A 56000-nucleotide genomic window follows, 5' to 3' on the forward strand; every position below is an offset into this window, starting at 1 on the left:
AGAGTTTAAATTAACAATTTTACATGGGCTCAGTGAACTCCAACATCCATGTGCACATCGTAAACATGGCCATTTCCCAGAGCCTGTCGGTCCGGAGAGCCAGGAATGAACACATTTATTTTACCACAGGACTTGGCTCAGGGTGTGAAGAATAAACTCATTTTAATGGGGAAACAAGTGAAATACCTCAGCATCGAACCTCTACCATGTTCTCTTCTAGAAACGCTGGTCTAGGACTGTACTGTATGGCCAGGTGCATCAAGCCTGCTGTGTGGACAGAGGTGTTCTGACCGCAACTTTTAAAAATGTGAGTACACGAAAACTTAGGGAAACTTTGGCACAGTCAATGGAGTATTGAACATGGCAGAGTTTATTTACTCTTTGTCTCTATAAAGACATGCTGCAAGGAACTGAAGTTCCCTGATCCTGGAAGGAAATGATTGGAGCAATATCTATGTAGTGCAGCAGCACTCAGCCTATGGGAAAACAGTACAGTGGCACACAAGTAATACTGATTTTCTCTAGCACGAGGAAATACAGCAGCGACTATGATTTGCTTTGGGTAGGACATTATTGGTTTGGATGGGACTCTCGGGGCAGGATTTTGAGTAAAAAACAACAGGGCCTGAAAATTCTGCACAGATTCTCTTTGGGCAGTTTCTTGCATGGAGATTGCTGGCAGTGACCTTTGCACCAGGCAGGGAGCATTAAAAGGCTACAGCAGCTCTGGCCAAGGAGATGTCTCCTACCCTCTCAAAATAGAACAAGTACTTCTTAAGGGCCTCCCTGGCCTGTGCTTGCTGACTCTGGTTTACAATATCAGGATTCTCTTTGTACCGACTGCATTCGTAGTACTCGCTGCCATGAGTCTTCCAGTCTCCCAGACACATCCAGCAGAAATCTGCAGAAAACAGTGAAAAACCCACTGTGAAGTACAGAAAAAAACTTCCGAGAAAGAAAAGCTTCAGGAGACACAGCCCATCTGTTTTCACATACTTCTGCTAAGCCAAGAAACACGTAGATTTGGTATCATCTTGCATAATGGAACACAATAGTGAGCCAAAAATACCAGCCTGTCTTGAGGATTTTAATTGTACAGCCTCCTGTGCAACTATGGAAAGTGAAATCCTGAAGCGCTGCATCCTGTACACCAAGAGCAATGGCAGAACTGTACGTGTGCTCTGCACAGGCTGCCACTCTAGACTGAAGGAGAGACAGTCTGCAGCCTTATTTGTGAGTTGCATCCTCCACACCACTGGCATACTGCCCCATGTGGACCTCCAGCTGAATAAAATATGAACAATCAAATCCAAAAGTGAACTAACTCATGCAAAAGAAAGTCTGCCCCCAGTTCTCCTGAGGAGGGAACTACCCAGCTAACTTCAGATATCAGTGGTTTATAACACTTCAAGTTAGGAGCCACTGAATTGGGAATAAAGTGGAGGAAAGAGAGCAACAGCAAAACCCGCGTGACAGTTTCCTGATTTCAGAGTGAGGCTGTGAGTGTTCTGCTGAGAAGGAAAAAAGACTGAGATTAAGTTGCTACAATAGGAATCACTTCTGTGCTACCTGTAATAAGAGACTGAAATTTGTATTTCCAGAATTCACCATCCTTCTCATGTGCTAGACACCATGGTACCTTGGCACTCGCCTGCTCACCCTTGTCACAGAGCTCCATCAAATCACATCCAGTGCTGCTGAGGACCCCAAAAGCAAAGGAAATGAGAGAGGACAGTAATCTTTAATCATCTCCCAAATAAGGTTCTGATGTTATAATATTTCCTGGTGGCACACTTAGAAGGCTGGATACAAACTGTCTCACTCTAAGGCAACAGAAATTAATTCTGCCATGAAAAGACAAGTGCAAGAACAGGCTGTCATTTTGTAGGACCACACAATGGGCCAAAGACACTCAGGCTGCTAATTGCACAGGGGTCGACTGAGAAGTCCAACAGATAACGTTACGCAGAACAATTCACAGCTCCTGCAGTTTCATCTGGGTTGAAGCTCATTATTTCCATCACTAAGCAGAAGGACTTGAGCTGATCTGAGTAAATGGCTCAGTTCTGACAGTATTTGCAGCTGATGACAAATACGATTACATGGAAAACATTTAATACTCTCCTCTGAGATAGATTCTACTGTTAATACTAGGACAGAGATGGAGATTTCTCTATACAATGGACATGCCAGGGAGATGGAGCCAAACCAGCACTGAATCAGAATGCAGCTGAGATCACAGCCAGTGAAAAAAAAAGTAAATATAAAGTTATCACACACAAGTCTGTAATTAATATCCTGTTCACCTTTTACCAGTGGGAAAATATTTCAGTCAATATACACAATTTGTCTTCATATCACAAAAAAAAGGAGAAGTGAACATCATCACTAACAAACATTGCAGAGAAACCTGTTCCCAAATCCTACTTACCATGCTTGCATTTGGAGCATTGCTGAAAAAGAAGAGACAGGAGACACTGGTTAGTGGAAAGTGGGGGAAAAAAAATTCCGCTTATAATAAGGAAGGTCTGACGTGTTCAGGGAACTGCTCACCATGTGATTGCAGCCTCCGTTCTTTTCAATACAGATATTGCACTTGGGACACTGGGGAAACAGAAGCATTTGTTAGATCCAACTCTCTCTAGCAGCCTTCTGGAGAATGACAACACTTGAATGATTATTCTTCTCCTATTTTTTTTTTTTAATAAGCATACGCGTATATGAGAAATTAACATATATATATATACACTGCCTCCCACCAAATCCTGACAGCTTCTTGTAAAAAGGAGGCAGAAAGGCAAAGCCAGGGAAGTTACACTGCAGCACTGGACCACTTGCTCAAGAAAAGTTTGCTGTTGTTACTCCTTGTAAAACTAAAGGTCTCACTGAGTTACCATTTAGCAGTTGCTCAGGCACAAGGACATAATTAGTTCACGTATGACAGTAACTTCCACAGCTACTTAGACTACAAGATAATCAGCACTATATCCTGCTTTCAGCAGCCACTAACAGATGACAACTTAGCTAGCTGCAGAGAAATGGCTGACCACAGTGAGAGCCGCACACTTCTTTGCTCCATCACCCTGGAGTGTCAAGTTCAGTTACATTTTTTGGGTTGCATAGGTACAAAGAAGAAATTGAGTTTTGCTGCTTTTTCTAAATTTTAATGGCAGGCAAAATGTATGCCAGGACAACACTGAATATAACAGAACCTTACTTCTACAAAAGAGCATAGCAGAAACAATGCCATCACATGTTGACACCTTCTCCAGAGAAAGAAGGGAATGTAATATCTCTAGTCTATCTAACCACCCACTTTCCTAACACAACTGAACCTTGGGCTAATTAGCACTGTCACAATTGTCATTGGCTATGGTAGAACAAATGCCAGCTAAGAACTGTTTTGAAGTCAGGCTGCAAAATCCGCAAAAGATGTCAAAAGTTCCAAGCTGCAGACAGCTGATCTAGAGGATAAAGGTAGTGTATCTATAGCTTTTAAAGATAATTCTATGCGAAGACTAGAGTGCACAACATGTAATACTATTTCTTTTCTTGGGTCTAAATCTATTACAAGTACTTCAAGGTCTCATTTATAGACTTCATTTACCCCATTTTGTCATCCTTGCCAAATTAAGACTTTATCTCCCTCCTCTTCCAGTTCACAGTTGTTCAGGTTTAAACCCCACTAGTGCCTTATTTGGATCTGACTCCACACTTACTACACTCTCTCCTTCCATTTTGAATACACCTTCACCGATCGTTTCTAAGTAACCACAATTCTTTTGCTCGTGGGAGGAGAGCACACCTGGCTGCCAAAGACATCAGGTCTGGAATAAGGACCACCAGGTCCTTGCCTCAGGAGGGCAGCTGGACTTCCCACACAAAGTGTTCCCAAGACATTCAGTTGTGTTATATCACAGTCCCGAGGGAGCTGTGAGAATCTGCAGTCTGTGAAAAAGCAGCACACAATGCTATGTATTTACAGAACTGTATCTTGCTTCCCAGGCAGGACTAGAGGACAAGAAAAAACATGCAGGTGCTTGTCCTTACGTCTTTAGTGTGAGCACTGATGTAGTTGGCTGTTTCGGAGTCATCTGCACACTTGGTGAGCCATTTCCGAATGGTGGCACAGTCTGTGGGTGCATGGTACATCTGCCGACACTTAAAGCTTAACAGGGGGGAGGGGGGAAAAAGAAGACATAGCTATTTCCAAGGAAATGACTCAAGAATTGAGGTTTTCCTGATGACCAAAATCTGGGAGGCCAAGCAAGCATAAGGGACACAAATGCATTTGGGTATTACTACAGTGCAAAGACCAAGGCTGAACTTCAATAAACCCCCACCCTCTTGTGCAGAAACCAGTGTCAGGATGAGAGTGAACTGAGGCTTTCACTGACAAACCACGTGCCTGAGGGCTGACGCATCCCTCCCTAGAGTCTACTTATGTCTGCTCTAACATGACTGCAGAGGCCTGGGGTGTACGAGTGGCTTTACAAGTAGTCTGACTCCAGCGGTAGATACCAGGCACCTGCATTAGCATGACCTTAACAGCCCCAGGTGAGGAAGCCCTATTTGCATGGAGATACCAGTAAGCTGGGTCTCTAAACCAGTTGTATTGTGCTCCACAGACATTCTCGACGGCAGTGATTCTGGAGACCCAGGAGCAGAAGACACTTCAGCAGCCCTGCAAGCTATCTTTTTCTCTGGTCCCATACACACGTGAAGTCAGACAAGGAACATGAGCTTTCCTATTCAGCAGAAAGTTATTCTCACACGAGCCTCAAAACACAACACCCTCTGGGAGTCAAATACTTGTAATAAACTTAAAAACTTAATACCAGCAGATGGCAGAGAGGCCTCCACATCCATTACCAGGATCTCTACCAGTCACTAGGTCTGTACCAAAGTTTGCAACCTAGCCAAAATATGAGAACTGAAGATTTGTAATCCCTTCTTTACTTAAGCTCTGCATTCTCTGGTTGTCAGAACATTCAACTCCCAAGGAGTGTAGAGAGTGACGGGAGGGCTGACCACCTGCAGAAGTCAGACCCCAAGTGTCCAATTACTCACACTAACTCAAGTTACAAACAACTCTATCAAAGCATTTGAGATGCTTCTACACACTGAACTCGCTGGCAAGCAAATGGAGTGGCCCTGAGGACAGCATACACTTTCCCCATGATCTTTAACCTTCTCTGTTTCTTACCAGAAGACCTCATTGCAACGATTGCACTGCACTCGACGGGCTTTTGGCTCCTGTACCTGTATGACCATAGGGCAATCTGCACCAGGACACAGCTGCAGCTGATAATGGCTCTGTGAACATACCAAGGTGGTAAGATCAGCAGTGGGTGCAGAAGAGCATTATCTTTATCCGCTCAAGTATAACCGCTCCTATCCTCAAAAATACATAAGTCAGTATTTCTTTTTGAAAAAGACAGTGAAAATTGTCACCAGATCTTAGCCAACAGAGCAGGCAAACCTCTTCCACGTTAGGAAAGGGAGTATTAGTTACTTACAGCTTCTCTAGGACATGGAATTCAAACGGAGGGTTACAGACAAAGTAAACACAGCAATACAGCCATAAGACCCCAACAAGACAGTTTTACTCCATTTGAGCTCTTTCCCCATACTCTCCTTATGTCCCAGAACGTACTCAGCTGCTCTCCTGTGGTGGCTGTTCCCTCCCAAAGGGTGTCTTATTGAAGAGAGGCTACACCACTCTTTTGTACTGCTTCGCTGCTTCTTGAGCGTTCCCAGCGTGTTTGCAGGTACCAGAATACTTCCTGCACATTTAACCCTTACGATTTCTGCTTAAATTTCCAAAAACCTCATATAAAATGTTATTAAGCAAGCCAACTGAGTTAGAATACACTGAGTGACTTATTTTTCAGAACCTAAAATATCTATGCAAGAGCAAAAAGGACTTTAAAACTCAGACTGAAATTTGAAGTTTTCAGCTGCAACACTGAGAATTCTCCTTCAGGAAAAGAGCCAAGCACCAGCCAAGGAGTTACTGGTTGACCTTACAGCAGAATTTACTTTGGCAACCTGCTAGAGCGTTTTGTCAGTGAGGCTGTCCTACAGGAACAGCCACATGATGTTTATCAGGGACAATTTTGCTGCAGTTACTGCATTTCTAATCAAAGATGCAAGACACTTCAAACAAAATTTCTGCAAGACATTGGTGAATTGACCCAGAGTATTTTAAAACTGAAAAAACCAATACCTCCACATAGTCCCTGAAGAGGTAGCGCCTGTATTTGTCTTTCAGCTCTTCACTAGGCAGCAATGGAAACACAAAGTCTTCCGGTGTTCGAAGTAGGCAGTCCTGAGCCATGCAGGAGACCCCTGAAAAGAAAAAGCAACATTTTAGCATAGTGCAACTTATCCTAAGGAGTAAATGCACAGAGAGCATTCAACACAGTTTCCTAGGTGCCATCTGTTGTTGTGGCAAGAGGGACACAACTGTGAAACAGATCTATCAGGGCTGCTGAAAGGTTGAAGCCCAACTGTCTTCACCAAAAGATGACAGGGCACATGTGTATCCAGGACCCGTAAGTGCCTCAACCAGTATTAACAAGGTGAGATACTTAAAGTAGAAAATTGCATGTTATTGCCACACCAGCATGAAGGACAGGCTGGGAAAAGCCCAGAGGAACTCTGGCAACTACTGGCTTCTATCCAACACAAAGGGAACAGAAGTTTGCATCCACAAGCACTCCAGGGGCAGTGCAACAATACATCATGAGAGATGCAAACTCAAAATGCAGCAGATTTGCAGCTTCTAAATTGTTACCATCATGCTACTGAGATCACTCAATACTCAATGGTACTCAATGACTTTTCTGAGGTACTCAATGACTTTTTTGCCTCAGTCTTCACTGGCAAGGACTGCAGCCACACTGCCCGTGATGCAGAATGCAAAGGCGAGGATTGGGAAAATGAAGAACCGCCCACTGTAGGTGAAGATCAAGTGTGAGACCACCTGAGGAATCTGAAGGTGCACAAGTCCATGGGACCTGATGAGATACATCTGCGGGTCCTGAGGGAACTGGCAGATAAGGTCACTAAGCCACTAGCCATCATATTTGAGAAATCGTGGCAGTCTGGGGAGGTTCCTGCCATCTGGAAAAGGGGAAACATAACCCTGATTTTCAAAAAGGGAAACAAGGAAGACCCAGGGAACTACAGGCCAGTCAGTCTCACCTCTGTGCCTGGCAAGATCATGGAGCAGATCCTCCTGGAAACTCTGCTGAGGCACACAGAAAACAAGGAGGTGATTGGTGACAGTCAGCATGGCTTCACCAAGGGCAGGTCATGCCTGACAAACTTGGTGGCCTTCTACGAAGGGGTTACAGCAGCAGTGGACAAGGGAAGAGCAACCGATGTCATCTACCTGGACTTGTACAAAGTGTTTGACACTGTTCCACACGATATCCTGGTCTCTAAATTGGAGAGACATGGATCCGACAAACTACTTGGTGTATAAAGAACTGGCTGGACAGTCACACTCAGAGTTGCGGTCAACGGCTCGATGTTCAAGTGGAGAGCAGTGACGAGTGGCGTTCCTCAGGGGTCAGAACTGGGACCTGTACTGTTCAACATCTTTGTCGGTGACATGGACAGTGGGGTCAAGTGCACCCTCAGCAAGTCTGCTGATGATACCAAGCTGTTTGGCGAGGTAGACACGCTGGAGGGGAGGGATGCCATCCAGAGGGACCTGGACAGGCTGGAGAGGTGCGCCCAAGCCAACCTCATGCAGTTCAACAAGGCCAAGTGCGAGGTCCTACATCTGGGTCGGGGCAATCCCAAGCACAAATCCAGGCTGGGCGGGGAATGGCTGGAGAGCAGCCCTGAGGAGAAGGACCCGGGTGTGCTGACTGACGAGAAGCTCAACATGAGCCAGCAATGTGCGATCGCAGCCCAGAAGGCCAACTGTATCCTGGGCTGCATCAGAAGTGTGGCCAGCAGGTCAAAGGAGGGGATTCTGCCCCTCTACTCCTCTCTCGTGAGACCCCACCTGCAGTACTGCATCCAGCTCTGGAGTCCCCAACATAAGAAGGACATGGACCTGCTGGAGTGTGTCCAGAGGAGAGCCACGAGGATGATGCGAGGGCTGGAGCAGCTCTCCTATGAGGAGAGGCTGAGAGAGTTGGGGCTGTTCAGCCTGGAGAAGAGAAGGCTCCGGAGAGACCTTATTGTGGCCTTCTAGTACCTAAAGGGGGCCTACAGGAGAGCTGGGGAAGGACTTCTTACTAGGGCATGTAGTGATAGGATGAGGGGGAATGGCTTTAAACTGGAAGAGGGCAGGTTCAGATTGAACATTAGGAAGAAGTTTTTCACTCTGAGGGTGGTGCGGCACTGGGACAGGTTGCCCAGAGAGGCTGTTGAGGCCCCATCCCTGGAGGTGTTCAAGGCCAGGCTGGACGTGGCCTTGGGCAACCTGGTCTAATGGGAGGTGTGCCTGCCTATGGCAGGGGGGTTGGAACTTAATGATCTTCAAGGTCCCTTCCAACCTAAACCATTCTGTGATTCTAGGATTACAGGGGGAGAAAAGCAGCAAATGGACCTATGGACTTGTAAGTTTTGTTAGGCAGGAGTAGCACTCTCCTGGTGGTATGCCAACACTAACCAGGGATTCAGGTAACACCACTAGTTCAAGTTAAGTTTGTCACAAATACTCATTCCATGCTCCATTTTCTCATTACTGAGACGTTTTAGACCAATTCAGCCAGTCATTATCAGAATGGCCAACATAGCACAAATACAGACCCAGTACCATATCCGCCTTGAACTCACCGACTCCAACACCATCCTTGACGAGCACTGTACAATGCTGCTCCCAACAACTGCGACAGAACTGGTGCTGACAAGCCAGCGAGAGCAAGTTCTCCTTCCGGACAAACTGCATGCACACTGCGCAGTGATGGGAGGAATGTACCATCGCCTGGGAGAGAGAAAAATCAGCATTACAGTGAAAGCATCCCAGCGCTCCCAGAGTATTCTCACCTCCTCCACAGGCACCTGCATCATTGTGACAATGGTCTCAGGTGAGCTACAGGCCAGAACAGGTTCATAAGCAGCTGGTGTGTTGGGGTGCTGCACTGCCCCGACACTCAGTCCTTCACAAGAACCTCTTTAATCTCACGGAGCACAAGATTGACAGTCACTGAACAGCTCCTGACTCTAATCTAGTGCTACCCAGAACTCACCTTTACTTTTCTGGTTCTTACTCTCACCTTGTTTGAAAAATGAGGAAATACATCATTGTGTTAGTCCTTCCCCGAATTTACTGATATTCTTTGTTAGCTGGGTCAGACTCTATCACTGTTCCACAAGACCTGAAGAGCAGCTATGGCTGGAAGCAGGCTTAGCAGTGCCCTTTTACTGGACAATAATTTTGGGTAAGAGGAAAGGCAACTGAAGGTGCAGTGGGTAGAGTGTTTACGCAGAGTAAAGGGAGTTCACAGACCATCATCTCACATCTCTTATCTTCTGCCTATGCTACATTTGGCAAAGCAGGCATCATCCCTTCAGCTAAAAAGGATTAGAGGGTTTGTTTTAAGTCAGGCTTAATTCTGCTGTTGCTTCACCAAACCACTGGGAAGCAGCCTGGATTCCCCCTTGGGTAGCACAGAACTAATCCCCAGATAACAGATCTAGCCTCCAACACTTCTCAGCTCACCCTTGGGACCTGAAGAACTAGGTCTCGCACAGCATCATCAAAAACAAGGCTCTACAAAGCTGTTAGCAGGAGTTTATGTTCCTATTTCTCCTTTCACAGAGAAGTCATATAATCACTTTTCATCTACTTAAATCTTTGCTACTCTTTGAGAAGCTTGTGCGAGACAGCTGTTGGTTTCCATGCCCAGCTCTGCATGCCAGAGACACAGAGCAGCAGCAGCATGATACGCAGCCACATGACCAACAGAGCTTGCTTTATTGAATGACCACATGAAAAAGGACATAATGCAACTTTGTTCTAAGTGGCCTGACTTATGGTCCAGAACAAGATTCACCGAGTGTGCCAGTGTTGAATGCCTACAGCAATTGCTCAACTCAAACAGCACGTGCATTGCCTCAAACCTTCACAAACTGTCCCTCTGAGCTCACCACTGTAGCTTCTCCCTATAGGGTCAGTTGCTCTACACTCAGTAGGAGCATCTGCCCTGAAAATATCATCGTTCTGCATTTGGAGTCCAAGCACAGAGCAACGTGCCCTAGCACATACAAAAAGACTGTAGTGAACTGCCTACCAAATCAAGTTTGTCAAGACCCCCTCTACTCTGCACTGGTGAGGCCACAACTGGAGTACTGCATCCAGTTTTGGGTTCCCCAGTTCAAGAGGGACAGGGAACTGCTGGAGCGAGTCCAGCAAAGGGCAACTAAGATGATGGAGGGATTGGAGCATCTCCCTTATGAGGAAAGGCCGAGAGAGCTGGGGCTCTTTAGCCTGGAGAAGAGAAGGCTGAGGGGAGACCTTATTATGGCGGACAAGTATCTAAAGGGTGGGTTGAAGGAGGATGGAGCCAGGCTCTTTTCAATGGTTCCCAGTGACAGGACGAGGGGCAATGGGCACAAGTTAGAACACAGGAAGTTCCGTTCAAATACACGGAAACACTTCCTTACGGTGAGGGTGACAGAGCACGGGCACAGGCTGCCCAGGGAGGGGGGGAGTCCCCTTCTCTGGAGATTGTCAAGACCCGCCTGGATGCAGTCCTGAGTGATGTGCTCTGGGCAATCCTGCTTTGGCAGGGGAGTGGGGCTGGATGATCTCTAGAGGTCCCTTCCAACTCTGAAAACTCCATGATTCCATGACTTAAACTAACCTTTTAACTGTAATATATTTCTTCCCAAAATGAAACCTCCATTGCAGTGGAGAGTACTTAAGTGACAGCCGATACAAGATTCAGACAATTTTCAAAATACATGGACTAATGTGCAGGTATGTCAAATAACAAAGATTTTTTTTCTGGACTCTAGGCAGATAATTTATTTTCAGTCCATGAAGCTTACTCCTGTCAGCTGTTTTAGCATTTTTGCCCTCTGCTAGTTACAAGTCAGGTCAGATGCCAAATCAGGCTTTTAAAATCTCCCCTCCCCCCCAAACCAGAGAGTGTTTCTCAGATCTAATACTTTATCACTCAAAATCTGACACATGGAAATGTGTTCCTGGGTAACTGTGGATTGTGCCAAGACACCCACTGCGAATGAAACCTGTAAACGTGCAACAGGAAGTTTCTATTTAAAGGGAAAAAAAAAAAAAGTATCTAAAGATCTGTGGTGTAGCCCTGGCCGCAAAACACAAGCTGTTGGTTCAAATATCACTACTGACTGTATCAGCAGCAACACCACTGGGAGATTTGGCTTAAGCATCCCTGAGCAGAGCAGTGCAGCAAACAGTCATCTCAGGAAGAAAAAAATAAAAAAAAAATATCTCTGTTCCAGCCACAGACAAGCTCTGTTCACTCTGTGCAGTCAGGGCTTCCCTTGAGTGTCTTTTACAGAAAGCAGAATTGGAAGAGGCAGCCAAGCCCATGCATTCTGTTCCTTCCATTGTGTACCATCATTCGTGCCAAAAAGTTAGCTTAATTTTCTTGAGGCAAGTAATTCTTGAACACTACCTGCAAGACAATAGCAAAGCTGCTATTTAAATGTTAGACACCTCTTGAATGCATTCTTGTTTAAAAAGTAAACCCAGCATTGAGTTAAGGTGTTGGACCTCAGTTTGCAAAGGGTTAATACGGGACAGGCTATGCCATTAGTAATGCAATCCTCCGATGAGGTGGCTCAGAGGTGTCTGCCAAGGGAACAAACCAAAATAGTTAGCATACTTACATGTTTGGATGAGGTGGGCTGAACTCGTGCTTCTACTAGCAATTGGGCAGCATTAGACTTGTGCCTGAAAAGGCAATTGAAGAATGGTCCAATCAATTTCTGAATACATTTTGCTTTGTTAAATTGATCCTTCTCTCCTGAATAAATAATAGGCTCTGTGCAAATGGTAGGGTAGGTTTCAAAAAGGAAAGTGGAAATGTGTCCTGTGTGAGGCTCTTTCACACAGTGAGCTGAACTCTAATCAACAAAACTTTATGAGAGTTTCTTTAAAATCAGAAACCGGAGCAATACTTCTCCCAGTAATGGATTAATGTTTCCCTCATACTCCCTGATGAATATTTTTCTACAACTCTCTGCCTCCCCCTGAAAAATTACTTTTGAAGCTAAGGTTTTCTATCCATACTCCTAGAGCAGTCCTAAGGCATTGCCCATAATAACACACTCCAGCAAGGCTCCTGTCTGTCTCCTATTCCTTTGTAAAAATCAAGTTATCCTGGTTAGGTCTCACTTTGACTCCAGCCTATTATCTAGTTAAGTATTTACTCTGTGACAGATTATCACCCCTTAGGCATATTGTGCTGTCTATCAGTAGTCTTAGAACGAAACATGTTTTGCTGTTTGGGATTTCCATTGAAGAGGAATGTTTATTTCTCCAGTAAAAAAATCACCAGCGAATTCAGAAATAGCCGCACCACTGTTGTGACTCTGCTGTAAATCCTCCCTCCCCACTAGCGCTTTTAAGTCGTATTAGAGATCTTTCATTTGATAAAGTCACTTTGTACCAAGACAGAAGTTTGAGGATCAGATCAACAGGAGAACAACTTGCAAAGTCACAGCTTTAGCAGTAAACCCTTCCCCAAACTTCCTCTTGTTTAAATCTCATCAGTTGACCTGCAAGATCACCCTGAGCTGCTATACAGGAATCTCACCCTCCACATTCCCCAGAGAAAAGCTTTCAGCGTATGGATGGTCATCAACAAGCCAGTTACCAAAGATGTTGCAACAATATCCATACATGAGATGCATTTCCCATATGTTCTCTGGATGAAGTTGCTGGCTACAGGGCCAAAAATGGCATGGCAGAATGAGTCAGACTGATATGCTCTCTATTTTCAGACAATGTTCAGTTCTGAGCCAGTATTTTCTGGAGGGGCTGCCAGACAGCATTGCCTTCTGACACACTTCCCGTATAAGTTTGGGCAGAGTCTGAACCCTCCTTTTGAAATGAGCTGGAGGACTTCGTTACAGTGACTCTGACCAAACAACAAAGGGGCTGCACTTCTCAGTTCTCTCAAACCACCTTCTCCTGCTCTCCACATGCTAGTCAGCTTGGAAAAAAACACCACTTACGTTCAGAAGGAGCAAAAACCTTAACGTGAATGTACTCCTAGAGAATACATCAGCATAGGTTCAGTGCTCCTTTATGATTTATGGCTCATATGTTCAAAACAGAACATGTTATCTTCATATTTGTTAAAATAAATAAATATAGATGCAGCACTCTCAATCTGTTATCTGAAAGTTTAAGCTAAATGCATCTACAGGGTTCCCAGCATGACAATAATTCCTCAGACTGAAAGACATTTGCCACGACTACCCTCTCCCTGTTTACAAATTTCTTACAGGCAATGCAGCCCCAACAAAATGGTGTTTTTCCTCTGCTCCCTGGCATGGACTGTGCGCCCTGCTTTCAGGTTCAAAGATGCTTGTCAAAAAGACACCTATGGACCACCCTGAGCATTCTTGCAAAGCAAGGAGGAAAAGCACTGAGCACAAAAGAGGTAAGACTATTTACACTTACCTTTCCAAAATCTCTGAGATTTGCCAGTGAAAACTAACTAATACTAGCTTTGCAACAGCATGTGATACCTAGGTGGAAAACAAAAGAAAAAAAAAAAAAGTCAAGTTAGGCATATTTTGAGGCCACAACTCTGTTTAGGACTATGATCTTCTTATAAAACTAATAAGTTGTACAAACTCAGTACAATATCCCAGTGATACTCAATTCCCATTAAACTACTAGACATAATGTACATAGACAGTGCATCTGCAATATACAGGTTGGAGTGAAGCATGGATGTGCCCAAACTAACTCACATACTTGGTCACAAGAGCACAGAGAAGAAGGAATCAAGAATTCACTGGTTTAGCTTAACTGCTCATGGAAGCCCCACATCCAGTCCTCAAGCGGTCACCACTTGAGAGGCCCAGACCAGACTGGGATTAGGGTCCTCGCTAAGCATGCAAAGTAGGCACCACGGAGCAGACAGATACCACTTACTGAGCTGGAGAAGCCATAACAAGCTGCAAATGCAGCCATGCTGTGACAGCAAAGGGTAGGGGGAAAAACCAAAACATTTTCCTGAGCCTTCACTGTAGAGAAGAAAATTATATGCTGGAATAGGAAGATGGAAAGCTACTGTGACAGGGACTATTTCCATGCAGAGCTGCTTGCATTACGCGGACTCCCGGCAAGCACTAGCACAGCCCGCGCTAGCCCAGGCACCCTCTAGAATACTGCAACACAACACTTAAAGTCATGTCACAAGGGTACAAGCAAACAAGTTCTCCTTTGCTTCTGTGTATTAGCCTATTTCAGAAGAAAACAGACTGGTCTGCGAGCATAAAAAGGCTCATACCCACCAAGACCACAGGCGTACACTGAGCCGCTGGACCTTCAACCTGCCTCTTGACCCCTTCATGCCTTTATCAGGCCCATGGAGTTCAAACGAAGCAGGTCTCCTGCAAACTAGACACCTCTTCCAGGGGGATTCAGAAGGCTCATGGCCTCTGCCTCCTCACTCCTCTCTGTGCTAGGAAGCACCTGGGCAAGCCCAGCGGTCTGCACATTCTGCATTCGAACACCCTCTGACGTTAAAGGGCTCTACCTCCCACGCTCCGAGACAAGCTCTCACCATAGCACCTCTCTCCCTAGTATACACATAGAAAACACAGCTCCTTCCACCCAGGCTGCAGGAAGAGCTCCTTTTTTTTCCCTAGAGAAGCTGTCAGTCTCAATCACCAGCTGAAAAGCCCTAAGCCTTCTTGAATCCCGCTACAGGTGACTCACAGGGTCCGATGCACTGGTAACACACAGCAATCCCAACGCAACCCCGGAACGAAAAACAAGCAACAGTCGCTCCTTCTACAAAAGAGACTCTGCACGCCTAGGGGCAGCATATTCGTTCCTCTTCTAAACCTACCCCACTGAAGAGGTGCAGTTTCACAACACAACACCACTGACCTATCCCTGCCACAGGATACTGCCCCAGTCCTGCACAGGCATTTGTCAGCGCTGGGCAGTTGGTTCACTGAGCTCAACCAGTGCAGCACCGATGCATGATGCAGACGGGGTTTTTAAATGGCTCTTACCCACCTCTACTTTCTGATTTGACCACTTTGCTGGCCACTAAAAAATCCCAGTAATAAAAGAGTAATTTTCAACGTTCAAATAACCCTTTTTGTAGAAGATGGAAGACTACAAAGAGTTAGTGAAGCAATGTAGGGAAAAAATCAGAAGGGCCAAAGCTCAGCTAGAACTAAACCTGGCTTCTGTTGTCAAGGACAACAAAAAAAGTTTCTATAAATATATTAGCAATAAAAAGAGGACCAAGGATAATATCTGTCCTCTAGTAGATGGGGCCGGTAACGTAGTAACCAAGGATGAGGAAAAGGCTGAGGTACTTAATGCCATCTTTGCCTCAGTCTTCAGCAGTAGGACCAGTTGTTCCTTGAGTTTCCCGACCCCTGAGCTAGAATACAGGGATGGGGAGCAGAATGAAGCCCCTGTAATCCAAAGAGAAATGGTGAGGGACCTGCTTCAGCACCTGGAGGTGCACAAATCTATGGGGCCGGATGGGATCCATCCATGGGTACTGAAGGAGCTGGCACAAGTGCTCACCAGGCCACTCTGCATCATTTATAAACAGTCCTGGATAACCGGGGAGGTCCCAGCTGACTGGAGGTTGGCAAATGTGACACCCATCCATAAGAAGGGCCGGAAGGAGGATCCAGGGAACTACAGGCCAGTCAGTCTGACATCGGTGCCTGGGAAGGTCATGGAGCAGATCATCCTCAGTGCCATCACACGGTACATGCAAGAGAACGGGGTGATCAGGCCCAGTCAGCATGGGTTTGTGAAAGGCAGGTCATGCCTGTCAAACCTGATCTCCTTCTATGACAAGGTGACCCACTTAGTGGACGAGGGAAAAGCTGTGGATGTTATCTACCCGGATTTTTGCAAGGCTTTTGACACCGTTTCCCATAGCATTCTCCTGGAGAAACTGGCTGCTCATGGCTTGGACAGGTGTACTCTTCGCTGGGTAAAAAACTGGCTGGATGGCCGTGTCCAGAGAGTGGTGGCAAATGGAGTTAAATCCAGTTGGTGTCCAGTCACAAGTGGTGTCCCCCAGGGATCGGTGCTGGGGCCCGTTCTCTTTAATATCTTTATCAATGATCTGGATGAGGGGATCGAATGCACCCTCAGTAAGTTCGCAGACGACACTAAACTGGGGGGGCGTGTTGATCTGCTTGAGGGTAGATTGGCTCTGCAGAGGGATCTGGACAGGCTGGACAGATGGGCTGAGGCCAATGGTATGAGGTTCAACAAGGCCAAGTGTCGGGTCCTGCACTTGGGTCACAACAACCTCATGCAGCGCTACAGACTGGGGGCGGAGTGGCTCGAAAGCTGCCTGGCAGAAAAGGACCTGGGAGTGTTGGTGGACAGCCGGCTGAGCATGAGCCAGCAGTGTGCCCAGGCAGCCAAGAAGGCCAACACCATCCTGGCCTGCATCAGGAATAGTGTGGTGAGCCGGACTAGGGAAGTATTCATCCCCCTGTACTCGGCACTGGTGAGGCCTCACCTCGAGTACTGTGTTCAGTTTTGGGCCCCTCACTACAAGAAGGACATTGAGGTGTTGGAGCGTGTCCAGAGAAGGGCTACAAAGCTGGTGAAGGGTCTGGAGGACAAACCTTATGAGGAACGACTGAGGGATCTGGGGTTGTTTAGCCTGGAGAAGAGGAGGCTGAGGGGAGACCTTATCACCCTCTACAACTACCTGAAAGGAGGTTTTAGAGAGATGGGAGCTGACCTCTTCTCCCTGGTGACAAGTGATAGGACAAGAGGAAATGGGTTCAAGTTATGTCAGGGCAGGTTTAGATTGGATATTAGGAAGCATTTTTTTCACTGAAAGGGTTATTAAACATTGGAATAGGCTGCCCAGAGAGGTGGTGGATTCACCATCCCTGGAGGTGTTTAAGAAAAGGGTAGATGAGGTGCTTAGGGACATGGTTTAGAAGTGGTGGTGTTTTTATCAGGGTAGGTTAACGGTTGGACTTGATGATCTTAAAGGTCCCTTCCAACCTCACTAATTCTATGATTCTATGTGAAGCATTAGCTCATGCTGTGTAAGATCTGGTATGTCACCTTCCTCGACTTTACCAGCGATGTGACCCTCACAAAACAAAGGCTGCCCAGGCAGCGCTGCCCTCCCTCCCCGCACAGAAGCCTGCGATTAGATGGAGCGTAGCACACAGGGCCACTGCTGACAACACATACAGTCTGCTCCAGTTTGTAGGGATGAAGTGCCACTGCCAGGCTTGCACGGGTTGTTATCTTAAGCCCCCAGCCTGGCAGACCCAGACGGACACCTTTGAGTTGCTTGTACAAGGAAGACATCTGCATTTCGCGTTTGTAAAACAAACAAGCACTAGGAATGTGGTCTCTACAAGACTGGCTTCCTGCAAATGCAAACCACTCGCTAATGAATCATTCTCTAACAGCAAAGAAATTATTTCTCAGTAGCAGTAAGGAAGAACTACCGTTCTGACAAAAAAAAAAAAAGCTCAAACTACCAGACTTAAATAGGAAGTTCGTCTGTAACATGAAAATGAGAATTTTCAGTTGGATTTTCAGAGCCTGAGGTGTAGCATCCATTGCGGCCACCTGACTACATGAACTCCATGAAGTTACTGGTTCCCAGAGGAGGAACCAAGTACATTCAAGAATGAAGATGTACAGAAAGAGAAATACAAATACTAGCATATATATTTCTGAAATCTAACAAACTACCCTAATGGAATCAAATGCTTTTGAGTCAAATTATTTGTCAGGCAAAATCTGGAATTAACGCTCCAGAAAGATGCCAAATTAACAGATCTAGAAGAATAATAAAGCTTCTGTGACCATTCCTATTTTGCTCCAACTGCAAGCACTGACTGGACCAGCTGTAGTGCTAATTTTATTACTTTCATCGTAAAAGCACCCGAGAATAAAACATTTCCAATTCATAAAGCCAGGTTCATGACAAGAGTCCACTTTCATAAAAGTCCTGAAGCAGAAAAAATTTTGATACTACCTGACTGGAGTGCATGCAATCTTGCAAACAAGAAGTCCCAGAGTCAGCCAGCTGCAGCAACGTACCTACTGTCTGCTTGGCATGGAAGTACTAGTTCTTACAGGTTAAAGATAGATAACATCCAAACTGTAAGAAAGAGGGCTGGGAGAGGAGCAGATAACTGATGAAGCTGAGGCTGTGCCTGTTGAGTGGAGTTTCACCACATGACTATCTACGTCCTGCTGACCAACAGCAAGGCTGGTAATTCAGAAGGCAAACGTGAATACCATCGGGGCCAACACTACTGGAGAGATTCAAGAAAACAAGCATGAGAAGGAAAACAAGTGTTTAACAAAAGCTTGCTTCTATTGATTAGCAGCATTCCCCGGCCTCTTCAATGATTGTACATTCACAATGAGTGAATGATTGTACCAAGTCAGCCAGTTCTTCCACAATAACACCCCAGAATAACTGAAGTATTTCTTTGTAAGCAGGAGCCAAAACATGCTGAACACAGAAAAATACCACTGCAATCAGAAGTTTGGTCTGTACGTACATAATTCATTACCTTACAGTACTGGAGAAACAACGTACAGAAGCGGATACTGCTGGCTGAACTGTGCGGTTAGAAGACATTGATGCCCCCTCCACACGCACCCACTTAGGAAATAAGCCTCGGTTGCTGTTCAGGCACACTGTCCGATACAGCATTTCCTGGACAGTCAGAAGTTTCACGCAAAGAAAAAATCTCAAATTTATAAAGCACTTCAGAAAAAGCTATGATGCAGTCCGCTATCAGTGACTGGGTGCCACAAGAATCTCAGGTTATCCAAGAACAATAATGCTTTGTCTCAGACATAAAACAAATAAAAAAGATGCCTTTGATAAATTGCCAGCTTTGTTTACACTTTGCTATTCTTGTTTCAGAATAAGATCCAAAAAAGACAGTGAGATAGCACACTCAGTGTCTTGCTGGCAGCAGGTCATTTCAGTAAAATACTTCTACACACCACAGTGCAGAAGAGAATGCATATTCTCAATGCTGAGCTTCTATTTTAGTTTTCGTCTGCAACTGATAAATTGTGCTAGTGCTTTTATGTAACTTGACTTATCCACAACTTTTCTAGCTGTGATTAAATTTATTGAGGTTTAGAAGATGAAAGCTGAAAGCAGTAGTCATGCTAAAAACTGTCTTTCTTTCCCTCATTGTCATTTCCCCCTTTTCTCACCAACAGCTTAAAAGTTTAAGATCAAAGATCAGCTCAATCCAAATCTGAACCTGGAAAACTTCCGACTGAAGACCATGTTTCTTTCCTCACGATGGAGTGGCAAAGCTGAATAGAGGATCTCATCCAATCTACAATTTCCAGCTTCACCTTAAAGCAGGAATTTGGTCACCTCAGAAACCTCTTCCAAACCTCCATCAGCTTAGCTCTGACTGACCAGGGGATAGAAGGCTGCTGATTGCCAGAAATGGGCACCAAACGCTAATGCTTATCACTGCACAGGAAAAGGGGTGCAGCGTCTTTGGGCAGAGGAAGGGTGTGAAGAGAAAGCTGCTCTGCATAATGGAAAGACCCTACAGGAGTTGCAAAAAAAAGTCTGAAAAATTTATATCGTGCTGGACAAAATTAGATTCTGACAGTAGAACAAAGAAGTAATGCCATTGCATTAAACACACATCTATTCATTTTCTGGAAGAGAGCACAGTATTTATTTTCTTACTATTTCTATCTCCATTTATCTCCTGGGTTCTTTACTCTCCAAGATAAGCAAAACTCTCACATTTCTGAAGTTCGAGAGAGAGTCTGGCACTCTCTAGGACAAGACAATATAAAAAGAATTTGCCAAGAAGCTCTGCAGGTACCTTGCTGGGTTTGGAGAGCTCCAAGACAACTATGTCTCAAGTAGCTTCCCTAGACAAGCTGTTGTTTGAAGAGCTGAAGTCTCATCTCTCTACAGCAGAAAACCGTTTCAACCATGCCACTTTGACAGTTGCTAATTCAGACAGAAATGTTTCCTAAAAGCTAAAACACCACCGTCTTTTGTAGAGCTTATATTCTACAGAAATTGCTCATGCATATTTATGCCGCATGCATATCTCATGAGTTCATTTCACTTTTCTCCAAGGGATGGCCTATTTTTTGGAGGTGTGTTTCAATCCTCACTTTTGCAGAGATAAGGTATCAGGAATTTAAAACAAGAACCGTCACATGATTCTCAAAGAGATTCAATTCAGAATGAGTTTCAGATATTATGATCTGGCTGGAGTTGACATCCCGTGGCTTTGCACCAAGCTGGCAATTCACGTTAGATCAGGGTTGCACTGAAATGTCTGGCTGAGATGAACACAAACCTGGCATAAAGAAATGCCGCTTCCATTTCTTATGTTTCCTTTAATCAAAGGTTTTTATACAAATAGATTTAAGCAAATAGGATTAATCTTGAGAAGCATTATTTCTTTTGATCCATGAACAGTTTTTGTTAGTTCTACAAGCAAAGGATGAACTTGGGAAGATATTAGTTTGTATGTTGCATCAAAACTAAAAACACACTCAAACAACAGTTAAAGCACACATAGCAAGAGCCTCTGAAATTGTTGCTGTTGATGAGCAACAGTGTGCAAAACAGAGACTGTTTGCAGTAGAGTTTGCAGTAGAGAACAGTAACACCTTAGCAAAACCATACTTTGTATCGAATTATTTTGCTGAAGAAAAACCCTTCAGACATGCTTTACTTAAGGATCCTGAGGTGAAGAAAGTGACCCACAAACGGAAACAACACTATTTTAAACTCATTTCTCTTGTGGAAAGTAGATCTGACTCCCTCCATACCCCATTGGAAAAACTATTCCACTGCCCTGTTTTTACTGGAGGATTTCTCAGAAAACTGCAGAAATATTAGGAATCAAGAAGAAATAAAAGGGCAACCAAAAAGCTTTTTTTGGACCACATTTTCTTCTTGGCTTTGATCTACTCCTTTTTTAAGCAGACTTCCAACATGCAGTCCTGGTAGAAAACTCATGAGGTTGCAGGGGCTCGAGCTGCGATTAACGTCCCCTGCCATAAACACCCCAAGTGTTCAAAGTCTTGTGGCAAAGTCCTCCATAGCTGTTCCGGGTTTCCGAGCACTAGGCGGCTTTTTTCAAAACTGAACTTAAATCAGTTTCACTTATCAGGAGAAAAAAGACAGAGTTACAACAAAATCAGATACCCTGCTTTTCTTCCCGGGTTCAGTCATCAAGCTTAAAAAAATGCGACAAAAAGCCCTCCATCTTTAGGTTTCACTCACAGTATTGCTTACAATTTGTCTGACATTTCAGCCCCTCTCCTGATTACAGACCACAGGCTGCACCGGGGAAAGAAATGCAATTTTGAGTCTGTAGCGGCAGTCTTGAGACCATGGAAAAGGTCTCTGACAAAGAGCACTACGTGAGCTCTGCTTCATCACAGGGTTTTAATCTGCACCCCGTCACTCACCCTCTGGCATGCAGAGACCTGGTGTCAGTCCGCAAGATTAGAAGCACGTTGAGTAGGCAGAGCGCAGTTTGGGAATGACAAATATTGCTGGTGCTACACACACGGTTTGTGAAGCTGTCGGTGCGCAACCTAGTTGGCCGCATATTGAAGAAAGGGGATCTTGGGTTAAATTCTAACTCCTTCTCCACACTTACATATTGCTTTAATCCATCCGCTCTCCTACACAGGACAGCAACAATTTCAGCTGCGGCTGCCAACAAACAGGATCAGTAGGACTCAGCTAGGAAATCTCAACATACGTATTTCTCAAGCTGTTAGGCTATTCTTCCTGAGGAGATTCAGAAATAAATTAAAAAAAAAAAAAAAAAAAAAAAGACTTAAGCAAGATGGTATGCCAGAAGGCATTATTACAAAATAGCTATGAGATTCCTTCTTTGAAAGATTTAGACCGAAAGAAATGCAGCAAGAAAGCCGTAAGACGGCACACGGATAGAAGATTGACATGAGACTCCCCAGCTGTACTCACTGGAGTTATTCTTTCCAACGTAATGTAGTGCCTGAGAGCATCAGTGCTCGAGAGCATCAGTGCCCAGTGCACGCTGCATGGCACTCCTCGCACGCTGTCAAAACCCCCCGCAACACTCCCCTGCTGCATTCAGCTCAGCCCCTGCCCCGCTGCTTTCCCAGCAAAACAGAGGAGAAGGATGCGGAGGACACAGGGGTGAAGCAAAGGAGAGGTAATATCCTGAATCCACATGATCCTGACCAGCAGCTCAGGACACAGGGCAGCCAACTTGGACGGGAAAGCACTGGTGCATGCACGCAGCTACAGCCGCATGCACACGCAGAGCGCAGGGCTTCGGTAACTCTGCAGTGGGCAACCCCTGTTCTGTCCCAAACAACACAGTCCTTTACTTGACAATCCCAGCTTCCAAGGGCATTTTTCTTTTGTTATAAAAAGATGAAGAGGAGGAACATCTGCTCTGTAAAACAGTTTTTCATACTACACAACATAGCTCATTTCTGCCACGCCATCCTTAATAGGCACAGCACACAAATTTGGCCATGCACTTCAGCTGCTTCATGCCGCTCCTGTAATCATGTTGTCCAGCTGTAAGCTTGCAACATGAAACACTTACTGAAAGATTCTTTTGGCATTTTTAATGACTTGTGGCTTGCCTCTACCTCCCACCAAGATCATACTCATCAACAGCTGTGAACAGATTTTTTTTCTCACTGCAGAGTCATACTGGCTGTAAGATACACTTCAGGCGTGAATCACAAAGAAATGTGTGGGCTATAATCACCCTCCACGTTTGTGGCTCATTTTTCCAATCAAGTTGAGAATTTCAGCAGTCCTGGGCAATAAGGAAGAAAACTGGTTTCTCTCCTCAAATGACTTCAGGAAGTCGTTACAAGGTCTGGGCTCCCCAGCCAGTTCTCTTATCTTGCTGGCCAGAAGTCTATGACAACTTAATGCACTTTTTTTTTTTTTTTAAAAAAAAAAAAGACCTTTAGGAGCCAAAATAAAACACACACTGACACACACTGAAGACAGTTACAGACACGTTCATGTCCTCTTGATGTTCAACATACAACTAAAGTACAGGCATTGTGAATCTGGTAGGCAACAACACAGGCTTTGTACAGCAGAAATTCCAGGATCTTTCTGTTTGGGAATACAAAGTGGATAAAGGACAATGGTATGTCTCAAAAATATGTGCTGCAGAAGGTTACGACTTCAGGCTGGATGCCCTGCATAACGATGGCTTGGTATTAAACCACAGAACATGGTACAGATACAAACCTGCATGTCCTGACTAATCTAGGGTTTACAGGTACTTGGAAATAGCGTGTTATCATTACCAAACAGCACCATAGGGCTTCTGTGGAGAAGTTAAATTTGCCTATCAGGGTCAACCATTTATAATAAATGATATTTAAATATATACTAACTATTTACTGATATATACTAAAATTTACAAATGTTGGTTCTTATGGACATTAACTTTGAACATAAATTTTTCAAACCCTGTTTTTATGTACATGCATTTTAATATTTCAAGGGGCTTTTATACCTCTCCTGTGCTTGAGGTACTTCAGTACAGCTCGGTTTTTATGACTGCCATTTTATGTTGCGTATAAGTTTCATGAAGTCATTATGGCATCAAAAAGGATGACTATGCAACGTTGCAGGTTCGTTCAGATGAGCACCCCACACCACACACGTGCTCGTGTGTGCTACAGAGAGGCACACGCGCCAGTGTCTTGACATCTGGCTCTTTACAGACCTTCTGCGGTCGCACTGAAGGGGCATTCTGCGAGCACCAACTCCTTCGGGTAGAGCTGCTCACGTAGGCTGCCAATCTCCACGCACATGACTCTGGATCTGCTAAAGATGGTATTTGAAAAGGACCGCTGCCAGCATTCACCAAGCAGCTCTACAAACTAACTGTTCTGTGTCAGCGCAATTTGAGTGTGTGGAACAGTTTCAAAGGGCTGTGTCTTTATGAGCAAATGCTGTGTTTTTAGGAGCGAATGCTAATTTGGTCGCATTAAAAGATGTGACATCTGTCAGGTAAGCAAGAATATACGAGAAACTGGTTTATCTCTGAAAGATCGTAGTGATAACATGGATTAACAGGTTCAGTACTATGTTGTGACATCAAATACTTTTTGCATCTACCAAGTTTTATTCTTCACGGTTCAGGGCTAAAACAATAACACATCACAAGCTGTTATTTCAAGGAGCAAGGGAAGTAAGATTTTTGCCCCCTGGTAAATATTAGCAGATTACTCACAATAACGAACTGAAAATGATAAGTTCTTCAGTATTACAATTCCTTTGGTTTTAGTGGGAAGACTACATCATTATCAATCGCCTGTAAAACAACATGACCATCTTTCCTTGTTGCCTTGTATGTGCAGAAACACCCTAGCTTCCTCATGACTGACAATCAGCTTCTAAAAAGACCTAAAGTCTAGGTAACATTTTTTCATAAATTGTAATTACAATTGTTTTATCCAGTAGTTTATATCACCAGTTTAAAAAAAAATTGGTAAAAAGCAGAAAGATCCGTTTCATCACTGAAACAGAGAAACTACTGCCAGTTATTTGGAACATCACAGATATTCCTGACTTGTACAGAGACCCTCAGCAGAGCCAGGAAGTGTCATTCACAAACAAAAACAATATGACATCATCACACACTTAATCGCTCGCCAGTGATGGGGTCAACTTTGTTTGTACAACTGTTGAGTATGGTACTGTTTGCGTGCATGTAGTGATACTGCCACTCCAGGACCCACAATCACTCAATGACGATTTGATAAAGTAATCTTGAAAACAAACTTATTACTATACAATTTTAATTCATTATTTTTAAAAGATACTGGATTTTATAATTACATCTACTTTATAAAAAGAACTGTTGTAAATTCCTTTGCTGGTCTGCAGGCAATAGATGCCATTCTGCTTTCAAGAGTATCGCCCTTAACAAGTGTTGAGTGTTGGTCAAGTGACCTTTTGGGGAATTAAAAGTGATCTGCTTCAATTCACAAGCCTTTTCGTCAGAGAATCACTGTTTCGGACAATATTAGTTTGAGATTTTCCTCTGGCATGTTTCAACAGAGATAGCCTGTCCTAATTTTAGTCAGAGTATTAACTGAACCCTCCACAAACAGACCTCCAGGTTAACAGCACTAACCAAGGAACAAACATTTCCTCTTCTTTTTCCTGGAAGCAAGGATCCACACACAGTTCTTACCAAAGCCAAAGCGAGGAGAAACTTTCAGAGTACCACTTACAAAGTCCCTCTAGCTTCAGTATGGTTCTGGGACAACCACTACCGTAGTTGCAGGGCCAGCACACGGCACAGCTGGTCGTACCTACTGCGACCTCGTTTGCACTAATTTTTCTATTCAGAATTCCCCACTTAAAAAAAAGCAAGTCAGAGGAACTCAAGCTACAAGCTTCGTATGACAGTAAGAGATACAAGGGCATGCATCTATCTACGTGCTGGGCTTCATGCTTTTATCAGACTTAAGATTTTAACCAATTTTTTGTTTCTAACTGAGGTAAATAAAAACCACAAGTGTTTTGTTGAAGAGGCTGTCTCTTCTGATGTTGCATTCAAACTTTTAAACATATGCAGGATGCTCACAGCTGACCTGAAGTTAGCCAGCCCATGTGAGATTTGTTCAGTTGTCTGTTTAGCTTCAGTAGGAGCTAAAACAAGGTCAGCTGTGTCTGATGAGGAATGAAAAAAGACAGCCAAGAGGGTTTCCAAGGAAGATCACCCTTTACCTTGATGCTTTTAAGAAAACAGGAATTCAACAATCAGCCTGAAATAGCTGAATAAAATAGTTTTTTAAAAAAACATGTTGAGGGTTAATGAGCAGAGCAAATGAAATGTTATTTATTTAAATTGTTACTAGCTAATAACAGTACAGTTTGCAAGTATGAAGACGTAAAGCTCTGAACACTTGTTTCTAGTCTTAAAAGTTTGTTGACAATATGTCACTGACAAAACCCACGTTCAATACACACCCCTCCCAATTTACCCTTCAGAAAGTGAATCACCTAATGACAATACGCAGTGGCAGAACATTCAAACATGGCTTTGAGCCCATTTATTGCACTCATTTTTTCTTTGCTTTAGGGAATTGTATTAGTCTATTCATTTTGTGTGACAGCAAATTGCTGAGATACCACATCGTGCGTTGCCTTCAACATCGAATCTCCTGAAGATTCTTTAATTTACCTTCTTCTTGCCCTGTCTGAGGCAACCACTCTGCCTTACCTAGGAGCTAATGCTGAAACATACCACTAGCTATCACAAGGGAAAGAAAAAGAAATCAACAAAATGAACTAGCATGCTCCAAAAGAACAATCACCACTGCCCAAAACCCCCAAGAGATTATGAAAGGTAGTCTTCAAAAGAAAAAAAGAGTTTTTAGAGCTCAAGCAAATTAGACGAAAGAAGTTAACACAGTTCTTGGAAAAGTCTGTCCCTGTTTATTCATATCCATTGACTTGATGGAAAATAAGGATAACAAATAGTTCAACATGTTCTATTCAATTTCCTTCTTCTCTATGCTTGCTAATGCAACGCAAATTCTTTCCACTCCAGTTTGTCTCAGAAAACTAACAAAATGACAAGTTTCCTTGGGGGAAGAGAGGGGGAAGGAAGAAACAGGGTTGCTGAAGGATTATGAGAAAGGATGCCAGGAAACAAAAAGCACATGCTGCAGATACACAACAGATTTCCAAGAAAAGTGCAATTCTTGCACCACTGTTGCTAGCAAACAGAGAGTTCATGTGGCACTTCAAGAGCTAAAGACTTAAAGCACGTGGCAGTTTTTCAGGTTTCTACCCAGATTTATTTTTATCTTCTCATGCACAACCCAAAATGTGCAGTGCTGCTATTTTAAGCAAATACACAGGCATATTCTTGATATAAAATGAATCTAAAATGTTCTCTCTTTGGGTCATATTTGGGGCCAGGTTTGAGTTATCAGGTTGGTATTATCTGATCAACTACAATATTTGCTCAATGAGACCTTCAAAATTCTTGGAAAACTTATTTTAACTTTGGAAGCCTGTTTTTAAAGACTAAATAAAGTATTTCTTTCGTTAACTTAACTCAAGGGAATATGGCAGGGCTCATCTTTTTGAAGCGTGCTCCATTTGAAGGCAAACAGTAAGGAGCAGAAAAGCCATTCTAAGGCTTTACTTAATCGCTAAGAGCAACTGACAGCTGGATCAAAAGTGCTGACCAACTATTCTCATTTGTTCTTTTATTTTGCCTCACTTTCCTTACAATCTGTAGGGAACGGCATGCATTCAGTGCTGACTGAAGAAATCACAGACATGAAGTTTTACTCTCTCTTGACTGTCAAGCTCATTTTCTGAGGTGGTGAATGCTGGGAACAAGCACGATAGATGGCAAAACTAGCTAGAGATGCAGCAGCAAGTACGGGTGCACTTTAGAGCCTATTGTTTATTGGCTTTATAGTCCTTGGGCTTTAGGGTTATATTATTTCTACAGGACACGCCGATGTGCAAATAAGGATCAAGATATCCCTCTCATTTTTTTAAATTAGATTTGACTCAGACTAAATGAATAGAAATCAAAATCTATCAGGCATGGGTTTTTTATATGCTGCAGTCACCCACCCCACTTTCAGGGTTTGTTTCAGAGAAAACAAGCACTAGGAGACCTGTTAGAAAGTAGATGCATTGGTAATTCCAACCCAGTGTCAACACCTACAGCTTAGGAAACTGCTTTCCTCTGACCTGCATTGGGACCGAAGCACACTGGCGAGGTAGAGAGGGAACCTCTTTTTATTACTAGTCTGCAGTACAGTAATCAAGTTGCACAAAGAGAAAGAAAACTTCACAAAAGTCTTATTGAGCATAACACCATGGAGCTGACTCTTCTGTGATGAATTAGTCACTACAAGAGCTGGCAAGTTCATTGTACTTTAATTGCTGTCACTTCAACAGTAGGGTTAATACCTGGCATGACAGCTGATCTGTCTTTTTGAAAGTCTATGATTATTCTCTCAGAACCAACAAAGAAAGGTGTTTTTGTTAGAATTACAGAGTTTTAGCATGTCTTCCTATCTGTCAGTTACCTTCTCAAACACAGGTGCACCGATCTGCACCATTTATGATTTGGTTTGTTTCTTTTCTATCTATCTGTCCTCTTTGTACTGTGCTAACGCAAAGAGTTGTAAGTCAGGAATTTTGGTCGTGAAGCTCAGCTCTGTAAAAAAAAAAAATATTTTAAGAATCAACATTCATTAGGGAAAATTTTCCAGGCCTCAGAAGCAGAATGCAACAATTTTAAATGTTTGAGTCAGTTCTGAAACAGGGACCTTCAATAATGTTCCTCCAACCCCGCGTAACAGTAATACCACCACAGCTTTTATTTCAAACAGTACGCTCAACATTTGCCCTTTCAATCACAGACTTATTTTACACCTGTGTTAATGCAGAAACCTTTCCTCACCTTTAACGTGGCAGCCAAGCTGGCCATGTGTTCATTCAGAGTGCTCTCCGACTCCTTGTAAGTCAGGCAGGTGAACTGATATTCCTCTGGATCAAAGGCATCTGCTCCCTGCTGCTCCACGTCGTTAGCTACCCCATCATAATAATCCTCAATATCCCCAGGATCCTCATCCTCTTCCTCCTCCTCGCAATTAGGGTCATAATCCTCTTCATTGCTGTCAGAGCCCTGGCTGTTCATGTCCACGGACATCTTAATGCCCTGTCAAACTGCAGACCAGGAAAGTAATTGCAGCTTCTTTTTCTCCTCCAAACTTTATCGTTCTTTTGATTTCATCTGAGCTCTGTCTCCTAAGGGGGGGAAAAACAATTTTTTCTGTTGCCTAAGAAACTGTAAGAGAGGCCATGTCAACATCATACAGGTGATCAAACACCCAGGAACGGAGCGACCCAACAGCCCAGCTAAAGAAAATTCTGCTGTGCAGGTCCCTGGTTTGGATCCGCGGTGACTCTTGCACCTGCAAAGCCAAGGCCACTCTTCCAGGCAAGGTCTAAAACCTTGGAGATTGCATCATTACATTGCACCCTAGCCCCCAGGGCAGGCCCCGAGACTTTTGACATTTGGCAAGTAGCTCCATAACCTTCACTACAGATCTTTTCAGAGATACAAGTAGATTTATGACATTGAGTTTTTACCAACATTGTGAAGTGCTGCAGAAAAGCATCATATCCGTTTCACCGACAGGAAAAAACACAAACCCCTTAACTATGACCACAGTAGCTAGAAAGGCAACTTGTGATACCCTGTACAAGTCATAGCGCTTCAGAACCACAGCCATTAAGTGGGACCTCAAAAAATAAGACAAGCAAACAGATCTCTCACATACACCCAATTTAACAGTCTTCAATATTATCTCAAAAGAAATGGTGAAATTAGTTAATACCTTTAAGTAGGTTCTACTGGATGTGACGTGGCTTGGGCCTTACATCTGAGGGAGGAAATAAATTCTCTCATTTTATTACCTTCTCAATATACACTTACTACCTTCTGAATGTAGAAATTTATGCTCAAGTGTTGACAGCTGCTATTCAAGAAGAACCAGAACAGCCAATTTTTTTTAGATTCTCACTGGTATTGGAAAATTCACATATTTGACTTTACTTATCAGAACTACAAACCTTCTGCTTGTGTAACTAAGCCAGCATGAATTCAAGATCTAAGAGGTTCAGCAATAGAGCACGTAACAACCTTGAATAATGGTAATCTCATATTTAGTCACAAATTTCCATTAAACCAAATAATTTATATTTAATATATTCTTTCTTGAAACTAAAAGACTTAAAACAATGCTGCAACAAAATTTTACATATAAAAATATATCCATAAAAATCAAAGCTATCTTTCCACACGCAGCATGTATTGGGTTTCTTACACGTTTGCATTACTATGTTGTTAGCTCTGTTACTCAAACATATTTCCACAGTATCACAATTTGTAGCTGCTGGGGAAACCATAATCAAGCTTTGACAATCATGTTTAGAGCACAGGAAATCTCAACCATAATTTTTCATTATTCTTCCTCAAGTCATTTGTTTTCTGTTTCCAATAATCTGACCAGGCAGCACAGAATAACCAGGAAGAGAAGTGACGTACAATTCATTTGAGGGGCTGCAGTGATTTCAGCAGATAGAAACCTCCAGTGAGAGAGGACGAAGGCTGGGAACTAATTATATTACCCCCTGAATTCTGGTCTCCATTCATTTCGTTTGCTTCTTGATTTCTTAGTTATCCACAACAGAAGTAGCACACAAATATTTTATAGCACTGTTTCCCATAGAACTTCAGTGGAACACAGGCACCATCCCTCCAAACTGGAAGGAGACAGATGTGAAATCTGATTTAACAGACTCAAGGCAAACCTATATCATCTGTTCCTCCCTCCCTCTACCTTGCTTAGGGTTAGTGATTCAGTTCTGGGCTCAATCTGTATCGACGCTGACCTCTTGCATAAAAGAAGTAATGGCTCTTTACCTGTTAAACCTTATGTTAAAGGAATAACTTATTTGAGAATCTAAAACCACTGCAAGCATTGCTACAGAGATCAATAGCCCAGTGTGCAACAGCTTCCTTCAGCCAACCTCAGAGCATCAAGAAGCCCAAGCAAGTTTCACCAGACGGGAAACTTCTCAAACTCACTCAGATCGTCCCACACACCAGGGACAGAAAAAAAAACCAACCCAAACACTAGGTCCATTTGCTATCTCAGCACATAGTGAGGCCTGTCCAAGCAATGGGATGGTTTTAGATAACTCAGTAGAATAATGGGCCTTCCTGGTACCTCAGCAGTTACATACCAGGCACTGAGGAGGAGGCTCAGAAGTGTGCAGAGCCGTTTCTCTGTGCCACTAACACACTTATTTGAACAAACAGAGGAACTGTTTGCATGGGCAAATAGGATATATCAAGCAGAAAACAGTCTGCAGACTGGATGACTATTGTGACTCCTGTCACAACATTCTTGGAAAGAACTCCTTTCCAGCATAACTGAATGTCAGACAGACATGCGTGAAGAGAGAGGAAGACTAAAGCACAAGCTCTGTGGAGAAAACAAAGCAGGATACTAGGAAAACAAGGAACAACTCACCTCACCTAGTGCCCTCATGACCCAATGATGAATACAAATTCTCTGAATACAAACCAAGACAAGACAGCAAATACTTGCTAATGCTAGTTTTTAAGACAATAAAGATGTTATGCTCAAAAAAGAGGGTCAAAAAACCAAACAGTATTTAGATTATACAATTACCATAATCCTAAAAATCAGATTATAACATTCTAACCCATATTTAGATCACTTTCCTACCCAAGGGACGATGAGGCTATTCTTTACCACCTTCATCCAAGATACTCCCTCATCTTCACTAACGCTGATACCACTTAATCCCCTCTCTTCCTCCAGCCTCCTTTGCGGGAACTTGTAAACACACCCGGCCCTACACTCTGCTGCTTGTCAGCTCCAACAGAGATGGCCTCTTGCTGACTCCTGCTTTGCAACACAATTCTTCTTAATAAGGTCTCTTGAAACAAAATACCTTTGAATATGCCACGATCAACCTCTCTCTGACCTCATCACTGCCAGACACAGTAAATTACATTATCCCACCTCATACCTTTTCCTCCTACATCATTCTTTTCTGCTTTCTTGTCCTCTGTATCTACCTCTGTAAAATTTCTCCAGTAAGTGCTTTGCAGGATACTCCTACATTTTCTGTCCGTACTTCACGGTCATTTGAGACAGCTTTTTCTTCTCACCTCTTTATTGATAATTCTGAAACACAAAAAGTCTAACTCAAGTCTACTTATCTACATAAACTTCAAATGGACTGACACTCTCTTTTCTCTGCAACCATCTACAATCCCAACTCCACACTTGCTATCAATGTTAAGTGCATCTTCGTCTATGTCATTCAAACCTGTAATCTGTGGATCATCCTCAGTTGCTTCCTCACATACGCAGCATACACACCTTGCTATTCCCTTCTCTACTGAGGTTTTCAATAAGATTTTTTCATCCCAGGAGTAAGAAACTAGAACAATATCCCCCATCCTTTTCACCACAGATGACTCTGCAGAGACCTCCTTGCAGCCATATCACACATCCCCCGTGAATGTACATGCTCTCTTCCCACCTCCAAGTCTTTGTTCTGACTCTCACGACTGCCCTGTCCTTCCCAACTCATATAATCCATTTCATTACCGTCCTTTCCAGTCACCATCACTTTTAACAAGTTATTCTACGTGTACCTACATAAGACTTGCTTCCACGGGCTCATGCTGAAAGGTATCCAGCTCGTTTAAATTACCTCAGGGCCGTTTCTTTTGTAATGGGTGCAAGGCTAAATCCTGTACTCGTCCCACACAGCCAGAACACCGCATACTTGCGGGAGGAAAGCCCAGGAAAACCAGGGGAGAGAAGGGAGCTGTGGAGGAAGAGCCCGGACGGCGACGGGGCGAGGAGGGAGCCGGCCTGAGAGCTCACGGGCTGCCGCTTCTCCACCGGGCGGCCCGACTTCGGCACCGGCTCCGGGGCGGAGCGCTGCCGGCCGCTGAGCTGAGCGGAACTTACAGAGAAGTGGCACCGCATCCTTCACGCCGGGCTCGCTCCGCCCCGGGCCCCGCCGCCTCCCGCTGAGGGACAGGGGCCCGGCAGGCGGCGGCGCTCACCGAGCGCCCCCGGCTCCCCGCCACCGCGGCCTAGGCCGCCCCACCGGGATCCCCCACTATCCCGCCCCGCGGCCCAGCCCCTCGCACTTACCGGGCGCCGCGGAGCGCAGCCGGGCGGGGGAGGCAGGGAGCGGCGCTCCGGGCTCCTCCTGCCGGGCCGCCACTGCCTGCACGCCGGAAGCACCGACCTCCCTCTGGCGTCACTTCCGCCGGGCGGGGCCGAGGCCGCCACCGGGCTGGGCTGGTCCACTGCGCTAAGCTGGGGGGGAGGGAGGAAACAACCGAACCACCGGGGGTGGTGGTGGTGGTAGTGTGGTGTCGGACCGTCGGGGCGGGAGCGCCCCAAGGCGTCGGCTCAGCGGCCTTAGGAGACGCTGGCGGCCCAGCCTCGGCCGGTGCTGGATGACAGCACCCACCGCTAGCGAGCCCGGCACCGCGGCGGGGGCACGGCCCGCCGCCGCCGCCCCCGCACCGCCGCGGGCAGGGGCCGCCGCTCTCCCGGCCTGCCCCGCGCTCGCCTCCCCCGATATCCCGGCGTGCCGCGCGGCCCGGCACTGGGGTAAAGGTCGCGGGGCGGAGGGGGCGGCACTGGCTCGGCGGGGACGCAGCGCCCCGGCCCCGTTCTTCACCCGCCGCTGCCACCATGGCGGAGCAGCCGCAGCCTATCAGCCCCGTGAAGAACTTCTTCGCCGGCGGCTTCGGGGGCGTCTGCCTGGTGTTCGTGGGGCACCCGCTGGACACCATCAAGGTGAGGCGGCGGGGGGGGTCCAGTGCCGGGCGGCCCGAGGCAGCCTGAGGGGAGGGACTACGCTTCCCGGCGGGCACTGCGCGGGGAACGGCAAGGCTTCCCGGGGGCGGAGGGGGCACTACACTTCCCGGCGTGCACCGCGGGGGAGGCGGGGCCTAGCTTCCCGGCTGGGCGGGGCGGGCCGTCCGTGTGGCGGGGCGCCCCCTGCCGGCGAGGCGGCGGCCGCGTCTCGTCAGCGGCCGGTTTGTAGTAAAACTTAAGCAAAGGCGCGTCGATGTTGCCGGTGCTGGAAGGAATGGAGGGCCCGAGCCCGTCCCATGAGCCCCGTGCTGCGGCGGGGGGCCCCAGGCGGCCCCGGGTCGGAGCGCGGCCGGGAGTGAGCCGGGGGTGGGGGGGTGGGGGAGGGCAAATGGGGGTCCCGAAGGAAACTGGGAGTGTGTAAGGGAGCTGAGTGGTGGCGCGGCCTGAGTTCTCAGGTGGGGTTATGATCTTGACGTTATCCCAGCAGTTAATGATTTAATTATATAAACTATTAAACATGTTAAAATTCAATCAGTGCAAAGGGCTAAAGTGATGTTAATCACTCCACCAATATTGTAAAGTCCCATCACAAACTTATTCCATAGTAGTCACACAGAGGTGTTCTCTGAATCAAACTTTAGGTAGTGATACTTAATAAAATAATGTTTTCCTATCCCTTCTTGCTAGGTCAGACTGCAAACCCAGCCGAAGCCACAGCCTGGTCAGCCTCCACTCTATTCTGGGACCTTTGACTGCTTCAGAAAGACTCTTGTTGGGGAGGTACTGTGTTAGCATGTCATCTGTGGCGCCTGCCAAAAATATCAGTTGTTCCTGTACGTCGCAGGAATGGAATTGTGTGGGAATGTCATCTCTCAGAGACTATAGAGTTCTTGGGTTATCAGTTGAATTGATTCTAATTAAAATTTTTAAGCAGATCACAAAAATTGGGGAATACTTAGAATCCACGTGCTCCGGGTGCATGTCTCTTTGTTTTGTTAGGAAATGCTTTTGGTTCAAAATATCATGGTATTAATGTCTGAAGTTATAGACTGGAGTGAATATTGGCAGTTGTTTGCTGGCTTTGTTGTTGTAGTCCGTGGTATTTGGAGTTCTCTCTGGAAATCCTAAAACAGGCAATGAGTTTTGTTGATACAAGCAGTTATTTTTACTTTCTTCCGTAATGTATTATGCCATCTATGAGAAGGCAGAGGAGCATTAATTTGAGTTAATAGATTATTTGTTCTGTCTTCTTCAGAGGTGGACAGTGGTTTTCACTCCTGAATCAGCCATATCATGTGATTGAACTATAGTCTGTTTTGGTTTTAGAGAGGCACGTGGCCTTGGTTTAAAGACTTAAAGTGATATAGAATCCAGTTTTCTGCTTCGTAAGTTTTCCCAGCAGCTATTTAGCATTTGGAAACAATGGCTATAAAGCCCAACTGTTTGTTTACTAGTCTGAAGTGTAATTGCTAACTACTGGATCGTGTTAGGTAACTCTGTTAAATGAAAGATCTGTCTCATATCTGAAATCTACTTTCATGAAGGTATTAACAGGTTGTTATATAACCAAAGTAAATCTTGCTTCCCTGGTCTCTCCCACAAAGCGCTGAAATGCTTTGCTAGCTCTGAATCCCTTGTGGTTTTTAACACCCCTGCTGAAGCACGGACGTCAGAGCCGAACCATAATAATAGCCTTGTGATGTGAAGTTCAAAAGTAATGCTGCCTCTCCACTCCTACTCAATACTCATCAGTTTCTGTAAGGAAAACTATTAAACTTCTCTTCCAAAGCCTTTTGTTTCCCACTGCTCATGGGAAGATTGAGCAGGAGTGTCTGATCTTTGTCAGCCAGATACAATTTCATTACAGAGTCAGTTTGCCTGTAAGCGTACAGACACATACTGGGATATACTGATTTATTTGGGGGAGGAAGGAAGGGATGGATGGGCGGAACATCAAATATTTAATTTGTGCATGTAGCCTTTATCTAGAAGGATGACTGTCCTTTTTATTAAAAAAGCTTCCATTCAAAGGCAAGATAAACAAAATAAATGCTACTGCTGGGGTCTGCATTAGAATTTTTCCATCTGTGCAGTGTGATGAAGGGAAACATTGGGAACGTAAAGTTGCACGGTGAAAAAGTTTTGACTTGGGGAAGGAAAGGAGAAAAAATTTCTCTTGAACTCGTTCCAAATTGAGTTCGTGTGGGGAGTGAAGTGGTTCAGTTAGTCTCACTGGCTCTTCCTTTATCTAAAGAGTGAATTCGATCCAGCATTTTCAGGCTCAGTGTCAGGATTTTACACTAGTGCATTTGATAACTGATTAGTAAAGCACATGTATGGGTTTGTATGTATCTGAGAGAGAAGACTTTTAACACAATCTATTTAGGGTCATTATTCAGGTGGCTTTTAACTTAACTTCCTCTTACTTGAGATGTAAGTACAGGGTGAACAGTATTGGAACAGAAGGGTGTAAGTGGTGCCAGTGTTTTCCAGGAAGGATAGCTATTGTCTGCAACAGGCCCCGAGCCTCAGCTAAACATGTGTAATTGCAAATGAACAATAAACCTCATTATTCCTCTGATTAATTTGACTGACTGATGATACTAACCTGTATTGCAGCCTTTTGCTTCTCAGTAAGTTGAAATGTGTGCGAAGTCTATGCAAACCCAAGTAATTCTTGTGGTAACGTTTCTTGCAGGGAGTCCGAGGCTTATATAGAGGAATGGCAGCACCTATTATTGGAGTGACACCCATGTTTGCCGTGTGCTTCTTTGGATTTGGCTTGGGAAAAAGACTCCAGCAGAGAAAACCTGATGATGTTTTGACGTGAGTTTCTGAGTTAACCAGACAGTTGGGAAAGGCACCCTAAGGCTCTTGCAGCCTGCTGTATTTGTGGTGTAAATTTGTCTCTTCTCCCAGGTTATAAATACAGTTCTAAAAAATAAAACACTCGTGTGTTTTAATGCCTCTGGAAGCGTGGGACTGATAACACAGGCTAAAAACAGACAGCACGTGGGCAGGTGCTATTCAATTCCCTTTCTACGCAAGAAAGAGCCATTAAGGAACAATTCAGTTTTAAATGAGTACAGTGTGAGTTATATAATGTTTGCCTGCCAACAGTCTCGCTATTAACAGAAACTATAGGAGAAATAAATTCATGGTCAAGCAGTCTTGACAACATTCACAGGTCTGAATGGTCTGGAAGATTTAGTGGGAATTTAAGAGTAAAGAAAGGTGTAAGAAAGGGAAAACCTGAATACAATGCCATCTCATCTCTTGGGCAAGTGGAGAGAAGTGGGAGGTGTGGGATTTGGTTAAATTGAGATGTTGGGTCATCTTACTAGGGAAGGTAGCAGGGGACTGGATGTAAAGATCAAGTTTATGATGGAGAAACTCAGCTTGTTTAAGGGATTTCTGTCATGGAGACTTTGCCACTTGAAAGCAGGTGCAGAATGTGTGGGATGATGGCAGGTTGGTAGGACAGACTTGATGGTGGCAGAGGCCAAAGGAGTGAGGGACAGAGGTTACAGAAAGGAGGCTCCGGGCAGCACAAGCAGGAATACGTGTGGAAGCTGGGGACATACAGGAGAGTGTGGAGACTGGAAGAGGAGGAGGCTGTTGAGAATAAAAATGAATGGGGAATGCCGTTTTTTAAAAAAAAAAAAAAAAAAAAAAGGGGGGGGGGGGCGGGCAAGTAGAAGAAATATTAGCAAATACAATGAATGTGAAGAGCTGAGATATGGTTGCTGTGGGAACCAGCACTTTAAATCTTAGAGATCTTAAATGCTTAGCACTAATTACATATTGATGAGGCACTCCTGCACTGATCAAAAGCAGTGTATGCATTTCTAGTTCCACTGTAAGCTTTGTGTGGAATGGCATCATCTGGTGATACAGGGGTCTTTCTGCCCTTCATTTCCTACTTACTGCGTTGTGTTAGGGTCTCTTCTGTTTCCTCGGGGCAGATATCCTCAGCTGTTTGCTGCTGGCATGTTGTCGGGAGTGTTCACAACAGTAATCATGGCTCCAGGAGAGAGAATCAAGTGCCTTTTACAGGTAAGACATTGGATGGTGGTGATGGGAATTTAATTTTAGGGACTTTGTCTTTTCATATGAGGAACTTCCTTGGCTAGTGTATTTACTCTGTTACAGTTTTTGATAGGACTGAGACAACTGTCATTTAATGCAACTGTGTCACGAAGAAGCATTGTACAAACTTACCGTGACAGTATAAGTACACGCAGCATTCATTGCTCTCTTCATTTTACAGAGCATAAGCCTTATACTATGTGGCATTATATGAGGCATCAGTGGATGCCTCAGTCCACTTCATTCTGAAAAACTGGACCTTTCCATACTTTGAAATTTAGTCTAAAAAAGCACGAAGCTTACTAGATCGTAAGACTCTAGTGTAAAGATTTTCTGTTACCTTGACAGGCTCCCAATAAGGAATGCATTTCAAAATACATGAAATAGTTTTCTAATGTTTGGGTGACTGTTAGCTCTACACCTCTGCCAGGGTTTTCAAAGTATTGTTGAAAAATGTAAACCTGAACAAATGAAAATGCTGTCTTCAGCAGAGATGGGAAGCTTTGCTTATTTCAGACTATGTTGAACTCGGTGTGGTGTTGGGTTGTCACATGTTAGTTCTGACGACATATTATCATGGAAGCTTTTATACACACAGAAATTGTTTGAATTTCACTAAACTATTTGAAGGCTACTTTTTGTCAGTGCAAGTGTAGAATTACCTAATTGACTTCAGTCACTTCAAACTTATGCTGGGGGGAAATAGGGGAGAATCTAGCCACTGTGTGGAACAATAAACATATCCTCAGCTTGAACAGGAGACCGCTGTTTGAGGAAATGTCGCGGAGGTTTCATATGCAGGAGTACCTGTGGAATGAGTATGTGCTCTTTCCTCTCTGGAAACATGCACGTGCCTTTCTAACTATTAGCTGAATGATTGTTCTCCAGCCAGAAACCTTCACTAGTCAGAAACTATCACTTTAATCCTTCAGATCCAGGCAGCTACAGGCGAAACTAAATACAGTGGCTCTTTGGACTGTGCAAAACAGCTGTACCGCGAGGCTGGGATTCGTGGTGTGTACAAGGGGACAGTGCTCACCCTCATGAGAGGTAACTGATGGAGATGTTCTAATGCTTCTTCTGCATGGGGTACTGTAAGATAATAAGCCTGGCATAGTATCATAGATCTCAGTGTCCCTTTAGCCAATCGGAGATGCTGTGTCACCCTTTTTTTTTTTTTTTCTTTTTTTTTTTTCAGTCTGCAGAGCTACTCCAATGCCTCAAAGGGACTGAGAAATAAACAGATTCTCAGTGAGTGAGGAAGAGATTAGATGACAAGGATCAGAGGGATATAGGAAGTAATTAAGATCTGAGAAGCCAAGAGGAATGAGAGACTTCAGGAGAGGAGCAGAGAGAACAAAGAGAAAAGAAAAATAGAGAAGTGGGCGCTTTTTTTTTTTTTTTTTTTTTTCTTCTTGGGAGAAGAATTATGACAGTCTGTGACTGTTGCTGTGTAGTGCTGACTGTTTTAAAAGATGTCATTGCAGCAGTTATGCTTTCTACCCACTTAAGTGTGGGTTATTTTGGACTGGGATGTCATGACCCCTCTCACAACACCACCAACAAAGTAATTGTGCCAGACACCAAATCCTTTACATGTTTTGGTACTTTGTCCTTTGAAAAGTGTTAGATTGTTTGCTGTACTGGGGAAATGTTTTCCAAGGATAAGCTCAAATTTCTGTATTTTGATACCTCAGTTTAGGGGTTTGTTCTGTCTTCTGCTTCTCACAGAAGTGTAGCAACTACCAACGTAGCTCTGGCAGTGTCCCTAGCCAAAGGCTGGTTCTCCAGTTTAGGCATGAGCTAAGAATGGGCTGCAGGAGTATCTTAAAAAAAAAAAACCAACCAACCAACCATAAACCAAACTGAAACCCATCAACTACAAAAAAAAAAAAAAAAAAAAAAAAAAGAATCATTAGAACAAATCGTGTGCAAGACTCTTGAAGTTGCTGAACTGTTCTGATCTGCTGTGCAGCAAAAGTCTCATTAGCTTACTGGCCAGCAAGGCAGGTTACAGTCTGATTTGAAAGCCTGCTGACAGAAGTGCTCGGCAACAGATATTTTCCCATTTCTTGCCTTTAGCACCTGCTGTCCCTGGGAAAGTTCAGGCTCCTCTGTCTAGAGCAACAGAAGATTTTATTTTGTTTGTAGAGTAGGTTCAGAAAAGGAATCTGGATGTACTTAGTGGTGTTGCTGAGCTGGCATGAGGCTGCTATGCCTTTAGGCTTCATTTTGTTTCCCACTACTCACAGTCTTTTTTGTTTACCCGCTAGACGTCCCAGCCAGCGGAATGTACTTCATGACGTACGAATGGCTGAAGAACATTCTGACCCCTGAGGGAAAGAGGTTAGTGAAATCTCATAGTCATCATTTTCTTAGCTTCCTAGATGCTGTTGATTAATCTCCCCAGTTACTAAGAGATTTAGAGCAGTTTCATCAAAACAAATAAAAAAAAAAAAAAAAAAAGTTGCTCGTCTTGTGAGTTGAGCTGTTTTGGTCTGAGGTTAACTGGCAATTAAAGTAGTACCAAGTTTCTCAGATTCTAACCTTGGATCTTATTAGCCAGGTAAGGAGTGCTTAAAGTAGGTCTCTTCACTTTCACCCCTGTGGGTGCACAAAGAGCTGGGGGGGTTTGTTGTTGGGGTTTTTTTGTTGGTTATTCCCCGGAGCATTTGTGTGTGTGCTGCTGAATGAAAAGATTTGAAGCTTTAGGGTGGAGTTTGTACATTTTGCCCACAGGACTCTGATTCTTGGAAACCTTGCTCAGATACTGCACTCTGTGTCTGTAGCATTGTGCCGCCTTCTGGCTGTCAGCCAGGCTGCCTCTTTGATTGTCACCTTAGTCAAAATAGATTACTTTTTTTGTTTTATTTAATTTTTTCTTTTTCCTCCCACCCCACCCCGATCCTGCCACAGTGTGAGTGACCTCAGTGCGCCTAGGATCCTCTTTGCTGGGGGCCTGGCTGGGATCTTCAACTGGGCAGTTGCCATTCCACCAGACGTGCTGAAATCCCGTTTCCAGACTGGTGAGTTGCATGCCAGCTTGTCACGGCCACACTCAGTGCAGTGCTCCTGGGAATGGGCTGGACAGCAATGGAAGGTGCCATCTGAGCATGGCATCCGGGAGGCAGCACGTCTTGAGCACACAAGTACATGAAAAACCCAAGTGTGTTCCTAGCTTTTTAGTTGGTTTCCTTGCAAATTTTTGGCAAATCAGGCTGCAGTTCTCTGTTTCTGCCTCCCTGTTAATATAACGATCCCGATTCGAGATACATGTTTTGAAACCTAAGCGCAGAAGTCATAATGATAGATCTGCTTCTGTTTATTACAAATGTAGTTCTTTGAGAGGTTTTGTTATTTCACTTCAGACACAGTTGTATAAATTGTAGCCTGTGCTATCTGAAATTTATAGTAATGGGGCACGCCTTGCTGAGAGCATTTATTTAGACTAGCAGATCTGCTCTTCAGTATCTGTGGCCAAGTTATACTGAGGATGGCCCCAGGCCTTGAGCTTCATAGAAGTTTGTCAGGTTTTTCCTTGGTTTCTCTGGGAGTCCTAGTCAATGAATATTTTTGGTACGGCTCTGCTTATTCTCTGTCTGTGGAATCACCTCTCTGTGGAATGGACGGTAACCATTTTTCTTGAATCACGGATCATGATAATCTAGTGCAGGAAACTTCTTTTCTTTTTTCTCTGAGTAATGGATGCTGTGGTTGTTTTATATCATACCAAGGGCTGAGTGTGAAATACTTTACAGCTTTGCATCCTTGTTCCACTGAGCCAATCCCCAGTGCTGCTGTATAGATGATGTGGGTTAATGGTGGTTCTGTTTAACTGGGTTGGTTTGTGGAGCTCTTGGTCAGAGGGCTGTCAGAGGTGGTACTTTTCCAGGGAAGTGTCAGGAGAAGGAAGAACTCGTTCTTTGAATAAAATAACTTCTGAGAAACACTTCAGCAAATCTGTGTAACATCAGCATTAAAACAGCCTGTGCTTTTCACTTGAAGTTTGTTGCTATTCTTGGCTGTAGCATGTGATAAGATCATTTTCTGTTTCTTATAAACAAACTTCATCAATTTTTATGTCTGACCTCCCTATCTCCTAATTGCAGCTCTTGGGAGAGCTGTGATCAGTGGTGCAAGTGACAGCTCAGACATCCAACCCTGACAAAAGTTACTCTTTTCTTCCCTGCCCCCCAATGAATTGATTAGGTAAATACTTTGTGGTGATGGTGAGCACCTTCCGTTTACTGTGTCTTTTTTGTTTGCTTGCTTTTGACTGAAATAGATAACTTTCCCAAGCAGATGTTTCACAACATAGCTCCAGCAATGCTCGAATTCTGGTGCCACTTAGATGGTATCGCAATGTGAACCTGTTGAAAAGCCGGGGCTGTTACACACATCGCGTTCTTCAGCATTTGTGACTGCCACACATCTTAGCTAATGTGTTCTGTCTCCCTTTCAGCTCCTCCAGGAAAATACCCAAATGGCTTTAGAGATGTGCTGAGAGAACTTATCAGAGAGGAAGGAGTTGCATCTCTGTATAAGGGCTTTACAGCTGTAATGATCAGGGCATTTCCCGCTAACGCGGTAAGTAAATTCTGATTCCAGATGGGTTTGGGGACCTGGCCACTCACGGTGAATATTTGCAGTCCGTAGAGGAAACGACTGGCTGCTTACTGTTGTACCATTTCAGTGAGATTCCTGTCACTGCAGGTGCTTTTGGCTCTTGGTGTCCACATTCTAAAAATGTACCTTAATCTAGGGGGAACGCCATGTAAACCTTCCTTCAAAGCTTTTCCTGAAAGTCATTTGTCTTATTCTGATAGTATTTCTTGTCTGATTGTACATCCACCGGTAGAAGACAGAAATGTGTTGATAAGTTTGGACTGTCTTCCCCTTCAATAGTGAGCCTAACGGAGTAGACGTTCTGCCTTTGTGTGAAGGGATATAGTAGTATTCTTGCCGCTGGTCCAAGACCTTTTTTTGTTCTCTTCCTCCTTCCATGTCAGCCACGTACGGTGCTTATAGTGCTGCATTTCAGAAACCTTATTTGGAATAGGTTCTTAGAATTCTTATTTGTTCTGTACATTCTCTCTTTTCCAGGCATGTTTTCTTGGTTTTGAAGTTGCTATGAAGTTTCTTAACTGGATTGCACCAGGTCTGTGAAGACTAGCAAGTCTTTGGAAATTAGAGAGGAGAAGGAAGAGAGTGCAAGTCTGCCTCAAAGGAATAAATGAATGATCACTTGAAGTTTCAGGAATGATTGCTTGCCTAATACCTTTTTGCCTTCCTCACATTCTTTAGGTGGTGCTATGTGCCATTCAGAAATGTAAGCTGTAGCTCTGAAACAGAGGTGATGATGAGTTAGAGGTGATATACCTGTCTTCTGAGCCGATGTACCACAGCAGTAATGCTGCCAACAGGCAACTCTCACTATTACACACACTACCTTAAGTACTTCCTCATGGAAGAAGGGGACACTTTGTAAAATGTAATTCTTTATTTACTGAAGAAACATGTAACTATTAATGCTGAAAAACTTCCTTAAAATAATTGTTTGGCAGTGTGTGCTTAACTCTCAGGGCATGAGTTAGCAGCTGCACACGCTAGTATCTACAAGCCATGTCAGATAGCATTCTCATCGCTTGTAGTTCTTGTTGTGGCCATTTCTATGTTCACAGTGGTTTTAATCTTACACGCATGTAATGCAGCAAACACAGAAGTAAGCAGGGGAGGCCAGAGCTACGTTTCAGTGGGTTGCAGGGTATTACAGGTAGTGTATCAGATCTTGTGCACTGATCTTTTCTGTGGAACTAGGAGGAAAATGAATTATCCTTAACATTTGTACGGAGCTTTACTGAAGCAGCCGGTGGGGAAATGTGTTTGATCCTGAACTTTTCTCTGAAATCCCTTTCTGTCCCACTGAAGTAAGTCCCAACAGTGATTTCAAAAGTACAGCATGGTTCATAGCAACCCACAATATATTTGATTCATTAAATGCTGTGTCCTGGGATTCAATCCCTGACCTGAGAAAATTTAACAGCACTTCCAAGAGCTCGATTTCTCTGACACAAGGGAGATACATGAAGGGGACACTGGCTCTTCAGTTTTGCTTAACTTTTTTCTTGCACCTGTTCCTTGGTTTTCTCTTAATATCATTAAACATAATCATATTTTCTTTTAAGCAATGACTAATGCTAAGAAGCAAAAAGCAACTCAATTTTTTTTGGTTTGATGCAGTGTTATTGGAACTCAATAAAGCTAGCTGCTGCTTGGCTACAATGTGTGCTTTGGTTAATTTCTTTTTGCATGGTCGTGCATGGTTAGCTTTGCAAAAGGTTTCCGATATTTAATTCTGAGATGTGATTGAGAAATAAGTTGTGCCATGCTATCTTTAATTGTTAACCCCTTGCCTTTTAGCTTTTGGATTTCTGACATGAGCCACGGGAAATTAATGTTTCACACTTCAGGTGTTTGTTTTACAAGTCCCCTTAGGTTTTGTGTTGTGGATTCAACTTTTTAACTGTAAAGCCAGTTCCTGTCCCAAACCACGATACACGTTTTGCCTGAGGAAAGTATTTTATGTTTTTCAGGGAGAGGCCTGGATACAGACAGAGGGGAGTTTAGGGAAAGCATTTGTCCTTTTGGCCCACAGGAAAGGAGGCTTAGGGTTTGTCCTTGGGCTGGCGTGGTCTGTAGGTCTGTACCATAAGGACAGAGTCTTCACCTTGGCTTTCCACAGGCAGGGTCAGCCCTGAAAACCTTCCACCCAAAAGTGCTGCAGAAGCCTTGAATCCCCTTTTCTTTCCCAATTCTTTGGAAGGACCAGAAGGCAACCTGCCTTCCCCAGAGTCCACCTCTCGTGTTTTACAGGGTGGGGGTGTGAAACCAACAAAGTAGCCCCTGGTGTGGGAAAATCCCAGTTGCTTAGAGCTGCCTCCACGTTCTTGCTGCTGCCTTACCCTCCAGGGACCTTCCTCGTTCCTCGCTGCTTGGTAACCTGCTGCTGCTCCTGCTTCTCAAAGTCACCGCAGCTATGGATGAATGGAATACTTAAAGCATGAACGCTGAGTTAATACTGGATTGGAGAAGTGGTGATTAAAGGACGTTAAAGTCTCAAATGGTTTTAAATGCAATTCTATGTTCACTGAGGCCAAATCAAGAGGACCAGGTCTGCTTTTATGCTTCTGTGCTTCCTGACCGCCAAATGCTGTCCTGCACTGTTTTGGTTCCTTAGCTGCTCTGGCCACCCCTCTGATTCCTGTGCTTGGGCTGTGGTGCCTAGAAGCGTCTTTCAACTTTAAGAAGTGTTAAAAGCTGATTTTTTTTCCTTCCTTTTACTTATGTGTTCCGGAAATACTGACACTTCTTGGGAGGGACAAACATGTGTCTTCTTTCTTAAAATTCTGGGTGCTGATGCTTAGCGCTGCCTATTCCATTTGCCCTGTCAAATAATGCATCCTGTTAAGCTCCTAATCTCGCAGGAAGCCAGGAAGAACTAAAGCATAATCATTCCTGGTTGTAAATGCTGTTCTAGGCTGGTTTATGATGCAGTTGCCCAGCAGATGGCTGTCTGGGGCTGTCAGCGAGACGGACAAACCTGCAGGTCCAAAGGCAAGGTCAGAGGCAAGGAAGCCAGCACAGCAGCTGCTGCTGGCAGGCCGCTGCCTCCGTCGGTGGCAGATGCAACTTCCCCACTTCGGCCGCAAAAGTTTTACGTTTCTGTCAGGACAGATGGGCAGCTGGAAGGCAGGAGGCTCTTCTCCACATCTGTCCTGGTGAGGCAGACCATGATCCTCCAGGCGTGGCGGTGAGCTGTGCGTTGCAGTTAGTGCTCCCTCCCACCCCAATCCTATTAGGGTGGAGGGCTGCAGTCTGCGAAAAACATCTAATTCTTGGAAACCAAATCAGGGACTCATAATGCCCTGGATTCAGTCACTGGGGTTAAGAGCACAACTCCTCCATCAGGGCTCTGAGGAGCCTTCTCTCAGTCCGCGTGCTGACCTCTTGCCTGGCGCTCCAGCGCTTACCGTGGCTGTGCGGTCACCAGCTCAGGCTCTCCCGTCTGTGGCCTTCAGCAGTGTCTGCTACGAAAGACTGAGAAATTCCCTACAAGTCTCTGGTACTTCTGTTGTTACTAGTAACTGTAAACTCTCTCCCTTTTGCCAAACTAGCCTTTTCAACACTTTTTTTTTTTTTTTTTGAAAAAGCATTTCAGATCCTTTTTCCAATTTCAATTGTCCTAATTATATTCTCCCTAATCTGGATATTTTGCAGAGCTTTGTGTTTTGCATGATAAAATTCTGGCTGTTAAACACGCTTGATTTCATCTGGTGCTTTTGGATGAAGTAAAACATGGAAGAAGGAAATCGGAGATGAGGGGCTGCTTTCCAAAAACAGTGGTGGGAGGAGAGGAGCTTTGGGAAGGCTGATCAGACACATCTGCTTGTTTGTTCAAAACCTGAAACCCAGGCACCCTGGAAATGTTTAAAAATCTGCTTATGCCTCTCAAGATTCTGCCATAGAAAGTTTGCTAAATCCTCGCCCCTGGTATGTGCCGCCTCAGAATGAGAGAGGGATTTTTAACACAGGTACAGTTTCCTGCACCCTGAGGACTCTCTTGGCGTTCAGAAGCCCAGCTTCACATCCAAATGTTATTTGCTAATTGCCCAGCTTCTCGTGGGAAGCAGCAGCGGGTAAGCTGGGTCTCCATACCAACAAAGGACACCGATGACGTTTGTCTTTGCGCTCCCTGTGCTGATAGTACATGTTCTTGCTATACCAAAATCAGCACAGAGTTCCACACAATGCTTGTGTTGTACATCTGCCCGGCCCATCCTGCTCTGATGCAAGTGATTTTTCCAGTGGCGATTCAAGGCGCCTGGAAGCGTTCCAGAGTAATCCGTGATACATAAATCTTCCATGCTTGCCTTTCAGATCTTCCATGCTTGCATTTCTCTGCCCATTCTCTGCAAGTGGCTTTTGTGTATGCTCAGCGTTGCTATATTGACGGAAAGGTCCTTGGAATACCCCTGACAAGTCAGTCTTGGTCAAATTTGAGTAATTAAAGGAAGCAGCCTGTGGGAGGATGACTACAGACTCTCCAGTTTGGAAAGAAGAGGGTGCATTTACTCATATTTCTCGCAGTACAAGACATATGGTGTGTCCAGTGAGGTTATCGAGCAGTATTTAAAATAAAAATGCCTTTTATATACTGTGTGCAATTAAGCTATATAGGCCATCGCCACAGAGTGTGAAGTGCTTTAAAAAAAAAAAAATCATGGAAGAAGAGTTCATCAGGAACTACTGAAAACTGATACGGCTACGAAGTCTTGCACAAGAAGTTCCTGAATTGCGGGTTGACAGTCACTGGGAGAGTGTGCCGGGGAAGCCGCACCGAGTGCTTTATTTCTTGTGTTCCTGTGTTCTTTCCCTAAGCATCTGCTGTTGGCCACTGCCAGGCAGAACAGACAGACCTCTGATCTGATCTTTGATAGTTTGTCTGGCATTCTTACGATATGATGGGCAAAATCCTGACTGGTTTTGTGGGGTCTGCACACAGGAGGATGGGCTGGCCACATACCACCTCAGTAACAACACACGCTAGGACAAAGAACCAGTTAGGGCTTTGCATGTGCCCAATTGGCCCGTATACAGTTCAGTTTCCCATTTTTACATTGTTCTTACCATCTGCTGCCTCTTAGGTAAGAGGACCCCTACGTCAATAGCCTGTTTGTGCAGGTGAGGGACCAGCCTCGGGCAGAGCCTGAGGAAAGTGGCTTTCACCACGATATGGTTCACAGGATGACAGAGGAGTTGAGGTTGGAAGGCATCACTGGAGATGATCCAGCTCAGCCCCCCTGCTCAAAGTAGGGTCTGCTGCTGCAGGCTGCCTAGGACTGTGTCCAGTTAAGTTTTTAACATCTCCAAGAACAGAAACTCCACTGCCTCTTGGGGCAACCTTCTCCGGTGTGCAATCACTTTCACAGCAAAACGAGTTCTCTCTTATGTTTAAGTGGAATTTCCAGTGTTTCAATTTGTGTCCTGTCACTGGACACCACTGAGAAGAGTCTGGCTCCTTCTAAAATCCCTCCTGTCAGGTATTGACACACAGTGGTAAGATCCTCCTAGAGTCTTCTCTTCTCCAAGCTGAACAATTCCAGCAGTCTTGGCCTCTCCTCATATTGCAGATGCTCCAACCCCTTAATCATCTTTGCAGTGCTTTGCTGGTCTGCTCCACTGTGTCCATGTCTCTCTTGGACTGGGGAACCCAGGACTGGATCCAGGACTGCAGATGTGGCCTCCTCAGGGCTGAGTGGAGGGAAGGATCACTTTCCACGACCCACTGGCTATGCTCTTCCTAAAGCAGCCCAGCAGGCTGGTGGCTGCCTTTGCCATAAGGGTATGTTGGTGGCCCATGCTCAACCTTTTCTCCACTGGAACCCTCATGGCCTTTGCTGTATGGCTTCCCAGCTGGTTGGCCCCTCCAGCGTCGACTCGTGCATGGGGTTATCCCTCCAGCGTTGACTTGTGCATGGGGTTATTGCTCCCCAGGAGCAGGATTTTGTACTTCACTTTGGCAAACCTCATGTGATTCCTGTTGGTCCAGCTCTCCAGCCTGTCGAGGGCTCTCTGAATGGTGCTACGAACCTCTGGGGTACCAACCACTCCTCCCGGCTCAGCACCATCTGCAAACTTGCTGTGGGTGCACTCTGTCCCATCCTCCAGGTCATCAATGAAGATGTTACACAGTAGCGGCCCCAGTACTCACCCTGGGGTACACCTCTAGTGACTGCCCTCATCACGAGTCACCTGGGCTTCATGCTGCTGATCCCAACCCTCACAGCCTGGCAGCTCAGTCACTTTTCAGTCCACTGGTCTAATCTCTACTTCACTAATTAGTCCAGGGGTATGTAATGAGAGACAGCACCAAACGCCTTGCCAAAGCCAAGGTAAACAACCTCCACTGCTCTCCCCTCATCCACTGAGCCAGTCATGTCGCCATCGATGACTTTCCTACTGGTCTTGGGGGCCCAGAATTGCTGAGGCCACTCCTGCTGGCGGCTGGAGAGGAAATACCACAATAAGCCGCTGGCAAGCATTTTGGAGCTGTCCTGCAGCAAGTGATCTTTGACCAGAATAGCCCTTTCCAGTGGCTTGCGGCCCCTGGGCAGGAATGGACCCCACATATGCGGCGTGGGGCGGTTCTCCTCAAGGCATCTGGTTTCCAACCATAACGTGTGACTGTGGTGCTCGCTCGGACAGGCCATGGACAAAAATGCCTGCTGAGTCAGTGGCACGAAGCACTGTGCTGCTGCCGCCGGGCATGCTCTGCACCCGAGGGCTTTAATAACGCCGCTCAACTGTTCCCGTTTGAAAATAGGCCCAGCCGCCCTGGCAGCTGTCTGCTGGGGCCTTTTGCTCTGGACACAGAGGATGGCAGGGAGATGCCTGCCTTGCACCGGGGGCTTCCCGGAAGAGAGGGCTGCGGGATTGCGGGGATTCCTGCCCCTTCCCCACTCTCTGGGACACGTTTCGGGTGATCCGATGGCGTGCGGCCGTGCTCATTCATAACAGTGGGCTGACCGCCCGCCCAGCGGCTGCGGATGTGTCCAGCCCTGGTTTATGCCACAGTTTGTCCTTCTGCCCTGAGAAAGCTGCCCAGTGACGGAGAGGGAACGGGCTGCCTAATGCTGGACACCTGAAATGGAAAAACATTTCTAATTCAGGGAGATTTGTGTATAAAACTGAGGACATTTTCCATTACCTCAAAGTCTTAGAGTCGTTCTGTGAGTATATCTCAAACGTGCTAAAAATGGAAACCTCAAGCAGAGGTCGGACAGGATTTTTACTAACATGTCTCTGAATTCAGACACTTTAGTTTCAGCCCAGACGGTTCAGTTTAAGCAGTTTACAACGCACAGGTTCTCCCCAGGCTTACTGGAAGCCTGGCTGTAAAGATCAGTACCAAAGTTACAGCAGGAGGCTGCAGATAAGCTTCACTTCCCGTTGCAGGTGGCAGCGTGGATGTAGATCTGCTGAAGTACACAACCCTGTGGCAAACCCCGCGGTGTCGGTCCGTGCAATGAGCTGACCTCTCTCCTTTATGGGAGACCCGAGCTCGGGCTTCTCCGGCAGCGCTGCCGAAGCTCTGTGCCTGAGAGAGGTTGCACACGAGCTCTGGATACCAGAGTAAATTTTGAGCCGCCTGGTTATGGATTCCCCAGTGCCGAAAGCATACCCCAGCGGCAACATTTCTTCTTGGTACTATTTCCTAATAGTGTTTCCTAATAGTTATTTATTGCTGGCAGCTGCTTGCTCCTTCCTCTGTCCGCTCGTACAATCAAAAACCTCTAAACTCTAATTTAGCCTTGAATGTTTGTCCCAGTAGACTGAAGGCAAGGAACTAAATTCTCTGTCACTTCCCATCTTTAATCCCTAAGCAGATTTCAGCAGAACCAGCTGAAATGATGAAAAGGTGTAAAATTACAGAGGAGTCCTCCTGCTCGGGCTGAGCCCATGTGATTCAGAAAAGCTCCCGACTGCCTGCATAGACAAATCCTAAAAAAATACTTCCCTCTGAAACACAATCCTCCCCACTCATCCCTGCCCCTCCCCCCCTGCTCACCCTTGACTCCCTATCAATCACTGCCAGGCAATTATCTGCTTCGTTTACTGCCTCCTGGCCAGAGCCAAAGTTCAGGAACGGGCAGTTGATGGCAGGAGATCACTCGGCGGAGGGAACTCGCTGTTCTCCCGGCCTCGCCACCCATCTCCCGGCGGTGGCAGGCGTGCTCAGCTGCAAGGCACGGCAGGCTTCTGCAGGGTGGGCAGGGAGCCCTGGGCAGCCCTCCTGCTCTCTGTCCTTGCCCACCGCCCCAGCGGCTCCCAGTGGGGGAAGCTGGGCTGTCCCAGATCCCCCCTGCCGCCGTTCAGCAAAAGCTGCATCGGGACGGCAAAATTCAGTGTCCCCCAGGCTGGGGAGGTGCCCGAGGTGGCTCTGCTTCTGCCAGGGTTGTCATGGATGAGGGATGGTGACGGTGACGCGGCGCTGGTGTGAAAAATCTGTCTCTCCTGAGATGAGCAATTCCTTGTGACATGGATGAGTTCTCTTGTGTGCTCATGATAAATTGTTGGGGTTTTCCCCATTTTCCTACCGAAGGGTCCAGCTAAGGGGATGAAGCACCTCTCTGTCCCACATACCCTTTGTCCCAAAGGCATAGAGTCACTCCTGGCATTTGCAGATCTTCCAGGATAATCTGTCTACCCACCCACATTTTCCAACAGTACAGTCTGAAGACATTTATTTAAGCAACCTGCAAATAAAAGGAAAATCTGTCTTCTTATTTTTGTTTCCTAATCAACTAGAATTTCTTTACGGCTAAGGTCACTCTTTCCGGAAGATATAAAAGAACACTGTGTCAGTAAGAACTGCCTTACTCAGACCAAGGATCTCTCAGCCCAAAGCTCTGCCCCCAGCGAAGAGAACAGGAGGCACGAAGCACCCAGCCGTACCTCCCCCGGCTCTGCCATCCACAGCCACGCACTGGGATTTACTAGGATGGAGACTGTAGCTGCAACTTTGCATTTAGGAGCTCTGGACGCAGTTTTCTGTATAATCACCCTTTGGACACCTTCCTGCTTTTGACCTCTACGATACTTGGTGGCAGCGAGTTCCACTGCTTAATTGTGTGCTGCTTTGTCTTAGATTGGCTGAACGATGATTTCAGTGCCGTTGCTTAAATCTTGTCTTGCGAGAAATGATAACAAATTGTTTCCCCTTCATCTGTTCTGAAATAATTCATGACTTTCTGGGCCTTTCTCCTTTGGGTCCTTTCCCAAGCTAATGATTTATTTAACCTCTCCTTGTACAAAACCATGATCCTCCTTTCCCCCTTTTTTTTTGTAATTTTTCTAGTTCTAGCTACAATTTTTTATGAAAAGATAACAGTTTCTATACAGCCGTATTGATATTTTCTATTTTATTATCTATTGTTTTCCCCTGGTCACTGGTACAGTTGGTTAATTAAAATCGGTATTGCTTTCTAAATATGCTGAAAAGTTTCTTTACTGAGTAGTTGGCTAATATTCTGTCTTCTATAAGTTATTCTATAATTAAAACCCTCTGGTCCATCATTTCTGGTAAATTTGAATTATCCGGAAAAAAAAAATTTACTAAATTCATGGAGCATGCTTTGCTGAAGGTGGTGTACACATTGGGAAGGGATGGGGTTTTTAATTTAATCCACGTAGCCTAGCAACATTTACACCATCAATAAACAAGTACTGTTTTTCTGAGCAAAAGACTGCCCAGCCCTTTCTTTATCCTGACTCCGTTGGTAGTAATGGTGATACTGACAATGCATTTAGAGCCTCTTCTTCTTACTTCATGTCCCTTTTATTCACACTTCAGCTCACCTGCTAAAGCTTTGTTCAGAATAATTGTAAGATCTTGAAGTGAGGTGTCCACGGAAGATGCTCATCTTGATTTTTCTGGTTAGTTTTAGTTGTTATAGGAGCTGCTTATCATATTAGTCATACGGCTGTGCTAGATGCTCTGAAGCGTGATTGCTAGGAAACTTGAAATCTGTTAAATGTTTGCTCACAAGTATTTTCTGAAGGAAGATCTTTGGCAGCTATGTGTCACTTCTGAGATTTACCACAATTCAGCTTCGAAGGGGAGGATCGTCTCAAAATCACTGGTTTCCCGGGATGTTTGTGTCCAGGAATGTGAGGGCTAACTGCAGCACCAACCTCACCTGGGTGACCATGGTGATGAAAATGGGAAATCCATCTCCATTATGTACACAGACGCTTTCAACTGGACATCAAGAATAGCCCTGAGATTCATAAACTCATAGATCCACAGAACAAATGGCCGCAGAGCCGCCGGCCAGTGACCCCCAGCCCCAAGGCAGCTTTGCCTGAGCTCTGCCTGCACCATTTAATGATGGAGAGGACAAGGAGGAAGGTTCACCTGGAGGGGACTCTGCCCACAAGTTCTGTCCCAGCCCTTCAGAGCCTTTTCTGTGCCAAATGACAACAGAAACCCCTCTTGGCAACGTGGCACCACGAGCGGCTGCAAGTTCTCCATGGCACGTGCCCAGCCTCTGCGAAGCCAGCCTCATCTATGCTTCTTTAAACCCAGAAAATAGATGACAGCTTATGTGGACAGAGATGTGAAGACCTCGGGATTCAGCAGCGAGATCTGGCTTTAGCAGCACACAGTGCTTTCTAAGACACCGCAAAGGGTCTAGAAGAGAACTAGGGGATTACATATTTTGGGGAAAAAAGACTCATTTTCACATGGAAGCTCTTTGCACACAGGATGCAAACCCAAGTACCTCTTAAACAATTTTAAATACTTGGCAGAATCCAGCTAGGAAACCACAATCTCTTGTGGTCTTGCTAGGTTTTACATCTGGTTTGTTTGTTCTGCTGGGATGTCTTCTTCTGTTATTCTGTATACATTTAATTAATGTACCAGTTGATAAATTGTTACATGTAGGTCGTTTTTTTTTTTGTTTTGTTTAACTTCAGAGTATCTCAAGTATAAAGACTTTTTTAATAAATAAACAACACAAATAGTACTATCTTACAGAAAACACTGGTGCTCCTGAATTGGTATAAATTGAAACCAATGGTCCTTACCACTTGATATTCTTTTTCAGAAGATACCAGATTTTTCCATCATACTCCATGAAATTCAATTGAAATTAATTCTAAATATACTTTTTAAAAAATTTGTGATCTTAAGAATCTAATTACTTTTTCATGTTTTAGTTATGCTTAATGACTCTTTTTTTTCCCCCAAGATCATCTTTGCCCTAAATATTGCTTAAGCGACTTCTTTTCATAAATAAATGCATATACATATAGAGGTTTCCATTTATTGAAAACACTGAGCAGGCTTCCTTCATTTCTCTAATTTGTTCCAGCGACCAGAACATTAATTTCCAAAAAAGCGTTCTCTGAGTCCTCATGTGGCGATCAAATGCTGCTTCTAAGGTTTGGTCATGATTTTCCTCCTGTTCCAGTAGCTCTTCCGTAATCGGTTTCAATATGAATTTAGAGATGAATGAGAAATCTGTTATTCTATATATGTCATAAGTAAAACATAATGCTTCTTTATTTTACCTTCTTTATTGGGTCTTTTCCTGTGAAAACATATACTGGTCAAAATTCTAATGAGAATTCGACCTTTCCCAAAGTACTGACCTATTTTAAAGTGCATTTGAAATTATTTGCTTTTGACTGTGAGCAGAAGCTATACCCTGTGCTAGGGATAACTCAGCAAGCAACTGTGTCCTTTAATATGAGATACCATCACTTCTTGTTCTTATATTCAGCTTCAGTCTGAAAAGACGTGTGTTTAATAACGAGTTCCTGGCTTCCCTTTGCTTCAGCTGAAGAAAACAGTTGCTGCAGCAGACCTTTCATGTCTAGCACTTGATCAGTTACTTTCTTGAAGTAAGAAAACAGAAGTGGATTGGTTTTAGTTTTGGCATTTTGCCTTCATTGTTTTGTTCTTTGATCTTCAAATATCTCAGTTTAAAGGCAACTAATAATAATTTTCCTTTTTTTAAGGCTTCAGATGCACTGCTTCTGATGGAGACAATCCCTGCGAGGCAAGGGGCTGCCCGATGCCCGGGCGGGGGGCCAGGGACAGTGGCAGTGGCCAAAGAGGACGGCGGCAGAGCCCAGTCCAGCTCCCGCCGTGTCCCCGCTGCACCTGGCCATGGGCCCCACCGACCCCCGGCCAGACGTGACCATGGCCAGGCTGTCGGCTGGCGCCCGGCTGCCACCCCCGGCAGCTCCCGGCCCCCGCTGCACCCGGACGCACTCCCGCTGCGGGCACCTGGCACTGGCCCCCGTTTTGCTCATCACTGAGGCTCCTCGGGAGGATCCCTTCCATTTCATTTAACCTCCTCGTATCCGAGCTCATTGTCTCTGTAATTTTCCACAATGAGAATAGGCTCTTCCCATCAAACCAACCTTCCCGCAGCTTGCTCTCTGAGCACCGGCACGGGCACTGTGTCATGCTTCATACTCATCAACTCCCAATAAATTCTCCCGTATAACCTTTTGGTTGTTCCTCACATATTCAAGTCCTCTGTTTTAGCTGCACTTTTGCTACTGCAAGAACATCTTCCATTCTTTTGGCCCTTTTTCCCCTTCACTTCCCACCCCTCTTGAGTTTCTCATTTGCCATGTGTTTTTTCAGCAGCTCATTATTGGCTTCTCTCTCTGGACTGTTCTTCTGTGTGTCTGAGACTTGGATTTTGATCCCAAGCAACTGGAATACATTTTCCCCTTGTTTAAAGCCTCTCCGTAGGTAAAAACAATTTTGCAGACTGAAAGAAGATTTAAATTGGCATTCTTTCTGTAACAGATTTCTGTCCTTTTGAGCACTGCTTTGATTTCCACAGTACTTCTTTTAGAGTTCGGCAGCAAGGTCTTGAGGAAATAGCAGCTCATTGCTTTTGAGATAAACTCTTATCTTTTTTATAATTCAATATCTCTGCCACTAAGTGGAAAATTTCCCCGTCAGTCTCTGGGCCTGTTATGTAGCCGAGGAAGCAGCAATAACACTTACCCTGTCAGCTCCTAGGACAGCTCAGATTAAACAACTTTGCAATTAAAGTGTTTACATATTACAGCCTTTTTCCTCCTTCCTCATTTCAGGCAATTTCATCAATCAACTGTCTTCTCATTGACTGGTTTGTCCATAGCTCTCCGGCACTACTACGCAGCTCAGGCTCAGGAGGTTTCCCCTCAGTCTGGTCAAACACCGTCCCTCACCGTCAGCATCCCAAACTGGGCCCATCCACTCCATCGCCCTGGGAGTCGGGTGGGTCGACTCATCCTTCTTTGCCTCTTCCAGTCCTTTCTTGCCTTTGCTGTAAGAGTTTCATTTCAGCCCAAAGCCAACCAAAATCGCAAGCCTGAAACACCCTTTTCAGTGCGACATTTTCAATTTTCAGAATTCTTTGGCAGCAAATCTTTCGTAACACTGTGCTGATCTTTAAAGGGGTTGTAATAGGTTTGGAGTGTAAATGAAGTGAGTTTACCTTGCGGTACAAAGCTAACCAGAAAATAAATAGCTAAATAGAAAAAAAAAACACGTCGATTTCTGAGCCAAGCCCCATTTTGATGCCGCATCCTCAAACCTAGTAACATGCTTATGTGTGTTTTCAGATAAGGAGAAATCAGCCAGCTAGCGAGGGGAAGTGAAGCAAGCACGGTCTGA

The 56000-nt window shown here is 44.8% G+C and overlaps 2 protein-coding genes across 2 annotated transcripts; one reads left to right on the plus strand and one right to left on the minus strand.

The window, feature by feature from the left end:
* Positions 1-749: 749 nt before the first annotated feature.
* Positions 750-33077, minus strand: LOC309684067 (E3 ubiquitin-protein ligase ARIH2-like; the record flags this gene model as incomplete). The annotated part of the gene is made up of 11 exons (XM_082500029.1): positions 32984-33077; positions 28672-29018; positions 13643-13710; positions 11842-11905; positions 8803-8950; positions 6230-6351; positions 5207-5316; positions 4051-4168; positions 2554-2604; positions 2432-2453; positions 750-901 (listed from the first exon to the last, which is right to left on the minus strand). Coding segments are annotated over exons 2-11 (1104 nt in total), but the record flags the coding sequence as incomplete, so codon positions are not given.
* A 238-nt stretch (positions 33078-33315) lies between these two features.
* Positions 33316-43000, plus strand: LOC309684068 (mitochondrial carnitine/acylcarnitine carrier protein). Its single transcript, XM_082500030.1, has 9 exons — positions 33316-33640; positions 34349-34441; positions 36360-36487; positions 37627-37717; positions 38683-38800; positions 40024-40096; positions 40667-40776; positions 42213-42337; positions 42854-43000. The coding sequence occupies exons 1-9, from the start codon at positions 33536-33538 to the stop codon at positions 42914-42916; spliced, it is 906 nt and encodes a 301-aa protein (XP_082356156.1). The 5' UTR covers positions 33316-33535; the 3' UTR covers positions 42917-43000.
* The last annotated feature ends 13000 nt before the right edge of the window (positions 43001-56000 follow it).

Source organism: Vanellus vanellus, assembly GCF_965231255.1.
Source record: "Vanellus vanellus genome assembly, contig: HAP1_SCAFFOLD_1165, whole genome shotgun sequence".
In the NCBI taxonomy this organism is placed as follows: Eukaryota; Metazoa; Chordata; class Aves; order Charadriiformes; family Charadriidae; genus Vanellus; species Vanellus vanellus.

Coding starts and splice junctions, on each gene's coding strand:
- LOC309684068 (XM_082500030.1), top strand. CDS start 33,536: ATGGCGGAGCAGCCGCAGCCTATCAGCCCCGTGAAGAACTTCTTCGCC. Junction 34,442..36,359: donor GAAAGACTCTTGTTGGGGAG/GTACTGTGTTAG, acceptor CGTTTCTTGCAG/GGAGTCCGAGGCTTATATAG. Junction 37,718..38,682: donor GAATCAAGTGCCTTTTACAG/GTAAGACATTGG, acceptor TTAATCCTTCAG/ATCCAGGCAGCTACAGGCGA.